The sequence below is a fragment of the Cavia porcellus genome, unplaced genomic scaffold, assembly GCF_034190915.1.
Source record: "Cavia porcellus strain 051 isolate PalLab524CR breed Dunkin Hartley unplaced genomic scaffold, mCavPor4.1 scaffold_1, whole genome shotgun sequence".
NCBI lineage: Eukaryota > Metazoa > Chordata > Mammalia > Rodentia > Caviidae > Cavia > Cavia porcellus.
This window is the reverse complement of record NW_026947484.1, coordinates 143,841,974-143,914,062: the sequence shown is the minus strand read 5'-3', so window position 1 is coordinate 143,914,062 and position 72,089 is coordinate 143,841,974.

Here is a 72,089-nt window from a genome sequence, read left to right as displayed (position 1 = left end):
ATATGACACACAAACTTACAATACATGATGCATGCTATAAATTATATTTAAACGTTTACAGACATCACAGAAAAAGCAAGACAAAATAGCAAATCCATAAACAAAATTCAGAGAAAACAGGTCATTATGTGTGTTTTGATACATGCAGGCACACCCATGCATGCAAATAATTTTAAGAGATTACGTACAGTATATGGGAGTTGGTAACATATAACATTCTTGATGCATAAAAATATTATTTTTATTATTTTTCAGAATAACTATTGCTATGTAAAACTACTATTAAAAGGAGAACAAAAAATACATGATAATGAAAATATTAAAACAATGTATAATTTGCAAGTTAGAGCATTTTGCGTCATTAAAAGATTCTAGACTTACTAACTTCTGCAACAGAAGTGGGAAAGTATTTTTAATTGCTTTCAATAAATGATTTAAAAATAATAATGTCTTTGGAGGAGATTTTTCCCCTAATATACATATGCGGTCATAGGAAAAAGAAAAATTAGGCTATTTAGTGAGAATAAAAGCAATTTCAGTAACGACAAGGCAATTAATCATAGGAACTGACCATTCGTTGTCTACCTGTTTATTGCTCTTACATACTGTCACTTTTTACACTAATGTAGATGGATTTATTTAATACTACTTGCAATTCCAGATTTTAATCTCATATTAGAAAGATGTTCTCATATAACAGCTACTTTGTCTGGGAATCATTTGTAATATATCTGTGTCCATTGAGGACTTTCTAAGATACCTTTATTCTAGTTATGGAAATTAATTTTGAAGGTCTCAATTTCAAGCAGTGGTATCAGCATTCCTATAAGCATTGGTACATAGCTGTCCCCTAGGTTTAATGCTTTAGTAGCACAGTCTCATTGCAATTAGTTCTATGCTCCTTAAATGTAAATCAGATGTAAGTCTCTATAAACACTCACTCTCTATAGTGTTTTGCAGAGTGTTTCTATTGTATTAGGTTACTCTAGGAGGAAAAATCTGAAACAAAACCATGTACATGTGCCAAAACTATAATTTAGCTGTTTATGATTTACTCAACTCCATTTTTACTTGGGAAAATGGATTCAATATGTCTATTTGAAATTAGTTCATAAATAAGAGCTTATTGTGAATGATTAATGAGTGTACTCCTGCTTACATAAGATTAATTCCCTCAAAGGTCAATCTATCCCACTGGGAATTTGGGCTTTTGCCCAGGGACCTCTTGTGGGTGGTCTTCACTTTTCTGAGATGAGACACCCAATAGAAAAGCAGAGCCATCCAGCTGCCAAATGTCACATTCAAGCTACTTTTTTCACTTCATCTTTTCTGGAAACTCTGGTAAGTTTTAACCCTCAGAGATCTTAAAAGAGGCCTAGTTTAATAGGCTATATTAGCTTCATATTCCTATATACAACCTCTGGCTCAAGAAACCTTTTGTTGAGCATGTACTTTATGTTCAGTACTCTGCTAAACATCACAGGGTGATAGAAACCATCATAAAAATTACTGTTGATGTTGTTTTAATGAGTTAATAATGCAAAGCATTTAAACACTGTCACATAGTAAGTCCCCATTCATATGCACTACTATTTTTATCAAAGCTGAATTTGTTTTATTGTAAGATCCGTTTAACAAATAGGAATTACAGATACAACAAGAGTGCTAAGTAAAGATGGGTACTAACAGAAATACATATTTGTTTTCATATCTTAGTTGTGAAATTAACATCATGAGCTATATCTGCTCTTATCTATATTCACAGACTCTAACAAAGTGATAAGACTGTGTAGGGGCTCATTAATTACTTTTTGAACTCAGTTTTTTAAGTTTTATTTTAAAGAGAAAAAATAATAAATTTCGACATAAGATAATGAGAGCGTAGCAATAGTGAATATATTGTGTATTGTTTTTAAATTAGAATACAAAATGTTGGCATTTAATTATCTAAACAATATTAGGACAAACATTTCTTTTCAATGAACTAAGAGAAATTATTAGTGTAACTAATACATACATATATATATATATATATATATATATATATTTCAGCTTCTCATGTTAGGGAGACAATACAATTTTTTCTCATGTGAGTCTGATTTATTTCATTTATGAGTATGGTCTCTAGTTGCATCTATTTACCTACAAAAGCCTTATCCTTTTTTTAATAGCCAAGTAGTATGCCATTGTATAAAAATACATCTTTTTTATCCATTCCTCGGTTGATGGACATTTAGATTGTGTTCAGGATCTAGCTATTACAAATTGTGCTGCTATAAACACGGGCGTGCCTATATCACTGTGGTGCAATGTTTTTAATGCTTCTGGGAAGATACTCAACAGGTGAATAGCTGGGTTAAATGGGACCGCCTATTCAAGTTTTTAAAGAAACGTCTACACTGATTTCCACAGTGGTTCCACCAGTATACACTCCCATTAACAGTGGAGAAGGGTTCCTTTTTCCCCACAGTGAACTGAGCTGAAATAGATGATATTTTATAAATGCCCTAAGAAAAGCTGTTCTAAATTCCTGAGAAAAGTTGTTCTAACATGACCAGTTAAGCTTGATTGAACAGACACATTATTCTAGAGTAAGTTTTCTTTCACCCTAAAATGGCTCCACCAACAGCAGGAGTCTGGGAACTTTCATAGGCGTGTAGAGCCCTGGCTATGTGTAGACTAATGCCCAGACATAAAACAGCAACAATCAGCAAGCAGGAAACCTCAGAATCAGGAACTGTATTAAGACAATGGCCTGCATGTCCCAGGAACATGTAGTGCATAGCATATTAAAGAGATACAAAGTAGACATTTGTTAGTGGTTCTTTGTTCAAACACCTTCCCTACTAGAGAGTAACTCCAAGAGATGAGACTCAGGGGTAGAGGGAAACATGCAATTACTTTTCTGTCCTCATCAGTACTACATTGGAGACATGAAACCCAGGCTTGCTATGGATACAAAGATGTATAGACTCCTGGAGACACAGGGGCAGGCAGCCCCTGGCAGTTGCATTCCACAGTAGCTTCCCACATAGGCTAGTTTTGTGGCATACTTAAATGGAATTTCTTGCCAAATTATCTTTTGGCTTCTGCCTATATTTTGAACTCTGTTCTCAAGACTTCCTAGTTCTTCTAGGAGATCGTTCTGATGATCTTTTCTTTTTTGCTTTAGTTAGAATTGGCTCTCTTATTTTCAAATAAGAACTCTAGTCAGGGCCAGTGCCTGCTATTGTCACCCAATCTCTTAATTGTCCAAGTCTGGGGTCCTTGATTCTTCCTGACAATGTGACCTTGAGCAGGCAACTTGTTCCCAGATCTGAGGCGTACTGATAGCAACTATCTAAGACAGTTTTAACAGATTAAATTAGATAATGAATATGAAATACTTGGAAGAGTTCACAGTACATAGCGCTCAAAACATAGGTTGTCTCTTGTCATTGGCTCTTATTAATGAAGCAAGGCTAACAAATGAGACTCCAAGACCTCATGGCTGTAATTTCATTCTGCTTGTGTTGCATGTCTCACCACTGTATCTCCACAGCATTGGAGAGATTTTAACAGCTTTTCTGATGCCTCATACACAAAAGAAAAGTATTTTAGGGGATAGTTTTAGAAACACATGTTGCATTTTCCCCACATGTTTGGCTTACACATTTTCATAGAAATAGATGTCTTCTTATATTCTTATATCACATAATTAGAATTGAATGAGATAGAAAAAAATGGTCATGTACCTTCACAATGTCAGTCACATAATAGGTGTTAAATATATGCTCATTGATTGATAGCCAGTATTTAATTTGGTTATGAAAGCCATCTGGGCCACTAAGTGGTAAAGCTTGCACCCAACCATCTGGAACTCTCTCTGACCTCAGTCTGGTCCCCATTAGCTAGGACTAGTGACAAACCACAAAGTCACCCAGAGATATGAAGGTAGGTTTATAATGATCTGCCCACTCCGGAGGAGAGAATCCAATTTAGCATTCTGATCTAAAGTCTCTGCTACTTTACATAGTTAAATAAACTGACTTCAGAACAGAAGTAGCCAGGCATCATAACAGTTTTCCTAAGGAGTTTCTGGACTAGTGCCCCACATGTCCTGGTTGTGGGCAGCTATGAGATTTTCTCTCATGAGTCCTTCTAGAAACACTGGAATGATGAGCTTCCATATCACTTTTTCTCCTTTGGGAGAACATTACCACTGATTCTGCTCAGAATACACTTTATTATCATCTAACTTCCCAAAGGACTAGACAGTATGTGATTAAAGGAATTCCCTACTGTCATATATATAATAAATCCACTGGCTTTATTTTCTAGCAAATTTTTTTCGCTTTTTCAGTCTAAGGCTTCAATGGTTCAAGCTTGAAGCCACTCACCAAATACTTCTAACTATATCTTACTACTGTAATGTTAAATTGAAGACACACACATAAAATGCCAAACTGCCCACATAGTGGCTGTTCTCATCCTGTTTTTCATGAAAAGATTCTTGTATGTTTTGAATATTCTAGCCATATTTGAATTAGGATTTTCAAGCCCTCAAAGCAGAGGTTAGATTTGAAGATAATGGTAGGAAAAATGACCTTCATTTCTACTTATTGACTTTAGTTCTGTAAGTCCATTAAAATGTGCATGAAGAACATCTAAAAGGATTCCTCCCCTTTCCACTTGTCTTCTTATTACATTCTTTTCATTCTTTTACCAACTTATGCTCAATTCTCTAAGTAGATGAAAAAGTCATACCAGGGCCTTCAGGTTGGACCCCTGACCTTGCAAACATAATAAGCATGATGAAAATTCATCTCTCGCTCAAAGGATCAGTTTTCTAGTAGTAATTTTTCAGTTTGAGTTATCTCTTCCTGTGTTCTCACAACAGCATGTTGCCCTTCTGTCAAAATGCTTTTTTCCTTCCATTGAATTGCTATTTTCCTGTCTATCTCTCCTATGCAAATGAGTGCTCATTATCAGCATTCAGGTCCTTACCAACCAGGACAGAAATTGATATATGAACATTGTGATAGATTGCAACAACTAACCATAAATTCCTCCAGCCAGTGTGTGTGACCCCTCTCTTTGCAAGGGTACCTTGATGCTGCTCCCATCAAGAGGGAGAGTTTGTGCTGGAGCATTAGCTCAGTGGTAGAGCATTGGTCTACCTGTATGAGACCCTAGGTTTCATCCCCAGTACAGAAGAGAGAAGTAGAGTTTGCCTAACCTTGAGTCCACACTGACCAAGTAACTTGTCCCGATTAAAAGAGTGACACAGAATAGCAATGTTTCAATTCCTAGCCAAAGCCTCCAGAGGCATGAATTTTTTGCCTTCACCCTGGAAGTGACACTGCCACCTTGTGAAGAAGCCTCTGGAAGGACAAGAGGTCACAGGGAGGAGAGATGAGCCCTTCTGGTACAGTATCCTTGAAAGTGAAAACCAAATGTCTGACACATGCATGAGGACACCCTAAGGCCTAGGCTACACAACTAACTGAACTGTCGAGTCTGACTGTGCCCACATGAGTAATCTCAGATGAACCCCCCAGTTGAGCCCAGTCAAAACTGAAGATCCATAGAACCATGAACAAATAAAACTGTTGTTTTAAGACACAATTTAGTTTAAGTGCTTGTGTTTGTTTTTCACATAATGTCTAGCTATGTTGCCCAGCCTAGCATAAAACTTCTGGACTCAGCCTCCTAGGTAGTTTGGATTACAAATATGCACTAGAAAGGGACCAAAACTGGAACAGTATATTTTGCAGCAATAGATAAATGATCCTGCAAATGTTCAATTTAGATTCATTAAATGAATAAATAAATGGACCAATTAATTCAGAGGAGTGGAAATCTTGTCACACAATTGCAATCCCTTGTTCTTGTGGCCACGTACATTAGCAGTGCAGCTCAGCACCTATTTAATGTGACAGCTTACTCTGTGCTTCCTTCTTATATTGTTCACACAGATCTCAAGGCGCTAACTACCTGTATCTTACTAGCACCTAGAAATTCTAGCAGAGTTCCAGATAGAGTCATTAGCAGGCCTGCCTTCTAGTCTCAAATCTGTCATTTTTCAAGATAGATGGCTTTTGGAGTAGTCATAACCCATCTCAGTAAGATGAGCAAGCACCCCAGCTTGCCTAGGGCAATGCCAATTTAGTGCCTCTTTCATTCTCAAAATATCTTGGTTTGGAAAAGAAATTATTTTCATTTCTAAGATTTAGCTTCTTATGAAGAGAAGTAATGTTAAACAGAAATACAACAGTTGTTTTCAGAACTAAGCAAAATGATAGATGTATAAGTAATAAACCACTGTATGATGAAGCACGTATTTAATAAGTATCAGCACTTATTAATACTACTGATAAATATCTTTTGAGGAAATGATAGTTGGGAAAGGAAATTAAAAGCCAATTGCTCCTAAAAGAATCTCCCCTCTACCAGTTCTGATTATAATAGTAACTATCATCACACATTAAGTGCCTACTAGCTTCCAGACACTGAAGGTGGCAGGCTATGTGCAATGTAAATGGTCCCACACTTCATCTATCAGCAAATACAAATGAATCACTTTCATACTAACCAGCTCAATTTCTCTCCCAATAACTTTCAGGCATCTGCATGAGAGAATCAAGAAATGTAGCTGGATATTTGTTTCAAAGCCACTGAAAATTGTGTAGTGATTAAGAAATTTCTCAAATACTTTTTGACAGAAAACAAATATATCTAGACATCATATAACTATGATGGAAGGTTTTTATTACTCATCTTGGTAAAATGCCCTTACGCATATATTATCTCATTAATCTACAAATCTTTATTCTTTCCCTATCCTGCTAATGAGAAAACTTGAGGACTAGAAAAGTTTGATAATTTGTTCAGTCACTCATCTTTAACAGAGCCCAAACACAATCTACCTCCATGCTCTTATGATCTCTTCTAGAGCTGGAAGTAAAGCTCAAAGCATGGACCAGACTGAGTTTGAGCCCAAACACTGCAAATAAAAAGAACAAAAGGAAAAGATGCACATCCTTCTTAAGTCCTGTATTTAGTTGCCTGTTCTGGTAAATAGTAAACACAGGGACACTACAAAATTGTTTTAATTTGTATAACTTGAGATTTCAAGATATAAATGGGTAAGTTGAAGGAGAATGTTGGATAGGGAGCAAAGAGACTTCAGATGGAGAGATACCTGCAGAAGGAAGGGATAGACTGACATGGAACCAAGGCAGAAAAACAGTAGGGCAGGATGCAGACCACTTGGACGTTGGGCCAAGGAAAGGAGGTCCAGGCAATACGATTTCTCAATTAGCCATTAGTTTAGAAAAAAGGTCTAAAAATAAGAGTAAGGAAAAAAATAAAAAGAAAAGAAAAAGAGAGCCTAGATAATTACATTTTTTTATTTTGCTAATAGATCTAGCCTTCTCTATTTTCAACTGTAAAAGCTGTGTTTTAGGTCTAATTCATGAACAGAAACACTAATGTCCTCCCATTATCCATTGATGGCTACTTTATACTTGTTTTACTGTTGCTTAATAAATAAATTAGAACATAGCTAAACTTGTTCAACAGCCAGTCATTAGTGCAGTAGAGCTACTGTGCAGAAAACTGAAGGGCTATTGACTCTGCTCAGTTTAATGAAAGAAAATGAGTCACAGGAGATCTGGGTAGGAATGACTCATAGCTACACCAGCAGCCTTCTCTCTACTGTAAACTATTTTCTATCATTTGTAGTCAGCAAGAAGCTGAAAGAATGTTCGTGGTTCATTCCTGAATGGTTAACTTCCTGAGTTCAAACAGACTAAAACTGTGGGCAACAGGAAGTCAGTCTTTCCAAGGAAAGGGACCAATTACATAGAAAGTTAGGAGGCAGTCAGATTTCTCATTAGTATTTGGAAATCATATGTGGCACTGTCCTAAGAAGAGACAAGAGGCCATCTTACAGGAAGACTCTGATGAGTACAATGGTCCTTCTGATATTATAATGATCAAGAGGAAAAGCTTTTTCTCAAAATATGTATGCTACACAATGACCAATATTATCCCAGATATAGAATAAATGACCACAAAATTCTCAAGTGATTTCTTGGCCCATTGGGAGGACAATATCTCCTCAGTCTTGGAGTAGTAATGATAGTGATACAGTTATATGTGTATAATGTGTATCAATGAGACATTGAGAAAAGCTGCCATTTTTAAAAAGAAACATTTTCAAATACAAATGCAACAATCAGTTGTAGGCATTGACTGGTCGGTCCAGTAATAGGACACTGCACGCTAAGGATGTGGCAGGAGGCTGGCTCTTATGAAGATAGATGAAGATTCAGAGTGATCCATATATTATTATATATAATTCTTGAATTAAGGAAAAAAAAGAGCATGCATGGGAATACTCAGATCCTCCTTGATTCTCAGAATGTAGATATATACAGGCTCAGAAGTAGAAATGTGATTATTTCAGGCAGTATGACATCTCTATTGCTCTTGGCTTTCCTCTGACCTCTTGGAAAATGTTTGGAATTCAGATTAGAATCTAATGTTCAAAGGACTACACACAATCAAACTGTAGATAAATGCAGTAACACTTTCAACATTTTCCCAAATAGGCTTTCATAGCGGTGGAACTGGTACAAAGGTGAGCAAAACAAGAGATGGCTGTTATGCAATGATGCTTAAAGTGCAGGAGGAGATAACAAATGTACAGGTATTTACTGTAGACTAGCATGACCATGAAAGATACCATAGAAGCACATAGAAAAAGCACATAGTTTAGTCTTGATGAGTCAATAGAGGCTTTCTACATTAGTTAACATTCTTCAGAGATACAAATGTGAGATAGGATGTGTGTGTGTGTGTGTGTGTGTGTGTGTGTAGACAAGTGATAGCTGATTGACTGATTTTTAAGGAATTAATTCACACTATCTTAGAAGTTGATAAGTACAAAATCTGGTGAGATTTTCCAGAAACTCGGGGAAGAACTACAGTTCAAGTCCAAAACCCATACCCTGGTGAAATCACTTCCTAAACAAGAGAGATCTTTGTGCTATTCGGGCTGTGAATATTCAGGCTGTGGTCCAGCCAAGATGACACATGAAATTAGCCATCATACTTCCTAAATATGGGATCTCTATGATCTCACAGCAAGATGCAGCAAAGGCAAAATGGTGAGAGATGAATAGAAGACCCAGGAAAAGAAAGAAAAAGAGAGAAAGTTATCATGTAAGTGCTGCCATGGTTGGGAGCACTGTTCTTTTCATGAAGGTGTGCTGGTGATCTGTGTGAAACAGTGTCAGTTTGAGAGGCATGAATCTCCTCTTCCTTGCGTTGACCCCTGTTCACACACACTTCACTGAGTCAGCATCTCATCAAGCTGAGCAATATTTTGTTAAATCATACAAAGTGCTTATCAATTGTCCAAATGAAGAAAAATAGTGAATTATTCATATGCTAGGAGGAAAAATTAGTCTGAAATAGAATGTCAGCCTTCATCATAGTGTCTTCTAAGGAATTTTCAAGGGCAATATTTAAAATATGCAAGCCATGACCTGTACATTGTATTTAAAGCCTAACACACATACAACATGCCACTCCACTGTGAAGATTTGAATTAATAATCTGGACATAAACATGAAAACAAAAAATGCTTATAAGCCTAAGAGTTCATCTAGAGAGCACCAACATTCAAAGGACGTACAGAAGGAAGATGAAGAGAAACGTGAGAGATGAGGAAAACCAAAAAGTGGCAATGATGTTCAAGCAGACAGGAGAAAGGATGTCAAAAAGGTAAAAGCGATCATCTGTGTCAAATACTGTTAGGAGATTGAATACCAGGAAGAACAACCAAGTGTCCACCCTCTAAAAATAAGGCAGTCATGGCCACCTTGGAGACAACAGTAGAGAAAGTGCCTATGATTGCTAAGTAGATCCCAGGGAATGTGAGTGTGGCAGTAAGGAATAAATTTAGAGAATAGACCAAAATAGCTATAATGTGTGTTCATTTGTAGAATAAATAATATCTATTAATATTTGTCACCCCTGCCAGATGGTGAACTTGACCAAGACAAGGGTCACACATGCAATTTCTTAAATATCTTTATCGTGATAAAACTCACATGACATAAACTTTTTTACAGTGTGCACTTCATTAGCATTTGAAACAAGCACAATAGTGTTAGCCATCACATCAATCTAGTTTTGCAACATATTAATCATTTCTAAAAGAAATCCCATCCCCATACCTACTAACAAGTTACTCCCTATTTGCTGTCTTTCTTTAGCCCAAGACCACTGTTACTCCACTCTGTCCATGTAGGTTTGCCTATTCTGGACACGTCATGCAAATTTAATTATATAATAAGTAGCATTTTGTGCCTAACTTTCTTCATTTAGCATGTTTTCAAGTCCATCCATCCTGAGACATGAGCCAGTACTCAATCACTTTTCTCATCTGAACTTCACTGTATGGATGTACCACAATGTGTTTTTTATTCATCAGTTAATGGACATTTGCCTCGCTTTCAACACTTTAGCTGTTGTAAACAGATCTTAGGTAAACATTTGCTTACAGATTTTTGAGTAACTGTTTTCAATTCTTCAAGATGGAATTTCTGGGCAATATGGTAATTCTACATTTAACTTTTCTAGCCAACTAAAATTTTCCCCAGCTGTTGTGCTGTTTTATATTCCTGCCAACAACATGTAAAGTTTCAATTTTTCCACACCCTCATCAATACTCACTTACCATTTTTAAAAAATTATAATTATTCCAATGGATGTGAAGTGGTAGTTCATTGAGGTTTGATTTGCGACTCTTTATGAATAATTAGATTGTGTATCTTTTCACCTGCTTGTTGGCCATTTGTATATCTTCTTTAAAAATATATATTCAACTCTTTTTATCATTTTTTTATTGAGCTGATTTTTTTGTTATTATTGTTGTTGTCATTGAGTTGCAAGAATTTCTTATATATTCTAGATCCTAAATGCTTATCGTATTTCTCAATTATTTCCCCCATTCTGTCACATCTGTTTTGGATTACAGTTATATTCCCAAAACTAACTCATGTTTACCGAATGAGGAGGAAAACTAGATACAAAGAGTGTTTAGATTTAAAATAAACTCAAAATTATTATTAAGTACTAATCATAGGGTAAAAGCTCCAGAACAGAAAATAGCTGAGTAAATAACATATCGGTCTAACGTTATACAATTCTTTGTTCTCAAACATTTCCTATTGATAATCTTAATAATTGATAATCTTTATAACAGATTTTTAAACTAGAAAGTATCTACATTATAATACATCAGGAATGGAGTTTCAAGTAGAGTGGATGAGGACAAACAAACCATAATGGTGCTTTTTCGCTAATATGATAGTGCTAATATGGCCTTGTGTTTGTTCAAGAATGTTTCTTTATCTTCAAGATACTTTTTAATCATTAATTAATGCTTATAATAGCATTTTTAGGTCTTTTGTCATATCTCTTTTCATACTGGTAATAAAATGGTGAAAGTAGGAAACCAACATGTGTGTGCACACACAAACTGATCCTTTTTTATGATAGTGGTGTAATATAAATGCATTTGTACTTCATCACCAACTGATATCTATTTTAATCATTTCATTTCCTCAGGGATGTTCTCTCTAAGACTCAAACTATTAAAGTCAACAAGTGAAACTATAGAGAAAATTGAAAATGAAATAGAGAACCAAATGTTCTCTCTTTATCTAAACTCCATCTTTTAGTGGCAAACATATTTAGGAAAGAATATTTTTTAATAAGATGAAGGAAAATAGGATGAAAAGGCAGCAAGAACAGTAGTAAAGTTAGCATGGAAGATGAATTGTTTGTCACATACTTCACTCTGATTCACAGATTGAAACCCTAATCTCAGTAGCTAAAAACATGACTGTATATGGAGGTGGATCTCTTACTGAGTTATTTAAAAAGAAAATGAGATCATATAAAGTGAACCCTGATTCAACATGAGAGATACCCATGTAAGATGAGGGGATTTGGACACAAACAAGCACAGAGGGGAGACTGAATAACAGGAGAAGTTAGCCATCCACCTACAAGCCAAGGAGATCGGCACTTAAGAAAAAAAATCAGCCATGCCAACTTCTATGATCTTGGACTTGTAGTCTCTGCAACTATGAGGAAATCTACTTCTGTTGTCTTAGTTTGTGGTATTTTTATTTGACAGCTCTAGCAAACTAATATACTTTGCATACAGTGATAAACTGTGCTTTATGACTACAACAAAAATCTCTCCCCCCCAAAAAATAGCAGAGCTTGTCTATCTTTATTCAAAATGTAGAGCCTTTCCTCTAGCTGAATTGCACAAAGGTAGACAACAGAGACGTTTAAATCAGAAAATTAAGCATATTTTAAAATAAAAAATGTAAGACAACATAGACTAAATTTTATCTTTATTTTTAAAGAGAAAAAAATAAAACAAAATTTCAAAGCATGAGAATTAGGGGGTAACATTAGTATATGTGTTGTAATTGTTATCTTCAAATCAGTTACTCAGAGTACAAGACATCTGCAACTAATTGTTTGAACAATACACAAATTTTCTCTTCAATGAGCTCAGAGAAATTCATAGTGTAACTATCTTCACTACCTTTATACATATAATCTTTTAGCCTCTAACACTAATGAGACACAATGTTTATACGTGTGTCTGATTTATTTCACTTATGAGTATGGTCTGTAGTTGCGTCCATTTTCCCATAAAAGCCTCAAATTTATTCTTCTTTATGGCTGAGTAGTACTCTGTTGTATAAAAATACCACATTTTTATTATCCATTCCTTGGTTTATGGAAATTTAGGTTGTTTCCAAGATCTAGCTATTATCAATTATGCTGCTATAAACGTGAGTGCATATATATTGCCACTGTATGATGTTTTTAATGCTTCCCAGAAGGGGAATAGTTGGGTCAAATGACATCTTCAATTCTAGTTTTTTTGAGGAATCTTCACACTGATTTCCATAGTGGCTGCACCAACCTACACTCCCACCAACAGTGGAGAAGGGTTGCTTTTCCCCCACAGCATTTGTGATTGGTTGAGTTCTTCATAATCGTCATTCATTCTGGGGTGAAGTGGAATCTGAGTGTTGTTTTAATTTGTGCCTCTTGAATGACCAGTGATACTGAACATTTTTTAATATATTTATTTGCTGTTTGAATTTCCTCATCTGAGAAGTGTGTATTCACCTCGGCTGCCCATTTTTGGATTGGGTCCTTAAATTTGGGAGGATTGATTCTTTTTTGAGTTCTCTATATGTTCTTGATAGTAATCCTTTATCTGAGGAACAGCTGGCAAACATTTTATCCCACACTGTGGTTGTCTCTTCATTCTGTTGGTGGTTTCTCTTGTTGTGAACAAGTTTTTTTTTAATAAGATGAGATCTCAGTTGTTGATTCTTTGTGATAGTTCCTGTGCAGTTGAGGTTTTGTTCATAAAGTCTTTGCCTACACCAATGTCAGGTATTTGTCCCATTCTGAATCTAGTTTAATATGTAGTATAAGATATGGGTCCAACTTTAATCTTCAGCATGTACATAGCCAGTTTTTCCAGAATCATTTATTAAAGAGGCTATCATTCTTCCAGTGAATGTGTTTAGAACCTTTGTCAAAGGTAAGATGGCTTAGTGTGTAAGGAGTTATTTCTGCATCTTCTAATCTGTTCCACTGGCTTTTTGTGTTTTGAATCTGGCTTTTTGCCAGTACCATACTGTTTTTATCACAGTATCTTTATAGTATAATTTCAAGTGAATTATAATTCCAAATGAATTTTAGGATTGTTTTCTAATTCTGTGAGCTATGTTGTTGGAATTTTGATCAGAATTGCATTAAATCTGTGTAATAGCTTTGGAAGTATGGGCATTTTCACTATATTGGTTATTCCTATCCAAGAGCAAGTAATATCTTTCCATTTTCTGATATCCTCTTCAATCTCATTTTTCAAAGTACTGTAGTTTTCCACATAGAGGTCTTTTACATTCTTTGTTTGATTGATTCCTAGGTATTTCATTTTTTTGAATGCTATAATGAAAGGTGTTGTTTCCATGATTTCTCTCTCAGTGTGTTTGTTACTTGTACACATGAAGGCTATTAATTTGTGAGTGTTGTATCCAGCTATGCTACTGAATTTCCTTATTAAATCTACCAATATTTTAGTGGAATTTTTGGGGTTTTGTAAGTAGAGTGTCATGTCATCTGCAAATAACAAAAGTTTAACGTCTTTCTTTCCTATCTTTATTATTTTTATTTCTTTTTCTTGTCTAATTGCTCTGGCTAAAGTTTCCAAGAGTATGTTGAATAAGATTGGAGATGGTGGACATCCTTGTCTTGTTCTTTAGAGTGAAAGTTTTCAATTTTTTCCCATTTACTATGACGATAGCTATTGGTTTGTCATAAATAGCTTTCCTCAGATTGAGATAAAAGCCATCTATTCCACTTTTCTGTAGGGTTTTTTTTTATCATGAATGGGTGCTGGACTTTGTCCAAAGCTTTTTCTGGGGCCAGGGGTTTAGCTCAGTGGCATAAGTGCCTGCTTGGCAAATGCGAGGTCATGAGTTTGATCCCCAGCACCAAAAAATAAAGCTTTTTCTGCATCTATTGAGATGATCATATACTTTTGACCTTGGCTCCGTTAATACAGTATATCACTTTTATTGATTTACATAAATGAACTATCTCTGCATCCCTGTGATGAATCTCACTCAATCCTGCTATATTATCTTCTTGATGATTTGCTGTATTCTGTTTGCCAGTACCTTGAGAAGTTTTCATTAGGGAGACTGGCCTGTAATCCTCTTTATTATTTGGGTCCTTTTGGTATCAGGATAATGCTTGCTCCCAGGAATGAATTTGGGAGTATTACTTCCCTTTCAATTTCATTAAAGAGTATGATAAGTAGTGGTGTTAGTTCTTCTCTAAATTTCTCACATAATTCAGCAGTAAATCCATTGAGGCATGTGCTTTTCCTTGTTGATAGGCTTTCAATTACATCTTCATTTCATTTATTGATATTGATTTATTTAGGATGCTTACATCTTTCAGCTTTAGTAATTCATATGTATCTAGGAATCTATTACTTCTGTATTTTCCAACTTGTTAGAATATAAATTTTCAAATTAGGTATAGATGATCTTCTGCAGGGTATATTTTTATTTCACCCATTTCATTCCTAATTGGGTGGATTTGAGTCTTTTCTTTCTTGGATAAAGCTGGCTAAGGGTTTGTTGATCTCATTTAAAGAACCAACTCTTTGACTCATTTGTTCTTTTTATTGTTTCTTTAGTCTCCAATGCATTAATTTTTGCTCTGATCTTTATAATTTCCTCCCTTGTATGAGCGTTCAGCTTTTCCTGCTCTTCTCTTTATAGAAAGTTGAGGTTTACCATTAAATTGTTTATATGTGGTTGCTCTGTTTTCCTTCTATGAGTATTTACTGCTATAAATTTCCATCTTAGGACTGCTTTCATTATGTTCCATGAATTTATAGTTATAGTATATTGTATTGCAATTACCATTCAACTGTGAAACTGTAATTTCTTCTTTAACTTCATCTGTGATCCATTGGTTGCTTAGGAGGGTGCTATTTAATTACCATGTGTTTATGCAGTTCTTGTGGTTTCTTTTGCCATAAATTTCCAACTTCAATGCACTGTGGTCTGATAGTATGCAAGGGATAATTTCTATTCCTTTGCACTTATTTAAGCACGTTCTATGAGGCAGTACATGGTATATTTTGGAGAACATCCAGTGTGCAGCTGAGAAGAATGTGTATTCTGATGTTGTGAAGTTGAATACTCTATAGATATCTTCTAAGTCTACTTACTCAAAAGTTTGGTTTAGTTCTAATATTTCATTATTGATTTTTTTGTCTAGTTGATCTGACTTTTTGTGACAGTGGGGTATAGAGATCTCCCAATACAGCTGCCTTAGAGCTTATCTGATTTTTCATGTCTGTTAGTATTTGTTTTATATAGTTGGGTACACTAGTATTTGTTGCATATATACTTATGATTGTTATCTCTTCCTCTTGGATTGTTCCCTGTATGGGGATGTAGTGTCCTTCTTTATCTCTCTTAATCAGTCTTAAATATCACTTTGTCTGCAAGAGAATAGCTACCCCTGCTTTCTTCTGGGTTCCTGTCACTTGGAGTATTGTTTTCCTTTGACTTTCCATCTGATGAATTTCTTTTTGGATTAAATGTGTTTCTTGTATGCAGTATACTGTTGGGATTCACTTTTTGATCCATTCTGCCAATCTGTGTCTTTTGATTGGCAAATTGAGGCCATTAATTTTTATGGCTGTAATTAATATGTATTGAGTTACCCTTGTTATTTTATTCTCCTGTTGTTGGCTCTCTCCTTTTTCCCTCTCCCCTCTAGTTGTTTGCTTTGCCAAGGGGATTCCTTCTGTTGCAGTTCATGGAGCTGTCACCCTTATTATCTCTTTCTAGAATGTCCTTCAGAACATTTTGGAGCTCTTTTTTAAATGATTGTAAATCTCCTCAGCAGTTTTTGCCATAGAAGTACCTCATTTCTCCATAAGTTATGAAAGATACTTTTATAATTTAAAGGTTGTTTTCCTTTAGAACTTGGAATACTTCACTCCAGGGTCTCCTTGACTAGTTTGTGCTGAGGAGTCAGCTGTGATTCTGATGGGCATTCTTTTATAGGTGACATTTCCCTAACAGCTTTTAAGATTCTACCCTAATATTGAATTTCTGGAATCTTGACTATGACATGCTTGGTTGCAGATTTAATTTTTTTTATCATGGCTAATAGGAGTTCTATGTGCCTCATTTACCTTCATGTCATTTTTTTTCTTTACTAGGAAAGTTTTCTGCCATGCTGTCTATAAACATTTTGAAATATCATTTGTGGTACCTCCTGTTTTTTTCACTGACTCCAATCAATCTTAAATTATTTTTCTTTGTCTCATCTAGTAGCTGTTGGCTTGATTTCTCATGATCCCCTGCTATTTTTGAGAAATCTTTCTTTTCCTGATCACTAACTGCAAGCACATCTTCAATTCCTGAGACCCTGTCCTCACATTGGCCTAATCTATTGTGAATACTTTAAATGGATTTTTTATTCTTCTGGATATCTGTTTGAATCTGCTTTAGAGATTCCATTTCTTTCCTATGCTGAATTTCCATAATTTTCTTAAGTTCATCTATTTTTGTCTGTATTTGCTCTAGTATCACTAAGCATGGTCCTTATTTTGTACATTATCTCTATAGTTGAGAGATTATTTCTGATTTCATTTTTTCCAAAGCCTCATTCAATTGCTTTGTTGTTACAGGCCTGGTAGGAGGCTTTTTGGATTGTCTCAACTCATTGTTCCCTGGATTTGCCTTTAGTGAACTGGATGTCTGGGGCGGCATTTTAAGAATATTCTCATTTTCTTTCTTTCTTTCTTTCTCTCCTCCTTTCTTTTTCTTTCTTTCTTTCTGCCTTTCTTTCATTCTTCCTCTCTTTCTTGGGATGATGCTTGTAAATTGCCTATGGTGGGCTGCTTTATTGCTACAATGTAGGAACCTTAGGTGATGACAATTTCTTTGAGGTATCTTCCAGACATAGATGGTTTTTGGGTTTTGGGTCTATTGGAAGGTTTTATCTCTTAAATGTGTTGGATAGTGAAGTTGTTTGATCCAGTACCTGATTCTTTAACACTATGCCACAGTATTTTTTGTGACTTAGTCAATCCCAGTCATGGAATGCCAGGACCAACAGATATTTAGAACAATTATATCAAGTTTTGCTATAGTGGTAGCAAATCAGTAGCATCAAACACAGTCTAGAAAATGATAAACTGAACTCAGCCTTAATTTGCCACTTTTAGCTATAAGAATTAGATTTGTGGTTATATAAAAAATCTAAAACAAAGCATAAAATTACGTGCAGTATACAATATGTCAATTGATATGTCACTTTTGTCCTTAGGGGTTAAAATTTTAAAATAGTTTAAGGTGAAAGTACAGAATTGAAAGAAGAAGAAATTAGAAAGAAGGTTGGAGGACAAAGGGGAATCACACTAAGTTTGGGGAACTGATATAGAAGACTAGAGAAAAACAGCAAAGGAAGAGATGAAAAGAACAGAAAAGAACCACAAAGAGGCTAAAAATCATGCTCACACTTTTATCAAAACAAGAACATACAATGAAGGAGAAAGAAAGAAAAAAAGAAAACAAAAACAAAATAAAAAACAAGCATACATAGAGAGAAGGAAGACAGAAAAAAAATAAAAGAAAGAAAAAAAGAGTTCACGTCCAGATTTTTCACTGGAAGACAACATGTGGAGACAGAATCCCAGTCCATCTATCCCAGCAAGACAGCAGTAGCTTTATCGTAGGGTAGTGGGTAATCTCAGTATGCCTGCACTTTCTGATAGAGATCAGTCAGTCACAATTGGCGCACCACCTTCCCAGCATCTTTCCCAGCCTTAAGAGAGGTAGCCACCAGATAGAGCCAGCCACAGTTCTGAGTTATGTTTTCAGACTGCCCCTATCCAAGATGGCTCCAGACCAATCATTCTCTTCCACAGCAACAGTAAGACCTCTACACTCACTGCCAGTCATTGCAGTCCTGCACAACCACCATCCCCTCAACTCGATATCTGCCACTCCCCTCCACTGCCACATCTCTCCTCAGATTCTTCCAGAGTCACCAGCCATTAGTGTCACTATGACCATGCATCCACAGGTTCAAACCTCTCATCAGTGAATTCTGTCTCAGGGAGAAAGCACTGCCTTCTACCTCCTTTTTCCCACTTCACTGTCTCCATAGGCTTCTTCCTGGGCCCAATGCACCTACTTTCCTCCTTCTTGTCCTCTTTGCATTGCTATATTGCAGCATCTGAACAAGGACTCTCAGAGAGACACTTTCTCTGCTGCTTAGCACTTTGCCTCTTCCCATCAACTCTAGATTAAATTTTAATATTTGACTGTTACTCTCCAGTTACATCAGTAACAAATTCTTTAAATAAAAGCTTTTTTCCAGGTTCACTGACATAATCAACCATTGATTATTTTTCTAACTGTATTTAATCCTCAAATTAGATTCAAATTAGACTGTTTTTCATGCAAAGAATAAACTGAGAAGTGGATTAGTTTAAACTCATTGAATTTTCAGAAATAATTTTAACTAATATCCAAGCATCTTAAAACAATAACAATATTTCTCCCCTTGTTTTGTTCCAGTCTATAGGGGACGTTGTGTCTATGAGAAATAGAGGAACACAGCTGCCTTTAATGAGCATTTCTGCACATTCCTGAATACATTCCTATGTTGTTTTTTACTTTACAAAGTATTAATGATTCATTATCCCACTTGATCATGACACTGAGAAAAAGACAGATAAAATAGCTTGTTTTTACTGATGAGGAAACTAAAGCTCAGACAGAGAGGCTGAATCATATATTCAATGTTACATAGCTCACCGTGACAGAAACTCTAGTATGTGCTGACCAAAACAATCTCCTTTTCCTTCTAGACCAGATGTGGCCACATTATGGCTGATTGGCCAAATCCAGTCTGCTGCCAGTTGTTGTAAATAAAACTGTGTCAAGACATAGCCACAGCCACTAGTTTACACATTGTCTAAGACTACTTTTACACTATAATAGTAGAGCTGAATGGTTGAAACTAGATGCCCTGAAAAGCCTAACATATTTACTATCTGGCTCTTTACAGGAATCTTGTCGTAGACATACAATTAAACTACATTTTTCTAAAACTTCTCTTGTAATTCAGAAGCTTTCCCTTCTCTTTTCTTCTCTGAGCCTGAACAGGACCCAATAGAGGACTCCAAGAATTTATCACAAATCAGTCACTACTGTAGTGATTTAGAGCAGAGCCTCATAGCAATAAGCATGAATATAGGCCTTACTGAGAAATAAACCTTAATTGGATTAATCCAGTTAAAGTTTGGGATTTTTTAACAGCAATTAATTCATCATAAAATGATAGCAGAACCTGTATCTGTTTACTCAAAATCAGCAGTTCTTGCCCTTAATGATCTGGAGAAAGGTGGGCAACAGAGGTGGCACTTAATCAGAAAATTAAAAATACTTTAAGAGTGTACAACCACATATACTAAATTTTAATACTAAACTAATAAATAATAAATCCCAGGCTTCATAACTGAAGCTTAGCTATATCTTTCTTTCATAGAGAATAACGCAATATGTTTCAAGGTATACAGTTCACTGAAATCACCCATCCTGGAGGTATAGAGTTCCCACAATTATCTATTTTCGTATGTAGAAGAGGTTTATTTATTTATTTATTTATTTATTTATTTATTATTTACTTTCCTAAGCTTTTCTGCATTTATTTGAGAAAGTCTTAGAAACTTCTCAAGGGAAAACTAATTCATTGTCTCTGAAACAAAATACAACTAAGAAAACCAAATGATCTTCATTTCTTCCAAAATGTAGAGTTATACAAACAAACTGCAGATCTCAAACTAATGATCAAGCTTTCTGTGTTCTCTCAATGTTTTTCCCTCAGTGAACACAGACGTCTTCAGAAATAGTTTGATCATGTGTCTTTCATGAATGTTTACTTTGGAGGTAATTACAGCAAATAGAAACAAGGCAACAAGCACTATTTTCTCCCTACCTTCCTCTCCCTTATTTTGGTGACACCTCTGGATGTCATGCCCCATGCTGAAAATTTTTCTATTCTGTTTCCAGGATATTATTTTTATATTTACCAGGTTCCTCACAGGCACTGTAAGACCAGTGAAAGGTCTGTGAACCGTTCAGTAAGTGGTTCCTGCTTGAATGAACCACCCTGCTTTCATGAACAGCCATGCAGAAGCAAAGCAGGCAGAAAAATAATTAATACATTTGTACCATGGCGCTCTCTCCAGCTACGAGCTTCTCACAACCATACAATTTCCCCACAAGGGAAGACAAGATTGCACTGTCATTAGAATAGGTAATCATTAGATTTATCTTTTATATAATTTGCAGCATCTTAAACTATTTTATGTAGCCTCATTACTGCCAAGAGTCCTCTTTAACTAAGATGATAAGTAAATAAAGTAGAAATTACACATCAACCAGAATCTGGAATATGTTGTTTTAGTGTATGTCTGAGAGCTCCCTTCAGCAAACCTAATCTGCACAGCAGTTACCATTATTTCTACCTCAATGAGCATCTCCTAATTGCTGTGTTATTGCTTGTAAAGGAAATATATTATTAAAGTCCACAACTCATGACTTGTTGCACATCTACCCACAAAAACTTTCATTTCATCAGCTTTTAATCGGTTTCAAATGGGATGACTGAAGGAAGCCCCCCTTTGGATATGTGTTCATTACCATTTCCTAATGTCAGTGTATCCTTCTGGCAGTCAAGATGCATTCATAATTTATTCAGCGACCTGAAGATTTTATTAAACTAAATCTATTTAATTCTCTGTGAATTGGCTCAAGATGATTTTGGTGGCTTTTTATAATGAGCAACAATTAGAAACTCCAAGGACTCAGAATTTGCTTTTAGTTGTTATTGTTTTATGCTATACGGTTGGTCCAATACCAAATAATGATCCACAGAGCATTAAAATTTTGTATTAATATTATCTTTACACATGCAATATTGTTCAGTGGAAGATGAGGTTTCCATAAGGCATCTTTCTGCTTGTGTTAATTGGTTATTAAATTTTTAAATATTAGATAGATTTTTTTTAGGCTCAAAGATTGGATTCTGGGTGAAGGATTTACAGTTACAAGAACTTTATTCATTCTTTCCTTTGGATAGTCTGAAACTGGGTAATAATATCAACTGAATTTTAGTGAAGGTAACAAAAACAGACTTGTGGTCACTGAATGCATTCTTAAAAGGGAATAAATTTAAAAAACAGAATAAATTGATTCTTCAGTAATCAAATTATACCTTCACAGTGATTTAAAACAATATGGGTCAGGAAGTTAACATAAGTATTGATCAATAATATGAAAGATAGATATATTCTTCCAGGATTTGTAAGTGAGTATGTTTTTGCTCACTTGTGGCAAAGATTTAGAAAGATGATCATTAATAGTAAATATCTCCCAAGATACCTAATTCCAGTGAGTACAGTCACAGCCAAATAATGATGCTTACTCAATGCTGGACTAAATATGAGGGGAGTTCCATAAGATCTTATTACCTAGTGATGACATAGCGGCCTCAGTGTGTGTAAGTGTACCTTACTGTGTTTATGCATTGACAAAATCAACTAACAGTGCACTTTTCAGACTTATAATAGCAGCACATGACTATATTTTGCTTTTCTAGGACTCCAAAGATCATTATAATGACCTGTTCAAATTCAAAAATTTTAAATATTTGCAAAAGTTGAAAAGCATAAGTGATCAAAGTTGCCTTTGACTAAATGCTCGACTTTAAGAAGCATATGTATGCAGCAGTAAAATAATTAGGTTCCACCAGCTTGGATAACTGTACTCACTCTATCTAGCTGATGTAGCTAGTCATATTTGCTAAGTCATTCAGTATAGTTATCCAAGTCAGTGATCTGATCTTGCCTCACATGCTTCAAAAGAATGGATCTGCCATATCAGCAGGAACTTCCAGATCAGTCTGATTTGAAAATGAGTCATATAGACTCCTCCATACTCCCCCTCCAAATTCCTATGCCTATCACCCTGCTCAAGCCGAAAGCTAAAAACTTCAGACTGACTTTATTTCAAAACTTTAGTTCCTTTAAAAATAACATCAGACTGTTGCAAAGAAGATCACCCCAGGCCAGAAAAGCAAGGGTGAAAACCCTGCAACATTTCTACATTAACCTTTGCTTTAGTGTTTTGCCTTCAGCTTTTCCCAAATGTCACAACAAGAAAGAAACATAAGAACTCTGCCTCTGAATTTTCCACAAAGAGAATATTAAAGACATAATTTGTGTCCACAGAGTACATAGATAAAAGGATGAGATCTGTAGTCAGATCACCCAGATTCGGATTCTGAATCAATCATGACTACCTGAATGATCTTGTGCAATATTTGGCATTAGTTACCTTAACTGCAGTCAAATGAACATAATCATAATTCCTACCTCCTACCCTCCTTGAGGAAATTAACCATATTAATGTATGTACAGTCCTTAGGGCAGTATCTACTAAGTAAAAAAGGGCTCAATAAATGGTGATTATTTTTCATTCAATAAACTGGCTACTCACTAAGTTTTAGACACTAGGTGCTGGAGATTTAGAAAGATTGGTAAAAAAAAATCTGCCTTCTTTGGATCTATTTCAGATAATATATAAATAAATAAAATGCCTAGTATAAAACTGATGTTATATAAAATAATTTAAAAGCTATAGAAAAGAAATTAGAGTAGGAATATGAGAAATGCTGAAATTGTGATCATGAATGCAGACGCAGAAGGCCTTACTGGGAAGGTAACATCTTAGTGCAGGCCTTATGGAGATAAAGAATGAGCTAAAAGCAACATTTGGAGGAAGCGTGATTTGTACAAAGGATACAGCAAGTACAAAAGCCCTGAGGCAGAACATGCCTGATGTGTTCAAGAAATAGCACAATAAATATTAGCTATTAACATTTGTGATATGTTGGCATTCCTAAGCTTCTTTCAGAGAAAAGTCAAGTTTATTACTTCCTTTCATCTCAGTACTAGATGGAAAATAGACCAGCATTTACTTATAGTAAATTTGGACTCTGCATCAGAATGACACCATTTATTTAACTCCCCCCCCCAACATAACAAAATTTTTGAGGTTGGATCCCCAGAATCTATATTTTAATAAATAAGTGCTTCATAGATTATTGACAAATATATGCTAATCCTATGATTCCTTTTTATTTCTATACAGATCCACGAGTCTGCATTACTCCAGCCCAGCCCAGCAGCTGCCCTATAGACAGTTGAACTTGGAGTCTACTTTGGAGGAAGATGCAGTGTTTGATAAAAGCCAGAAAGCATGCTGGCATACATTTACATTGGATAAAATACCAGTTCCATTTAGCTACAGTATGAAACGCTTCTTTTATTTGCATGGCAGATCAACCATATAAGGCATAATCACTTCTTTCAAAAGTTCATTGCTAGTCCCATACTAGCTTCTCCCAGCAGGGATGGCTGGCAGCTCTTCACGCAGTAAGTGGAAAGCCATAGTCTGTCAAAGCATCAAGCACTAATGAAATAAACAAAAACTTTCCTTACCTGAGGCAGGTGCCAAAGCCTGTTACTCTAACTGCCCCCACTGGACACAATTTAGACTTGCTTTCAAATGTTAAAAACAAATAGGTTCTCCTAAGTACAATTAAAACTCAGCCACATATCCAATATATTGATACTGATGGAGTTATTTTGATTTTAAAGCACTTAAGAGTTGTTCCTGAGACTATCATAATTTGATAATTATTGTTTTATGCTAATATGTGACAAGGAATTTCAAAAATAGTCATGAGCTTCTTAGACATTTTTAAAAATCTTAAATCAATAGTATTTCTCCAGTGCACAAAGTAGTTACTGTGCATTATAGCACAGTGTGATTTAATTTAAATGATTAAATATACTGTTTTAATGAGACATATTTCCATATTAAAAATACTTTATATGCCCCTCTGCTCCATAGCCTCTTCTTTCTCCCTGAGAATAAAAGCCTAATTTTCAGCCATGATAATTATTTTACTATTTCTTTTGACTTAAAAGTTGTGTTGGAGAAATTTTGCTCTATTTAGTTACTTAAGCCAATCTAAAAAGTTCCCTACTCAAAAATATGTGAAGTTTTTACCAGAAAACAATTTACACAGTGGGCAAATTTCTATAGCAAAATGAAAGAGGGCATTGTTTAGTAAGTCTACCAGGACTACCGGTTTAACCCAAGCTTGTCTCCAGCAAACTGCAAGAATAAAGAATGTTAAAGGGTACTTAGGCACATGAACAAGAAAGACGACAATACACATCTACTGTTGGTGTCCCCAAAATGGACAAATTCCCGTATTTCTACACCATTCAAGGTCCTAAGGTTTTCCTTTATCCCAGGGGTGGTGAACCTATGGCACATACGTCACACCTGGGTGTTGGTATCGTTGAAAGTTCTGAAAGGTTCGCCATCTGTATCCAAGCCCTTATCTCCATTTTTCTTTTAATGCAATCTTCTCTTTCCTTTCCAACCCCTACGCAATTACTGCAGATGCAGATCCCTCAAGCCCACACATGATACGGGCCTTCATTCCCAACCCTACAACAGACCAGTAAGCAAGATGCACCGCAGACTTACTCTACACACACAACCCAGCAAGCCACTAGTGATTTTTTATTACAACCAGGGAGATCTTAACGTTGGCCCAAACTAGTGTCATTTGAGTATCACTTTGTGAGCAAGGCACAGTGGCATCTCCCTCTAATCCCAGCACGCTTGTATTATGAGAATGGACCATAATTTATTCAGCAAATTCTCTGTGAAACACATAGCTGCTTCTAGTTTTCTTAACATTACAAAAAAAATGCAATGAAGATATTACTAAACTGTTGAAAGACAGAAGCTGCATAAGGGCAGCTAGGTTTTGTTCCTTTACTACAGAGAATGGCACCCAGTAGATATTTACTAAGGATTTGATAATCAAATGATAGAAAGACTTTCTGGAAACTTTGGCATCTAAAAAATTGCTGATGTTTAGGAGAACCAAAGAAAAATTACTTTGCTTATGAAGAATTAGAAAATGATACACAGAGAAAGAAAAGAATTAGCATTTAAGATGAACCTTACAGTAATTAGAAATTTGACAAAACAGAAAATTGCAGAGACAAGCACTTCAGGTACATAAAGCAGCAAGAAATAAGAGGTAGAAGTCCACTGTTTCTTAAAAACATGTGAGTCAATATAGTGTACATTTTGGGGTACTGATGTAAAACTGGAAAAGAAATAAACTGACTATAAAAGACTTGTAGGTATACTAAGAAACTCAGATTTAATCTTGTAAGAAAGAAAGAAGGGCAGAAGTTCTCCTTAGACACAATTATACTTTTTTATTACACTCACACTACTTAAGATTCAACAGAAAAATGTGTGAAGACATTTATTTGCGAATATTTACAACAATATATTTTTTTATTTAAGGAGAAAAAGAAAAAAATAGAAAAAGGGTACAAGTTATACAGAATGTCAGAAAACACAAACAGTAGGAAATCACTAGTTAGTAGATTACATATTGTTACCTTAGAAATAGTTGTTCAAGTTACAAAATTAAAGCATATAAAGTGGACTTTCAAACAGTGAGACTGCAAACAGTTTTGTTCAATGATCCAACAAAACTCAGTAATATGGTTATCTATCTTCTACACTTATATGCAGTTATATTCTTTAGAGCACTTTTCCTTTCTTTTGTACAATGACAATTACACATTTTGGGTTTTATTACTCCCACAGTTCTTATTACTTTTTTTTGAAGAGAGTAAAACCAAATGTGACATAACAGAACAGAGTCAGTCAAATCAAAAGGATGGACATAATAGATAATGTAAAAACAAAATACTAGGTGATCAACAATGGTTACCATACTGCCTCTTGCTATCTTAAAAAGAATTGCCTATATTGTCAGTTAGAATAAAATTGAACAAAACAGTAAAGAATAAAACTATAACATTGGAGACATTACAGGACTTTAAAAGAAGAAAACAGTCAACCGGAATGGGCGTCATAATGAATCTTATTGTCTTCATAGTTTTGCCTATACTTTTATTAAGCAAAGCAGAATAGAGGAAAATCAGTCAAAGCAAGATGGTGAGGGCTATACAGGGTTTCAAATCAAGTTAATAGGAAATCAAAGTGGGTTACTATAATGTATCCTGCTATTTTTTTATTTTTCCCTTAATTAAAAAGATAAAAATCAAAAAGTAAATAATTTTTTAAAAAGGAGATTGAGATAAAAGAAAGTCTAAATAATATAAATGACCATTTGATGGGTAAAGTTAAGTGAATGATGGTCCATATATAAAAATGATGATGAAACCTTTATTTATTGATATGGAAAAAGTATCCATACTGCACAAAGGTGGAAAAAAGTTTACAAAATATGCAAAGCATGATCTTTTTTGTAGTTTATTTCAGAGATAATGCATAAAAAATATTCAAAGATATACGCCAAAATGTTTGCAATGTTCATTTCTGGTAGTATGATGCTAATAAAAGTATTAGAAAAAATTACTGTATCAAGATATGTGTATGTTTTTGTTGGGAATATAGCTCAGAGCACAGTGCCTGCCTGGCAAGCACAATGTCCTGCATTCAATTCCCGGTAACCACAACAACAAAAGATATGCATATGTTTTGATACATATTCTACTTTTTATAATATGCATTATTTTTATAATGGGAAAAGATAATAATACTTCTTTCAAAAAATGAGTCACCTTTTGTGACAAATTTACTTGCCAAACAAGATTTAGTTCATCTTTCCCTTTGTTTCTGTATCTGTTTCTCTTTCTGTAACAGTAAGTTATAAATATCTAGATCTATCTCCATGGTCATATTCACTGTGGCTGGAAACACTTCAGTTCAGTTGGCTTAATTGTTCCTCAACAGCTGAATAGCATTAAAAGAAGTTGGAAAGGAAATAGTGTTCTGTATGCTGAATAATAATCGTGACTATGGAATCAAAGGTCCAACTGAAATCTAGTAAGAGTATTAAAATGAGAAAAAGAAATCACTAGATGCTACAAGGCATTGTAAAGACACAGGAAGGAAGGAGAAAGGAAGTCTGAAAAGGGGTATAATTGAGCTGAGCAATCAGGATGGGAAAGAGACCTTCTCAACCCAACAATGATAGTGTAAAGCTGCAATAATTTTCTGAGTGCAGTCAGAAAAGTGAGATCATGTTTGTCAGAGAACATTAAACATCAATTCCACAGGGACCAATTAGGGTCTATACAAGGACAAAAGTAAATTCAGGCTATAAACTGGGTACATGTATGAGAATTCAGAGCAGACAAATCTGTTCATGTAACTGAAATAAAAACTAGGGGGGAGGAAATATAAAAACATATTTTTCAAATTTAAAAATGTGAATAACTGGAGAAATTGAATGTGTACAATTCCTACCAAGAAAGAAGCAGCAAAAAAGCAAGATATTTAGGGAATGTGTACATACTGTCATTTTAATTTCACAAAGATATAAACAAGTAATTATATACAGCACAAAATAAATAAATAAACACTTTTGTTATTATAACTATGTAATCATTTATATCATAAAAAGTCACAGAGTTTGCTATTATATTTTCAGTGGGTAGAATAGGATTGGGGATGTAGTAGATATAATAAATTCCAATTAATAAACTGTATAAAGAAATTATATAATTGGTTTAGATAAATAATAAATCAGAGAAATCAAAAATAATGATTCTGGCAATATTAAACTTAATAATCTAGGGGCTGGGGATTTAGCTCAGCGGCATAAGCGCCTGCCTTGCAAGCAGGCAGTCGTGAGTTTGATCCCCGGTACCGATAAAAAGGAAAAAGACAAAAAAAAAAAATCTAGGCATGAAGTGTGAATAATTGAGAAGACATTCATATCTGATGGTGAAGAGTAATAATGTTAAGGATTCTCTACTTTCAGCATTCTATGGAACTGGGTTGAATAAAGCCAGAAAGCCTGGGCTTAGAAATCAAGCATTTCAATCCTAAATTCAAATACATTATGACCTTGAATGAATAAATTATAAATTACATGACCTGTTGTTACTAAGAGTCTCAGCTTTTTCCTTAAAATGAAGATAATAATATGACTCATACAATTACTCATGAAACTATTTTGATATCCAAAACAGATTGCATACATTTATAACTCAAATTTCCAAAGCAAGGCTATTTTTATATAGATTTGATGGGGAGGGGGCCTATTTACCTTTTTCATTTTATTTGGTTCAATAAAGGTCTTGAAAATTGAGTAGTAAACAAAAGCAACGGCATGATTGCATTATATCAAACTCATTACAAACATTCTCTCTTTTCTTTGAAGTTCAAATAGTACCCTACTTTTATTGGACAAAGAACTGGTGTTCAGCCAGGTACAGTATCTTGGTTATGGTCACACATCAGCATCTGAAGAAGTCACTTAATTAGCATTAAGCTGTACTATGACCTCATTTTAACCAAATACCTTCTCAAACCTCCTGTTTCTCGAAAAGTTACAAGTCTGAAGTACTGAGTGCTAGATTTCAACCTGTCTTTTTAGGAGAATACAATTTAACTCATGAAAACTATACTTTCTCAAAACTCCAGGTTATTGAAAATGAATCACATGTTATAATAAGGGTATTTTATAAATAGAATCACAAGAAAAGAATTATCTGTAGGGTACCACACTTCTGTCAGTGGCCATTGTTCAGCAAAAAGAAATATTTAAAATTTTATATTGACAAGGTTAAGAAAAAAAATTAAAATTTTAAGTAGTAGCCAGAACAACTCCTAACTGAATTCCCTCCATGTAAAAAGCATTACAAATTTTTAAAAAATGTAAAACCACTGGGTTTACATTTTGTTTGTATTCAAATGAGCTTAATTACCACAGAAAATGGTGATTTAATGCTATACATATACATATACCCACATACAAATTACCCTAAATATTACTTTCCAGAGAATTGAAATCTGGAGGAGAGAAACAACCTCATTTTGTCATCAATGCCTCCTGATTTCAGTGAAGAATAAAAGCACCTAAGTACAAAAAGGCAAATGATAAGAGAAGAAGGCTTGTCATTACCGAGCAGCAAAGATTGTTATTGCGTCTGACCCTGAGTTCTGCATGGTCACCCACCTCTATGTCCAGTGCCCAGGGTATAATTCATCATAAACGAAAATGTTCTTGGCAAAGGTGGGGGAGGAGTCAATGGTCATGACTGGAGCTGGGATTTATGGGATTATAATAAGTTAATTAACTGCTGCGCTCGCTGCATTTTAAAGAATGAGGATCGCATCTAAATGTACACGCTTATTAGGAAAGATATCTTAAGGCACACCACGTGCTTGTTAGAGAAGGTGTCTTAAGATGAATTAAAATACGGAGTTTTATGAGGTCTAGGCCTACACATTAATCACAAGAACTAGAGTATAATAGGCTAATGGTGCCCTAAACATATGACTGGGTTATATATGCACATATGCGCTGAAATTTCTACTTCAGAAATATCCAGGCAGTGCTACAAGGAAAAAGTTAACTCCACTCCAAAATAACCAGCACACCTGAGTATTGGGAAGATTCTGAAATCGTGAACAGCAGGTTAATAAACGAAAAAAAAAACCTTGACTCATTGTTTTAAATTGATTCCAGACAGTCATACAAAATTATTACAACAAAATGTGCCCAAAAAAGTTTTTTTAAAAAACTAGTACATACACAAAAGAAGCAGAGTGAAAATGTTCAATGACAATATATGGGGGAAATCTGTGCATCTTTTTGTTGTTGTTGGTACTGGGGATTGAACTCACTCAGGACCACATGCTTACAAGACAGGCACCTTTGCCACTGAGCTAAATCCCTGGCGTGTGGGTGAAAAATCTAATCAAGAGGAAAAGTAAAAAATCCACAGAATTTTAAAATGAGAAATGGAAAATGTCAGATAATGAAGATGTTAGACTATAACATGGTTATGTGTTAAGTTTTAAAACATTGCTGAATTTAATGCTTTATGTAAAATAAAAATATCAAAGTTGGTACAATGGGTGAAAAATTGAAATTAATTGAAAAAGCTATCTAAGAGCCATATCCCAAGAAAAAAAATTCAGTGCCAGAATATATTTCCAAGTAAATGCCCTCAAATTCCTTCAAACTTTCGAGAAGCAGATCTTTCTCAATTTATAGGATCTAATTTATAAAAGAGAAAAATGTTTAAAATAATCCAAGTAATTCTAAGAATCTTATCCTAGTTTTTACTCATCTAAATGAAATACTAAAAAAATTTAAAATGTCATTTAATAAATGTATAAAAACTTAAAATGCCAACCATAAACTCAATGATACAGTAAAACTTAATCTTTTCCTTCTAGTCAAATAGTATTTCAGAATCCAGGAATGGTTTACGTTACAGTCTAGTAATATATGTCATTTGTAGATTTAAATCCCAATCAAATAAATTTTAAAAGCAATAATAGTATATCATCTTATCTTAAAAATACTTAATTCAGACCATCAGACATTTTACTTAACAGTGACAAAATTGATTATAACACAAATATGTTAAATTACTATTTTTATTTAATATTGATATTACTAATAATATTAGCTGACACTGAATTCATGCTATGAAACATAGGCTTTTGTAATATGCAAAGCACTGGACAAAATGCGCACATGTTATTTATGTAATATCATTTCAGGAGCTCTTACGGTATGAAATACAAGCAAAATTAAAAACATTAGGAAAGAAGATTAAAATGTTATTATTTAGAGCTGATCTGGTTTTAGGATATAAAACCAGAAAGAATACTTATTAGAATTTATTAAAATTCGGTAATAGCAAGACAACAAATAAAATATTTTTATGTACTAAATAACAACATGATATAAAAATACACCATAAAAAGACCTTATTTATAATCACAAAGTAAAATTTAACCTATTAATAAGAAATAGAGTCTTGTATGATGGTTAGTGTGACCCTGAGAAATTAAAAGAAAACACTGAAGAGAAGAAGAAATTAAACTTGTGTGTGCTGGTTAAGCTCACGGCATGGGAGCCAGGGAAGGGCTTGAGGGGCACATGTCCAGGTGATTCCTACTCATTGAGGGATGGCTTTAGGCTTGGTCTCTGCTGCTGCCTCTTGCTCTGCCCTGGACCTGCCTTTCAGTCAGCTGGCCCTGGACAACCTCTGAATTGTGGGTCAGGTACAAAAAGCTAATACATGTTCTTAAATCAGAAGACTAATATTTATAAAATAAGTATTTTTCTCAATTTTTCATTTCATTTTTGGTTACCATGTTTTACTTGTATATATTTGTGGAGTTCCATGTGATATCTCAACACAAGCATATACTGTGAATTCATAAAATCCCTTTATCCACCCTCCCTCACTTCCTTTCTAACTTCTGGTCATCTTGTTCTACATTCAAACCAACTTTTTTTTTAAACTTCCAAATATAAGAGAGAGTATGCAGTCTTTCTGGGTCTGGTTTATTTTACTTAACATGAAATCATGTAGTTTCATCCATTAAGCTTTAAATCATAAGTTTTCATTCTTTATGGGTGAGTAATATACCATTATGTACATAAACCGCATTGTTTTTACCCATTCATCCAATGATGGGATTCTAGACTGATCTCACATCTTGGCAGGAGTGAACAGTGCTGCAATAAACAATGATCATGCAGTGTCTCTTTGGATGCTGATTACATTTCCTTTGGATTTATAGCCAGACATGCCATATCTAGATCACAGAGCGGACAGGATGCAGGCATCACACAAGCAGCAAGTGACCACAGCAGCCCCTTTTTCTGTCCCTTATATTCCATCTAGTGTGGGGCACCCTTAAAGCTAGCCAGCATCACACAATGAATTGTTTCCAGCATCACATCCTTAATCCCAGCATTACACACTCTTAAGTCCAGTCACCTTTGAAAAGCCTCACTTATGGCCACATGAAGCTTGAGGGGGACATTTGTTATAAGCCATAACAACATTCTGCCAGCATGTGGTATTTTTTGGTGTTTTGAAAATACCTATTCTAAGCAGCATAAGGGGATATCTCATAGTTTTGATATGAATTTTCTGATGGCTAATGATACTGAGAATCTTTCTTATATTAATCAGCCATTTGTATTTCTTCTTTTGAGTGTACATTTATCAAAATTCTAACTTGAATCTCCATGAAACTTTTCTGAAATTAACCTAATATTGCTAAAATTGATTAGAGTATATAGCATAAACTAAAATAAGGGACGTTTTGGTCAATAATAAGAAAAAAATCAAGAGAAAAGAGCTAAATCAGAATATAACTCTTTAAATGTATACTATCAGTATTTTAGCAGATGTGTGGGCTATATGAAATAAAAGGATTATCAGTAAAAATAACCATTATTTGCCTATATGAAGAATAAAAGATTCTATCATAAGCCTCCGAAGAATAAAAAGTTGTTGCAAGCCTCTAAAGAGAAATTGAGATACGAGAAAAAGGAAGAGGAAGGACAGAATAAAGCAGTGAAAGAAATTTATAAATTATAATAATTATTTGAATAATTATTTGAATAATATAAATTATAATAATTATTTGAAAGGAAGATAAAAGAATAAGAAAAAGGGTCAAGTTAGAAAAAACACTAAAATTACAGCATGGTAAAAGGATAGATTTAAGTAAATAAAAACTAAAAAGGAAAAACTATTTTGAAAAATACAAAGCAGATAAAAAGACAGCAAACTCAGAGGAAACAATTTGGTAGGGTATGTATTTATTCAGAGCGTTAATGTCTGTCCTTTGTATAGAGTTTATAAAGACAGACACACAGGCTCTGGAATTAATGAGAGATTAGATGCCACACCCAAGAGCTTAACTGACACTATATAAGTCCCAGATGGGACAAATCAGAGGTGCACAGGTAGGTACAGGGCACAGCAAGCATGTCCAAGTCTGAGATGAGGGTCAGGTTGGTGGAGGGTGGTTTTAGCAAAAAATGTGATATTAACAGAGAGAAACCAAGAATTCAGATTTTGAAATCACTGACCAAACTGTTCAACAATGTAGCGACAAAAATGAAATTACACACACTGAGATACACAGTGCATATTCCTCCAGTTTACAATCCCTAGCTGCCATGAACAGAAAGTTAATTAATAGATAAATACTATTATTAAAAATATGTTGAGGGTCAATTACTCTGTTTCTGGAGTTAGTCTCAAGATTTTCATCTACATCAGGGAATCTTTGCAATATAAGCAATTTCAAAAATACACAAAAAGCAGTAACAGCCACTCAGGAGCCACTGGCTCACCACCTCACCAACGGTAATAACCATATCACTTAGCTTCTGTGTCACAACCCATAACATATTCATATTATATAATCGGTACACTTAGTAGAAATTGTTTATCACCGCCACCAGACTAGAATTCCCTGGGAGAATCAATGTGTTCCCATAAAATCAGCTGCTCCTGTAGGCTATACCTTTTATTCCCTACAATTTTAGGGTTTATAAAGAGTTACACATGCAGTAGGCATCCCATACACGTTTGTTAAATGTGAGAAGGAAGCTATTCTGTTATAAAAGGCCACCATAACTATGAAATCCTAAACTTTCTGTTACAAGGAAACTCAAAGAAGAGTAAAATTTGTGAAGGTGATTTTAAGTGCAAACGATTCATCACGATTTCTTAGTGCTCAGTGCTATGCTGCAACATTCTGCTTTCCCTAAAGAAGTGACAAAAACACTGAAACATTAATCAATCCAGATATCTGCTAATCACTCTTACACTCAATTTGAGCAAAAAAGAAAGAAGTCAGTACTCTTAAATTAACCTTGCAGAGACATTAGCATGGAAACACAACACAAATCCATTTTGACATCTGGAGTTCTGTACAGTAACTACACCCCAAACACAAGTACATTGGATATATCTTCTTGAAGCAACAACAAAAATCACTTCTTCCATTATCCAGTCACAAGAGATTTCTATCATAGGAATTATCCTGGGTTACCATGGCTAATTTGTGCAGATTAGGCTAGGAAAAAATGTGTCAAGATAAAAAATTGTCAAGATAAAAAGTAAGACAGCAGAATTTATAATTCCACTCAGTGCCACTCTGATTATGAACTTTATAGGGGTCATTACTTACCACGTATTCCCTATGGTTTATACCTAAATGTCTCCCCAGTGCTCATAGGCTAGACATCAGAAGGTGACTGGGCTATGAGAGTATTGCAGATGACTGGCCTTTAGGAAGATGTGAGTCATGTGCTCATCACCTGGAAGGATATAGCTCCTTTTCTAATTTTTCCCTTGACTGTCTCTGTTTCCTGACACTGAAGTGAGCAGCTTTTCCTCCTCTATAACCCTCTTCCATGCTATTATGCACATGACTATGGAGTGCAAAACAAAATAAACCTCTCCTCCTTTAATTTGTGTCTATTGAGTATTTTGTCCCAGTGATGACAAAGTGACTAAAATACCCTCTTTGTCTAAATGTCTATCCTTTCAGGGACTACAACTTCTCTGAAGGTGAGAACACACACAACATGTTCCTTGCCCAATGACTTACATTTATGTAGTATGCACTCCAGATTTTCTCACTATTAGAATATGTATTACATTTTATTCCTATTTCACAATATCTATCACACATTTTGATCCTTATTTGCACTTCTGGGTTCTCACAGCAGAGAAACCATACTGTATTTGAACATTTGTGTCTGATTAGTCACAAGGTGCATTTTATCATACAAGGTAGAATAGAAACACTTTATATTTTAGAGTAAACCATGCCAATATTACACTGCTTTTCATGTCTCACATTTATATCATTTGCATCCATAATATTTCCCAATTTAAAATTTAGATGATAAAGGAACAGAGATGTTAGAGAACTTAGTGGAAAAGCCAGTAAATGAGTTCTTCCTTTAATTTGAAGTTTTATCTATACAGCAGCCTTAAACTATGAATGAACTGACACTACATGAGATATTAAATGCTGAGCCACAAAAAAATCTGAGTCACTTATTCTGAAATATTGGCTGAATATAGTAAATTGCTTTTAAATATAATTATTCAAAGATAGGAATTGGCTCATTGTAACTATAATTCACAATAGACATTATTCAATTGTTCATCTCTCAAACACTTTTGGGAAACGGCCTTGTAGGAGGGCAAAGAGCCATCACTAAGGTTATAAACATACATAAGATATTGTTCCTAAAAGGCTGTAGTATGAAAGAGGCAATGTAGTTGTAATGTCAGTTTTTGTTAGCCAGAGTTGATATAAAGTTATTCGTGCAATGGTATTTACCAAGTGCTACTCACATTTATTTTCAACTTTCCTGTGTCATAAATTCATCTCTGAGAAACAATTAACACGATCATGGCATGTTAAGAGTTTGAAGAATAATAGCCATTATCTTGTACCTCTCTTCTTTCACATGTTAAAAAAGAAGTTCCACAAAGTTAAGTGCCTTGTTCAAAAATTACACACAACTTCAGCATAAAACTGTGAAAAGAACATGTTTCCAGCTTTCTCTTTCTAAGACACACAATGAGTACTTTTTAAAGAAATAAGATAATACCTACATTTGTACAGAAAATACAAATTGCTTCTTACATTAACATGCCTAACTCTGTTGTGTTCTTGCCTTTCAATTGACTTTTAGCAATTCTAGCTCAGATATAGTCTACTGACCTCCCACAACAAAATGTATACCTCTTTATACATATTTTATAATTTGTTTTAAGTTGCACTTTACACGGTTTCTAAGTTTTTCTCTGGTATCTCTGGTATCCTGATTTTAGTTAATAGCAGTAAAATAACAACAAGAGCAAAAAATAAAATAAAATAACAGTCCTTGATCTAAGCCTGTTTAGTGTGCCAAAGAAAAAAATGCATCAGGGCTGGAGGCACATGAAAACATGTCAATCAGATGTAATTGCTCTCCAAGAGAAGCACTTTTCAGGCAGGTAAAAAAGAACTCATCCTGAACACAAGGCTTTGTAGCAGCAAGTAATGTACTAATGACAAGCTCGGTTTGTTATTCTCATACTTGTTAGATGAACATTTGATTCAACATGACAGAAAAGGACAGCCTGACCAAGTCAAAGCTTTTAAACAATTACAAAAATGGCATAGAGGGCATACATAAGTAACATCAATGTATATGCATATGTGTATGTATGTGTAAATGTATACACACGTCCTATTATATCATTAACAGGTACTGGGATTACAAATAGCTTTTAAGTACTTCTTAGTTTCTTGCAAACTGCAGATAAATATCATTAACTCTAGCACATTAAAAATATAAGCTTCTGCTCTTTTGCATGGTAACTCTTAAAAATAGTCAATAGGCCAGATTCTGCCTGAAGACAGTGAAGTCTGCATCCCAGGGGGTTGTATTTGAAGGCTATTTTGGGCTAGCTGTATATAAAGACAGCTTTTAAATTCTTACAATATGCTTTTCCATTATTCTAGAGTCTACTTAAATGGAAACTTAATAATCCCTGCAACAAAGGGCAAAAGGCAACTGCTAAGTACAAAATGAAAGTCAAGGAATCTAGTCTCACTGCTTATATCCATTACCCAAAATCTGAAGGATCATATTCTCTATAGTACCAGATTTAAGTATGCACTAACTAGATGGCATAAGTCTTTTCTTTTCTTTATTTTAGGATAAGTAAGGGAATAATGCATACAACATGTAAACCCTAGCCAAAAAGTCCATTTTAATCTCCATTTAAATTTATTAAATGTGGATACCACTATTCAAAACCCTAACATTATCTGAAATGCTGTACTGGAGAAAACCTATAAACTATATGTGTAAAAAAACACATCTCATGTTTCAAAATTATTTGGTACTTCTGGAAAGATGGTGGAATGGTAAGCAACAGAGTAAATAGCCTCTCTGAGAAAAATGGGCCAGATGCTGGAATATAGCATCACGGGGAAAACAAGAAGGAAGGGAGTGGACCCCCTGGACCCAGGAAGAATCTAAATGAAGCCCACAGAGAGAGTAAAAAGGAAAACTTAAACAAAGAAAAAGGGCAGCTGGTGGCACCTTTGTCTGGAGCTGGACCCCACTGTGCGAGAGAACTGTTGGAACCTGAGGATGCACAGTCACAATGATGGTGGTGGCTGGTCAGCCCAGAGTTTTCTCTGCAAAGAAACTGGCAGTGGAATGGAGTGGCGGATGCAGATGACTGCACTAGCTAGGGGTGAGTGCCAAGGGCTCAGTCCTTCCACAGGAGAGAGCAATTGGCTGGGAGTCATTTTGGAGTTGGGCAGGATAAGCCAGAACCAGAACTGTGACCAGCTCCCTCTGGCAGCTCCTAGCTGGGAGCAGACTGGTGGAAATTGCTTGTCTGAGTCCCACCCCTTGTGCATTCCAACAGCCATTGCTGAGGTTCCCAACCAGTAACTAGCTTGGCCTAGAAGTGGGAGCCAACCCTGTCCCTGCATGCACTCTAACAGCCATGTGGAGTTCTCTGCCATTAACCAGCTGGGTCAGGAGGTGGCATCTAGCTGTACTTCACACATGCATTCTGGTAGGCAATTGGAGTTTCTTCTGGTAACCCAAGAAGAAGTGGCCTGCCCCATCTCTGTGTGCACTCCACCAGCCAGCCACCAGTGAGCCAAAATAGGCTAGGAAAAGCAGCGAACAGCCATGTACCAGCACACCAATGTCCACATCAGATACCCAGAGCCAGAAGAACCAAATAGTCTCAATTCAGAGAAATGGGAAGTGCCTGGGACCCACTACCCACTTGTTCAGAGAAACCCAGGAATATGTCAAGACAAAGAAGCAAAAGGCAGACTCTAACCTCCACCGAGCAGAGCAGGTCCAGGAGATATAAACACAAAAGAGATCAAGAGTTGCACACCTGAAGTTTCTGAAGTGATGGCAACTGAAATAAAGAAACAACTTTATGAGGCTATAAAACAAATTAGAGCAGAAATACTATCTCAAGTAAAAGAAGAAATTAAAAGCATAATAAAAGAATTGCTAAGCACCTCTAAAGAAGATACAGATGGAAGAATAGAGGACTACGGGAAAATGAGGGAAACGAATGAACAATATAAAAAAGACTTAGAATACATGAAACAGATTCAACAAGATATCCAGGAAATTAAAAACTCCATTGAAAGTTGTCAAAACTGCTTGAAAGAAACTAAAGATAAACTTTCAAACCCTGAAGACAGGTTTGCAGCTTGCAATCATGACTGGAAAGATCTCTTAAAAATAACAAGGAACCAGGAAGTAAAAATTCAACAGCTGCAAGACAACCAAAAGAAACATACTTAAGAATAGTAGATGTGAGTTAAAAAGCAGGGGTCAACACAAATGATATTAAAAGTCTATATACAGAAATAATATCAGAAAACTTCCCAAGCATAGGAAAAGGAATTGACGTTCAGGTAAGTGAGGCATATAGAACTCCAGCTAGCCATAACCAAAATAAATCTATACCCAGACAAGTAATAAAGATCTTAGAAACTCAACACAAGAACAGATTATTAAAAGCTATTAGAGAAAAGAAACCTATAAAGGAAAACCCCTCAGAACCATGACAGAACATCAAGTCAAGAAGAGCTTGGAGTGAAGTATTTCAAGTCCTGAAAGAAAACAACTTCCAACCCAGATTGATGTACCCTGAAAGACTACTTTCAAAATTAATGGAGAAACAAGATACTTCCATGACAAAGAACAACTGAAGGAATTCATGACCACAAACAAACCCTACAAAAAATACTGAAGGACATTATAGAGAGAGAGGAAAAACAGAGACCATGGTTTTAGGAACAGTGGCAGAGGGGATCATGGAGTGGAGTGAACAATGGAATGGAGGAGAAAAGTAGGCAACCAATGGCAGGAAAATAGCATGACAGAGATAAATCAGGGAAGGTTGGCCATAATCACTAATATAGATGGCCTTGATTCACCAATAAGAAGAAACACAGAAAGAGTGGATCAGGAGACAAGGTCCATCAATATACTTTATATAAGAAATATATTTAACCCAAACTGGGTTTATAGACTGAAAGTCAAAGGAGAGAGAACAATGTTCCATGTGACAGAGAACCAGAAATAAGTGGGGGTAGCTTTCCCATCAGCTGTAGACTGGTTAAGAAAGTCATGGCACTTTTATACAATGGAAAGCTACTCAGCTATAGAGAAAGAAAACCTTGAGGCTCCTGTACATAAATGGATACAACTTGAGATCATGCTCATGAGTGAAATAGTTTAGTCACATGAGTGAATATTATGTTTTCTGCCTACTACAAAAAGCTAAAGGAGTTAGTGGGATCCAAAATGCACTATACATCCTGTGAAAGTGAAATGGGAGGAAATGTCTAAAAAGGGAAAGCAATGGCCATTATTAATCTATTATTTTGATTTGAATCTCATATTGTTTTCATTGTTCTGTTCAGTTTGGTTTTATTCTGTTTCAGTTTGTCTAATTTTATTATGTTTGATGGCATGAACAGCTATTTCAAAGATAACAAGATACATTATGGTAGCCATTATTGATTTCCTATTAGTTTGTTTTGAAGCCCTATATGCCTTTCATTGTTTTGTTTTGACTGATTTTATTCCATTTTGTTTTGTTTGATTGTATCATGTCTGATGGTTTAGGCAACTACTTTGAAAATAACAAGATGTATTATGGTATCCACTGTGGTTATACTATTATCTTGTTTTGAAGTCCTGTACTATTTCCATTTTTTGTCTTTACTGGTTTTATTCTGTACTATTTTGTTTTGTTTTTATTTTTCCTTGATGGTATGGGCAGTTCTTTTGAAGATAACAAGAGGCATTATGGTAGCCATTACTGATTTCCTTATATTTTGTTTTAAAGTCATACACCATACTCATTGTTTTGTTTTGATTGAATCTATTCTATTTTATTTTATTTGGTTTTATTCTCTTCAAAAAAAGTTTCAAAATTACTGATTTTTTTTTTTTTTGTCTTTTTCCTTTTTATCGGTACCAGGGATCGAACTCACGACTGCCTGCTTGCAAGGCAGGTGCTTATGCCGCTGAGCTAAATCCCCAGACCCCTGATTTTCATTTTTAAAAAGACCATATAAATGAAAAGAATCTCATGCTGATTGGACCCACAGAGTTGTTATGGTACTTTCTTTACACCCCTTATCATATTTCTTCAGTTTATAGAAGGAAGTGTGAGACTGCGCCCTATAATCAATCAGTTCATTCCCTAAAATTCCCTGAATACAAGAGTGGCTAACCACTGTATTTATAATTTCAGATAGAGAGCAATCACGTTTAACTGGCAGTCATGTTTGCGGTGACTTTAAAGAGATCCAAGCTCTTTTTTTCTCTTCCTGCATGCAGGCAGCTGGTGTCTTCTGCATCTGGCTTCTGGTATAAGCACAGTCGCTCAGAATCAGGAGAGTCAGCTTTGCCCATATTGGTGTGATGGGCACTCTGATACACTTTTCACATTCTCCACCAATAAAGAAATCTAACTACTGGTATTGCTATAAACAAATGGCCTTTAATGAAAGCTACTTTGGGAACTGCCTTCATTACAGAGAGCCATCCCCAGTCCCTTCTTTTCCAGGACAGCCCACACCCAGTAACGAAGGAAAAGCAAATTCTAAAAAATCTTAGCCCACCTCAGAATAACGTTGAAGGTTCATTCTAGTTCTAAACTCCACTTGAAGGGCTGGAGTTATAGCTCAGGGGCACAGTACCTGCCTGGTAAGTGCAAGGTCCTAAGTTTGATTACTGGTTTCAAATAAATAAATCAATTCCCCTTGAAGTCATCCAAGGATGCCACACAAGGCCTGAATCACAGCTTAACTTCTTCCTCTGTCCAGTCTTGCTACTTTGCCTTCCCTTATTTCATGGACTCAATCTCATGAGCATTCACTAGTAAACATTCTTCATATTGCATTTTAATCCAGTTCCTGGAGAACTCAATAGGAATCAATGGTACTTTGACCTCCAACTCTGCTTAGGTTGACTGACTTCCTGCAGCTTCATTTATCAGAAAAGGACTGCATCAGGATGTAATGAGCACATTCCAGCTATTAATAAAAATTATATTTCATTTCCCTTTTGGTTATTGCCATCATGTCATAGCTCAAATGTCATTGGGACAGAATAGGAGTGGGTGTTAGAATTTAGACATCAAACTCCCATCCTATACCCCTAATAAGGCCTAGTCCTAGAGTCAGCCAGGAAGATGTACTATGAGTCTTCAGAAATGTCAAGGCTTTTCAAATCTTTTAAATTTGGCCTCTTGAGATTCTTCATTTCCATGACAACTATAGGAGAAAAGGGTTAGTGTGAACAGTTGCCAAATTCAGAAAATTTTTGGAGACTGAGGAATTTAAGTAATTAAATTTAACTAATTAGATTAAATTAAATCAAGCTTTTTGTTGTTTAGTAAGTGGAAACAATGCATAACTAGAAGAATATCTTTTATATCCAGTCCCATCAAAAGGGGCAATAGCTATTCAATTTTTAAAAGACCAGTTCTTGGGAAATTCCTACTTGGAACTCTGTGAGAATATTCACATTTCAATGCATACTACATGAGCCAGAATTTTTAAGAGGAGAAGAATGATATAAAATTAATGCACACCCAAAACCAAGTGGTGCATGATCTGATATTTATTGAAGTAAACCTGTTCATTTGTGCTACTGAAGAAAGCTTTACACTCAGATTAATGAATTCTTTGTATATGAAACCATAAAGATTATATTCCTTTTTCTAATTTTATGAGTCTACAAAAACTCTACGCACAAGTAGAAGAGGAAAGAATCTGTAAACCCACAAGTACAGCAATCAGGATTCCTTACTTTTTGATCTTAACATCTAATACTGTATAGCCACCTGAATATTGTCCTCTGTGGCTATACAAGGTGATGTCTTTGCAAGGCAAGTCCATTTTTTAGCTAGTTTTACATAAGAGTAGCACAAAATCGAATTTGAATTGTTTGTCCAATTGCATGACCTACAGGAATATCATCATAACGTCTTAGAATTACAAACTCCCTTTAATTTACAGGTAACTCAACATCTTCTTCTAGATTCTGTGTCTTTAGCATCAAACATACTGTCCAGTTCAAAATCCAGCAGACATCTTAAAATATAATTTGACAGCTGACGTTTTTGTTCTGTGAAAGACAAGTGATGTTTGGGGGAAATACAAAAAGGTATTTTAATTATTCCCAGCATTGCCATGCAGGTCCCTGGCAACAATCATCCTAAAGCCATTAACCAAGTGTAAGGAACTCTCCAGTCTCCACCCTTACCTACACCAGTGCTCACCCTTCCTAAACTTGCTGAAAATGATTTGAGCTTTGCTTTTACTACCATTCATCTTCTTTCCTTCTTTAATAAAATAATACTAGATTACATTTCAATAGCAATTCACACAATAGTTTTACACACACTGTATGCTACAAACACTGTAATGAGCTTCTTTTCTCTGATGCAAAGCCTTCAGATACAAGTATGTATGCATTTCTTACATGCTTATGAATATTTATCAAATAATAAAATAAAATTTAAAGTAACATAAAGTCATCACCTCAAACCCTGTTACCACCTGTACATATCTGACAGAAATTAGAAAAAGTACTTTCCCCAGTTCACAGTCTGGAACTGTAGCCTCTGCTGCAGTAAATTCAGGTACAACCTGCACTAGACACACAGGAACTAGGGAAGGTCTCCTGCACAGTCCATAGACTTGGAACCACACTTTCCAAGTGTAGTGTGAAAAGTCCTGGGTTCACTTGTTTTTATCTCTGGTTACCTCGAGAAAGTTCCACTACACCATAAAATCAGATATCAGTGCAGAAAACCAAAACCTTGATTCATCAGTTTCTGGCATCACAGACCCCAGCATCATATGCACTCAATCTAAGGACCCTAGGAAAGGTATAACCCATCCTGTGGTTGTATGATGTGAAAGCTAGTGCCACAGACACTGGTATCTTCCCTACTCATTTTGATGATGCTCAGAAAAGTCTTCTTAATATTCAGTAGCTCAGAAACTACGATTGTTGAATCTTTCATGTCATTCATACTTGCCCTAAGGGACTCAAGAGCAATCTTTTACCTCCTGTACCACCACTTCTTTGGCATCTGCTGCGATAATCTCTGGTGCCATTAGTGCTCAATTCATTAGGGAAAGAGGATATGGCCTTTTGAGAGCCTCACATTCACTTCAAAATCATAGAATTCTTTCATGAATTACTACAATCAAGCTTATTGTGACACTCATAGACACTAATAACATAAAACAAAACTGAGGAAATCATACACAGGCTAAACTTTTGAGCTCATCTATAACCAAAGCCAAAGTCCTAAATCCCATCTGAATGAAAAACATTTTTATACAGAAGCTACCTTTTTGGAAAGGAAACTATTGTACTAAATGCAAAATCAAAATAGGGCAAAAAGAAACAGAAGGAAACATGGCATCTCCTAAAGTATGTAATAATCATCTAGAAATAGATCCTATTTTGAAGGAAATCTAAGAAATGCCTGGTATAGAATTCAAAATGCTAATAATCTTAATGAAACTTAGTGAGATACAAGAGAATACAGACAAAAAATAAAAATAAGAAAAAAATTAATGATAAGAATGAGAAATTCACTAAAAATGTGGATGTTAGTCAACCAGAAATCCTAAAGCAAAACTCTTCAATCAATAGACTAAAAATACAACAGAAGGCTTCTACAGCATAATAAACAGAATTTATAGACATTCATGTAGGTCTTTTGAATTTTACAGTCATACAAAAACAATAAAAAAATAATTTTAAAAGAATAAGGAAAGACTACAAAATACATATATATTCAGATGCAGGAAGCTCTAAGAATTCCAACTGCAGTCAACAAAAACAAAACATGTTCTATCAAAATATCAAAAGATTATGACATATTCTAAAAACAGCAAGAAAAAATGTCAAGTTACATATAAGGAATGCCCTTTAGACTTACAGCAAATTTCTCAGCAGAATCTTTATGCAGCAGAAGAAAATAGGATTTTATATTCAAAGTCCCCAAAAAAAACCTCCATCAAGAATACTGTACCCAGCAAAAGTATCCTTCAGAAATGAAGATGAAATAAAAACTTTTCCAGATGACCAGAAACTGAGGGATTTATCACAAGACTAGCCCTACAAAAGTACTTAAAGAAAGTGAAAGATGATAGGCAAAATAAAGGAAACACACAAATGTATAAAACTTACTAGAAAAAGAATCAAGTCTAGCATGATGGAAAACTAGGAACTCACAAAAATAAATAAGAGATATGGAAATGAACAAAATTATACAAAATAAGCAGAAAATAACATGAAAAAGTTCATATATATCAGTGATGACATTGAATGTAAATAGATTAAATTAACCAACCAAAAAACAGAGACCAGCCAAATGGTTTAAAAATGCAAGCTCCATCTTTCTATCACTTGTTTGCAGCTATATTTCTGTCACCTAAAAGAAACTCATTTCACAGGTAAAGATGTACATAGTTAGAAAGCAAAAAGTTAGAAAGAGATATATTGCACAAGTGGAAGCTAAAAGCTAGCAGGAATAACTAGATTCCCATCAAATAAAGAAAAAATTTTTAAAAAAACAAATTTAAAAGATAAAGACAGTCGTGTATTATTAAAAATCAATTCAACAAGAAGATGTAACTACTGGAAATATACATGCACTGAACTGGGACCATCCAAATAAATACAGCAAATATTATTACATCTAAAGGAGGAGACAGACTCTAGTATAATAATAATTAGGGAATTATTATTCTCTAAACTAGCACCTAACTTTCCTCAATAGTTGGACCATTTGGACAGAATCACAAAGAAACTTCCGAGCTAAACCATACCACAGAGAAAATGTACTTAGCGAACTTTTACAGGGCATTTTATCTAACAGTAGCACAGCATATATTCTTCTTGTATGTACATAAAAAAATTCTCCAAGGTAGATCATATATTTGATTATAATCAAATTTAAATAAATTTTTAAAAATGTAAATCATACAACACATCTTCTAGACCACAACAGAATGAAACTACAAATCAACAGGAAGAAGAATAAAAAGTATACAAATACATGGATATTGAATAGCATATTCCTGAGTACCAATGGATAACTGAAGAAGTTAAAAGAGAAATGCAAAAAGTTCATAAACAAAATAACAACCACTTATAAAAATCAGTGATACAGCAAATTCAGTACTGACAGGGAAGTTTATATTAATAAATGCATAATCACAAAAATAGATCTCAAAAAGTCCTTCACGTACTTAGAAAAACGCTAACAAAACAAACCCAAAATTAGTAGAAGAAAAGAAGCAATAAATATTGGAAGCTAAATAAATAAAATTAAATTTTAAATAGTTATACAAAAGATCAGTGAAAAGAGTTCATATTTTAAAGGGCTAAACAAAGTTGGGAAGTTTTAGGTAGACTAACCAAGGAAAAAAATGAGGATAACCAGATAAAATCAGAGATGAAAAGGAAACATTACAATGTATACTAGAAAATACAAGACTCATGAAAAACTATTATGAACAATTATATCCTAAAAACCTGTAAAACCAAAAGAAATGAATAAATTTTTGAACATATGCACCTAACAAAATCTGAATCAAGAAGAAATAGAAAATTTAGCTATATCAATACTGAATGATGAGATTGAATCAGTAAGTAAAATTTTTTCATCTAAAAATATCTGATGATTTCATATCTGAATTCTACAAAATATTCGAAGAAGAAATAGCTTCAATTCTTTTCAATGTATTATTAGAAAACTGAAGTGAAAGGAACTCTGCAAGACCATTTATGAGGCCAGCATTACCTTAAGACCAAAACCAGACAAAGTTACAAGGAAAAAAAACTACAGACCCAAATCCCTCATGAACATAGATAAAAGAATTCTTAAAATACTAGCAAACTGAGCTAGGCATGGTAACACATGCCTCTAATCCTGGCACTTAGGAGGTTGGGTCAGAAGGATAGCCTCAACTTCAGGTCAGTTTGGGCTACATAATGAGCTCAAGGCCATTCTGGACTATACTGAGAGACCTAGTCTCAAAAAACATACATACATGCATGCATGCATACATATATACATATTAGCAAACTGAAATCAGTGGCACAACAAAAAGACCATATACAATGATTAAGGAGGATTCACCACAGGACTATAAGGATATTTTATCATATGCAAGCCAATAGATGTGATAAAACACATCAACAGAATAAAGAATGAAAAGCATACTATCATTTCAATAGATATAAGAAAATCATTTGGTAAGAGTCAGCCTTCTTTCGTGATAAAAATTCTCAACAAGAGAGATATATAGCTTAAAATACTGACAACTCTATTTAAAATAAATATTATACTGAATGGGGGAAGTCTGAAAGTGTTTTCTCTAACAGCAGGAACGAAAGCGGAATGTACACTTTCACCACCACAACTGCCACCTCCACCCACCTCAGTACTAGAGACGTAACCCAAGGATACTCTACCACTAAGCTACATCTCCAGCGTTTTTAATTTTGTATATCGAGGAAAATCCTCACTAAATTGAGTAGACTGGCCTTAAATTTGTAGCATTCTCCATCAGCTACCCAAGGATCTGAGATTACAAGGCATGTGCCACCATGTCACCCTTTCATTTAATATAATCCTGAAAGACCTAGCAAGAGTAATTGTGTCTTTTTGTTTTTCTTTTTTATCTTTTTCTTTTTTTAAAATCGGTACCGGGGATTGAACTCACGACCACATACTTGCAAGGCAGGTGCTTATGCCGCTGAGCTAAATCCCCAGCCAGCAAGAGTAATTAAGGAAGAGAAAAAAAAAATGAAGGTCATCTGAATTGTAAAGAAATTAAATTATTCATTTTTGAAGATAAGATGATTTTATACATACTTAAATTTTTGATCAGAAAACTGCTAGAGTTGATAAATTAATTTGGCAAAATTTGATAAAATACAAAAACTAGCATTTTTAGACCAATAATGATTTTACTTTAAAAGACATTAAGAAAGCAATCCTCTTCATAATAGCTACAAAGATAAAGCATTTAGTAATAAAATAATCAAGAAAGTAAAAGATCTATAAAATTTGATAAAGGAAATCTTAAAGTAAAAAAATTAAAAGATATGTAAATGGATCAGAAAAATTAATATTGTTAAGTGACTATACTTCCCAATGTGGCCTATGGACCCCACATAATTCCCACCAAAATACCAATGACTTTACAGAAAAAAATTCTAAGAAAAGCACAAAAAATCCTGAATATCCAAGAAATCCTGAGACATTGGAGGATTGTCTCATTGGAGGGATGGAGAGGAGCTGATGGTATCACAATACTTGACTTAAAAACATACTATAAAACTATTGGACCCAAAACAACATGATTCTGACATATAGTCCAATAAAATAGAATAGAAAACCCATAAATTAGTCCATATTCATGTAAACAGCTGATTTTGACAAACTTGAAAAAAAAACATACAGTTAGAAACATCCCAATGGTGCTGGCAAAATTGGATAGATAGATAGATAGAGACAGAGAGATAGGGAGAGAGCCTGGAGATATATGTATATATATCGATTTAGAGATCCATTCAGAATATATGTATATATATATAACCAATCTGTGTGTGTGCATATAAGTAAATCCCTTTCTCTCATTATATACAAAAATCAAATCAAAATGAGTAAAAGATTAGCATATATAAATGTAAAATATGAACTTACTTCAAAAATAATAGGGGAAATACTTAAAGATATTGGTATAAGCAGTCATCCGCTAGGTATTCCAAAGGCCATAACAATAAAAATGGACAAATGGGATTATATTCAGAAACAAGAAAGCTCTGTACAGCAAAAGAAATAATTGACAGAATTGTCAACCTACAGAATGGCAAAAAAAATTGAAACTTATTTCTCCAACTATAGATTAATATCTAGACCATATAAGGAATTCATAAACCTAAAATCTTTTTAAGAAGTTCAATTAATTTTAAAATATTCTGGAGACCTATACACATTTCTCAAATGAAGATGTACAAATGGACAGTAAATATATGGAAAAAATTCTCAACCTCTCTAATAATCAGGGAAATACAAATAAAAACCACAAAGAGATATCTTCTTGCCCCATTTGAAATGACTACCATCAAAAGACAAGAGCTAACAAGTGTCATTGAAGATGCATAGAAAGGAGAATTTGATACTCTTCTACAGGGAATATAAATTAGTGTAGCCATTATGGAAAAAAGTCTGAATGTTCCTCACAAAAATAAAAATATAACTATGATATGATCCAAAATTCTACCATTGAGTATATACTCAAATGAGATGAGACCATTATTAAAAGATACTTAATTCCCATATTTATTGAAGCATCATTTACAGTAATTAAAACATGGACTCAACCAAGATTCCCATCAGTGGATGAATGGATAAAGGAAAGGTAGCACTTATCTACAAAAAAATATTATCCATTGTATAAGAGGGAAACCTTGCCCTTTGCAATAGCATGAGTGAAACTGGAAGTTATTTGTTTAAGTAAAGTCAGACATAGAAAGACAAATACAGCATGTTCTCATTTGTAGAAACTAAATAGTTGATATCATAGAAGAGCAGAAGGGAATAGCGACCACTAGATGCTGGGAAATGCATAAAAGGAGACTGGAAAAATGCTAAACAGGGTACACCAAGTCATGGTGAAACAAGAGGTACCAGTTTTGGTTTTCCATAACACAACAGGATAAGTATTGATTAAAACAATCTGTGAAATACTCTAAAATACTTTCAAGAGTACGGAATTTCTAAAACATAGAAATGATCAACATTTGAAGAGATGAAAATGATTATTACCCTTTTTTGATTCTTTAAAATTATACATGCATATTTAATTAACATAATATGTTTCCTAAAGGTACACAAATATCATGTCTCCATAAAGAACAAATAGATAAATTATGAAAATTAAAGTTTGGGAAATGTGCCAACCAGTAATTGTCAAAATAAAACAAACTAAAGGAAGGCAAACATTTAAGCTATTTCTATACTCTAGAAAAAATTCTATTTTTTCTTAATGCAGAAAAGAATTTTGTTCTTGTAGAAGAGTATTCTACTTGATATTCTACAGAAAGAAATATAATACCCTAGTACCCCAGGATTAATTAATAATCATAATAATGATAGTGACTTTGTAACTTTTTTCTGTTCAGATCACAAAACAAGAACAGAATACTTATAACTATAAAATAGAATATATTGTTAATAGTCCTAGCAACATGTAAATAAAAATAAAGCTGTTGGAAAACAGTACATAAAAGAGAAAAGAATAAAATGATAGAAATAATTACTTCATTCTTGTAACTTTGAAACTTAAGAGATAATAAAGAACACTGATGAACCAAAAAAAGTTTATGGATATAATTTAAAGTTACAAATACAATCAATGTAAGAACTGAAAATTATATAAATGTCACATTCAGGAGATGAATGTTGGTCTAAATGAGCCATAACTTTATCTTTCATATCTGAGAGTTAATAGACATTGTCAAAATATGAGTCCTGAAACAGAAGCATAACTGCATTGTCTTGTCTTTTGGAAGTAACTATCAAAAAGAAAGCTAAATGTTAAAAGAAACTGAGTTTGAGAATTGGGACTTTGGAAAAGTACAAAATAAGTAGAGAGTGACATAACTTTTATTATTTGTCATTCATGTGTTTATATTTGATACAAATAATTTTTGAAAATGTTTTGACTGCAAGCATTAAATTCCACAGAAAAAGAAGTACTTTTAGGAGCAGTTGGTACTTTTTTTCCCCTGTGGTTTGAAATATCTTCAAAGACGTACCCAAAAATAACACCCTATCAGATATTTTATCCAAGGAAAAATTGTGGTTAATTTCATGTGTGAAATTAGGTATTGAAAGTAACCACATCAGACTGTTGGATTTGACTTAAAGTCAAATTGACGTGAAATTAACCACAACCAGACTGTTGGATTTGACCTACAGTTTGCTGACCTGTGCTCTGGATTAAGCAAGTATTTCTCAATTGCATTTTCTCACTGTCTTCTGTCACATACACTGCCTACTGCTCTCAATCTCTTAGAGGATAAATGTGATCATGTTACAGTCTCACTTAAAAACTTTTACTGATAAATTGTTTCTGATCATGACAGAGCAGATCCTCTCTGCTTATCTAGATGACATAAAGAATATAGTTGCTTGAGGGTAACAGAGAAAACTCAAATAACCAAGATGTGATGGGAAGCTCCAGTAATGGGAAGTACACCCAGGTGAAAGGCATCTGACCCTTCTATTTTGCTCCCGGGTACACTTTTCTCTCTGCGACACCATGTGTAGAGGCTGAATTGCAGGAAGCAACATGGGCTGCTTAATCAGGACTTGAGGGATTAAAATCCCAGAGAAAAGATAATTTCGTGCACAATACTCTGTGCTGCTTTTGTTCTCAAGGCAGTTGTTGAGTTCTAAGTTGCAAAAGGCTGAGAATCTCTGAAGCCAGTTGTCTGGCTTTGAGTATAGCACTGTACTCTGTGCTTTGCACATGATGAATATTTATAAAGCAAATAGTTGAGAACCAGGACTGGACTTTAACTTCATCATACCTACTGCATCACTGGAAATACTTAATATCTGTACATGAAATGACATCAAAGCAAGTCACTGAGAATTTGATACAGAATAATGAAAAACAGACAAACAATAAAATAAAATCTTCACAGTTCCTCAACACACTATTCAATAGCATCATCATCCTCCATCAGTTCTTCAGTCAGTTTCTAGTTAATGTTGTTATACAATGAGCAAATTCAATATCTTTACCTATTTCTAAGAGACTAGTCTCATCTTTAAGTTCCTCAAACTATGATAGTCATTTATGAACTGAAGCCACACATACTACAAAATTTATCAGCAGACTCACATAAGAAAGAATCAAAACACTTTTTTTGAAGCTAGAAATAATACATACATTCAGAGAAAAAATAAACAGTAAGAAATCACTAGTTGATGTTTACATATTGTCGTTTTACAAATAGTTGTTCAAGATACAAAAATGGAACATGTAAAGTGGGATTTCAAACAGGGAGATTGCAACCAGTTTGTTCAACTGTCCAACAGAAACTTAGTAACATGATTGTCAATCCTATACACTTAAATATAGATGCAGGTATCCATATCTTCATTTATGTTGAGATTAAACAAACTAAAGTAGGTTAAAATCATTCTGAACAAAGAATAATAGTATTGCTAGATTTCACATCATGACACTCCATGATCAGCACTGGGTTCTGTAGTGTCTTTTTTAATTTAATTTAAAGAAAGACTAAACAAAACAGAAAACAGGTAGAAATAATACATAATTTCAAAGAAAAAATAAACAGTAAGAAATCACTAGTTGATGATTACAGATTGTCTTCTTACAAATAGTTATTCAAGATACTAAAGTGGAGCATAGAAAGTGGGGGTTCAAATAGTGAGATTGCAACCAGTTCTGTTCAACTGTCAAACAGAAACTTAGAAATATGGTTATCAACCCTATACACTTAAACATACATGCAGTTATCCATATCTTCAATTATATTGAGATTGAATAAACTCAAGCAGGCTAATATCCCTCTGAACAAAGAATAATACTATTGCTAGGTTTCACATTATGACACTCCAGGATCAGCACTGGGTATTTTAGTTTCTTTTTTTCTTCAAAAAGTTCATGTTCGGGGCTGGGGATTTAGCTCAGCGGCACAAGCGCCTGCCTTGCAAGCAGTCAGTAGTGAGTTCGATCCCCGGTACCGATAAAAAGGAAAAAGACAAAAAAAAAAAAAAAAAGTTCATGTTCGTTTCATCATGTGTCATAAGATCAGTTCTCATGAGTCTTAACATGTATTTCTACCTTTCTATATTAGAGGGAGAAACAAAACAAAGCAAGACAAAACAAAACATATTCCTATAAACACATGAAATGAAAAAAAATATAAGACCGTTGTACAAAGAGTTCTACCATGATTTCTGTGTTGTCTCTTGTTATCTCCAATAGAATTGGCCATATCATCAGACATAGTATAATTGAATGTATCAGTACATAACAGTATTAATAAAAATACAACTTTGTATATAGTATAGAACTTCAAAAATTGGTAGTTATCAAATCAGAATGTGTATCGTAGAGTTTTGTCATCTTGAGTGTAGTTGCCTATACTCTCAGACTTGATACTATCAATCATATCAGTTTTGAATAAAGTCTTCTCTGCCTCATTTCTGTTATGCTCTTTTTTTGCCATCAGTTGTCTGCTTATCTTCTTCATTCCGTTTTCTGCTCCACTCATTGAGGCCTCTCTGCCACTGTTCCTGGAATCCTAGTACTTTTCTCTTTCTCTCTAGAATGCCCTGCAGTATTCTCTGTAGAGTTGGATTGGTGGTTGCATATTTCACAAGTTCCTCTTTGTCTTGGAAGCATCTTGTTTCTCCATTAATTTCTAGAGACAGTTTAGCAGGGTATATCAATCTGGGCTGGAGGTGATTTTCTTTCAGGGCTTGGAATATTTCACTCCAGGCTCTTCTTGACTTGATGGTTTGTGTCAAGAAGTCTGCCATTATTCTGATGGGCCTTCCTCTATAGGTTATCTGTTTCTTGTCTCTAACAGGTTTTAATATTCTATTCTTATATTGAATTTCTGGGATCTTGGTTATTATATGCCTGGGTGTAGCTCTGTTTTGGTTGTAGGTGGCTGGAGTTCTGTATGTCTCATATATCAGAATATCATTTCCTGTTCCTATGTTTGGGAAGTTTTCCTTAATTATTTCTGTGAATAACCTTTGTAGTTCCTTTGTTTGTACCCCTGCTTCTTTATTCACATTCTTTATTCTCAAGTTATAGATCTTCTTGTCGTCTTCTAGACTTTGTATTGTTACTGCTTGTTTCCTTGTTATTTTTTAAAAGTTTTCCCTTTCATAATCCCACTTTGCAAAATTGTCCTCCAGTTTGGATAATCTATCTTTAGTTTCTTTCAAGCTGATTTGCCATCTTTCCATATAGCTTTTAATTTCCTGGTAATCTCTTTGAATCTGCTTCATGTATTCTATATTTTTTATATTCTTCATCAAATGGTTCTCTCCTTTGTTTGAGTTCCTCCCTTCTTCCATCTGTGTCTGCTTGAGGGTTGCTTAGTATTTCTTTTATTAATCTTCTTATATCTTGCTTTACTTGGCTAAATATTTCACTTTTGAACTTGTCTATGAGGTCCGAAATATATCTCTTTATGTCCCCTGGTGTCGTGTCTGATACTGCATGTTTCTTGTTCTCATTCTCCTTTGTATTTGCCTGTCCTGAGTCAATGTTCTCAGGGTTGGGACCTGGGGAATTTTTTGTTGTTGCTTCCTCTTCTCATCTTTTTTGCTTCTTCCAGGAAGCCCGTTTCTTTCTTTGTTGGTTACAATTCTTCTGAAGCATGCTGGCTAGATGACCCTTCCTACTGCCATGTGCTAGTGAGTTGCAGACAAGGACAGCATGTGCTGGCCCCTCCACTCTGGATCAGTCAAGCTGCTGTGACCTGCACTGTATTACTATGCACCACCTCCCCTCCAGGTCTGTTCAATTTCTGAGACTTCACTGGGTTAGTGTGGTTAGTGTGTGCCACTGCTGTAGGGACTTGATTTTGGATACCCTATTGGGTCTCAGCCAGGTCACATGACCCAGGACTAGCTCACTCCACCAATCCTGTTTGGGAAGGGAACAACTGACTGAAGTCACTGCTGCCCATTGAACTTGCCAGTCCTGCCCAATCCTAGAATGGCATCTGCTGAAACCCCCGTTTCTATGGAATGGCTCCACTCCCATCACTCACCACTGGTCAATGTAGGCACCCTGCCAACTCAGCTCTCTGTTTGGCTCGCCGACCCCCAAACTCAATGTAACTGCGCCTCCAGTGAGTCAAAGTAGCGGGACTTTGGATGGTCGGCAAGTTGCCTGCTGCGGCGGGAACACTGAACCTTTAGCTGTTCCAATAATAGCACTGGGACTGTATGTTTGGTTGGTTCTTCTCATTTTAATTTCTTCTTGGGACAAGAGAATTCATCTCCCTCTGTTTGAGGCTCCCCACTCTGTATTATGTTGAATTCTAAGTTGACTATCTCAGGGAGCCTCTGTAGCCAGTTGCTAGCTATCTGCCATCTTTGCTCCTCCTCCAACTCAAAGTATTTTTGACCTCATATATCTTATATTACTTTTAAAATAATGCCCTTTTTTTACTTCAAGCAGCATCTCAAGTAGTATATTTAAAGCATAACTAATTCACTGAAGCTACCTGATGCTATTATTTTTGTGCATATTTGTGCTTTAATATTCCCTTTCTGATAGCAAATGACTGCTTCCTTCTGAAGTTCTCTAGCATATGCCATTGGGTAAATAGCTTGATGTCTATCATTTTCTAAGATAGGGTGAACCCTGATTAGCTGTTCATCCAAGTCTTATTTTGGGAGTAAAATCAGCCATTATATCCTTTCATATACATTTTTCTGTTATATTCTCACAGCCTCCAATAAGTAGAGTTGTTTTCAGTAATGTTGACATATTGCAATGTTTTGGTTTTCTCTTCCATTTCTTCTCAGATCACTATGAGCTCTTCTTTCATAGCTTGCTCTTCTTTTATTATATGCTTTCTTTTGAAGGCTAGCATGTTTTTTTGAGCTCTTCTTAAACAGAAATCAAATAGCCTGTATTTTTAAGCCTGATATCTTTGCTCTATTTAATTATTTGCTATTTAATTATTCTTGACATGTGTTTTTCTTTTGTTTTCTAATGGTAGTTTATCTCTGTAGGCTCCAATCCAGCTCTGTGATTATTACTCATCTTCCTAGTGTAGCTGGCTGCTTATGGAAGAATATGCAGAGGAAAGAGACAAATCAGTCAGTAGATTCTAGAGCATGTGTGTCTTAAACAATCCCCAATTCTGTTGCTGTGATAAGCAAAGGTAGTTACCGCTGCCATTGAGTATGTTTCTCAAATAAAAGCACCTTCAACAGGATTTTTAGGAACACGTTGACATGACTTCTATAACAAAAAGACTTTGGAGATGGTCTGGTCATGTGATGACAGAAATGTGAACATTCAAATAATGCGAACCCATCACACTCAGTGCACTGTCATTGTGAGCACTACCCATCCTGCAGCTGTAGCACTGCCTCCTTAGTACAGATGGTTAAAAACTAAGAAAGAAGACAGCTGTCTTCAAATTGTCTCCTTTTTTTAAATTTTATTTAAGGAGAAAAAGAAAAAAAAGCAGAAAAAGGGTACAAGTTATATAGAATTTCAGAAAAAAAAATAAACAGTAGGAAATCATTAGTTAATGGATTACATATTGTTATATTAGAAATATTCATTCAAATTGTCTCCTTTGGTAGTATTTTCCCCATTTCTTTCTTTGAACATTCATGCTCTTAGTGCTCATCTTTAATGAAAAGGTGCTTAGCAAAGTTCATCTGAGTACAAATACATTAAGTACAAATACTTTTAAGAAATGAGTAGGTTATGTTCTGGGTTCACGGTGGCTTTTATGGCTCTCAGGATCCTTCTCAACTCTTTCAGAGTTCACATTAGCCAAGTATGCTTACAGTATAGCTGGTACTTTCTATATGGAGTGTTTCCAGTTTACACTCTTATAATCATTATTATAGTTTTCACTGGAGAATTATTAGGAAAGAAGTAGGAAAATACTTTTACTTAGTCATTTTAACCATGAGTCCCAGATAACCTTTCTGAATCCAAAAATAAATGAAATTTTATTCCACTGATATATGGAATTGAGGTAAAATTTGGACACAGGCATAGATAAATGGGCATTAAAATGCTATACATTAAAGCACAAATGGAGAAAAAGTTAATGCCCATGAGAATAATCAGTGCAAAGATGTATTTAAAAGGTAGTGTATTCTGTTACAGTATGCTTTAGATTCAAGAATAAGGTATGAAAACACAATGTTCAAAAACAGTGAATGCTGCTTAGACTCAGCTTTTTCAACATCACATCTTGGATAATATTCTGAAAAGGTCTTAGGTTTTCTGCACAAAAAGCATGAGGGGTTTCAACTGCCATTTCAAATCATTTCTGTCAAATAGGAGTTTGACTCAGCCCATCATAGTTTTAAACCTTGTTTATATCATATTTTCAGACATCTTTTTCTAAAATAGATCAATTTCATCTATATTGAAGAGCCATTGAAGCAAATAACCCTTTTTGTGATAATCATAGTAAAGATAACAGGAAACTTCTCGGAAGTTACGGTTCCTCTTTCGATGTGCTGACCATTCACATTGATACTGTGCAGATGGGAATAAGTTCCATCTGGGGCTTGATGAAAGTCTACTATGCTTACTTTTAAGTTCTCAAATTTTTAACCTTCCACTGAATGTACATTAAGGTAATGTGCACTCAGAATTTACTTTGGTCCTCTAGCCATACACTCAAAAGATTTTCCATTTATCACATTTTTTCATCTCTTGTTGATAATAGTGGAATATATTTGTGCTGTATTTTTCAAATAATGACTCCATATTTCACAATTTTCACACTGGCAAGCGATTAATTTATAATGCATTACAATACTTGTCACTGTCTCACCTCTTCCCAATTTGTAATTATCTCAACTCTATTTGCACCATAACCTGTAATCCTGCTTACTAGAATTTTCAACATTGCTGTTATTGATAGTTTGGTGCTGATAATACACATTATACTCCTGAAAACTAAACAAGAACACTTGTAGACTTACACAAAACACAAATGCAGAGGTTAAGTTGACTGTTGCCAATACTACTCTGTTGATTTAGTGTGGTGTCTCTCCATATAGCTTTCTTATTCAAGGGTATGAAAGTACATGTTTGAAGCTTGAAAGTAAGTTTGATAATGCTGCTCATATTAGTTATACCACTCTTCTGGGTCAGTGCTCTCAATTAAGAATATGAGCCACTATTGTTGAGTATGTTTCTGAAAGCATTAGAATATTTGACAAAATATGGATACTACTGGCACTACAATAGTTCCTTTTGTATCGTAGGTTTCACATAAGGAAAACCTTGACCTCTTGCCCTAAGGAGATAGACTTTGTTTTAATGACTACCTAATTCTCTTCCATATGGTAGCATTTTTTTCGTTTAGAAGTTTAGAGATTTAATGCTTATGGCTGTGGGTTGTTATGTTTTTACTTCTATCTGCCTAAATGTGAAGGTTAGCCTTAGGGAAGGCCTCTTGGCATCAGTGACATTTAGACAGAAACCAACACTGTTCACTCACTTCCAATTTCCTGAACTATAGGTGCATAGATTTAAACACATATTGCTCCAGTCTTCTTAGTCCAACGTCTTAAACAGGACAGAAAAGAACATTCTCAAATATTTTTATGATGAGAAAGTGGTCATTATTTGATATTTGTGACCATGATTCAGTGAAATGGCACTAAAATATTCCAATTCTCTCCTTGAGCTTGAATATGTTTTCAGTATTCTTAAACCCAAGACCAAAATGATGGCCTAAGAGTTAATAAGAATCTACTTAGCATCACCATTTATCCACAAAGTCCTTAAAAATCCCACACATCTAGCTTCCAATAGGTCCATCAAAGTCTTAAAAGATGAAAATACATGGAGCATGACTCTACTTATTCCTTCCCAAGTATGTCCTTTTCCAAATGGGATTATATGGTTTTCCTACAAGGGAGAAAACGTGATATACATATGATTGCTGTTATTATTGAAATACATTTAACTAGGCATCTACTGCTTGGGGAATTTGCAGTGATTGAGTTCCAGTTCATTACTTTCAGGGCTGCTATTGTCAGGGCCTCAAAATCAGTGAGATGGCCTAAACCCAGGTCAGAGAGGCTACAATAGCACAAAGGCAATTATGTTGCAAGAAAAATGTTGTCCACTAATCAGCTGGCAATCAATTACCAAGAAGAGAAGATAACCCTCTCCCCTCTCTCAAGCTCTTCAGTATTAATAGTGCCATCGTGTAATGACTTCAGGCTTGCGCAGGTGCGCGAGGGGACAGACTCTATAGCACACTGCATCGAAGATTAATGAGTTCTGTCAATTTGCCCAGCAGACATCTGATTCTCCAGCTTTCTGTAGCTACTAGTTTTACACTTGCCTCAGGGTTTTTCCCCCCTGAAAAAATTAGCTAGTAATTTAAATACATTCAATAAGCTTACATCTTTAAGGCAGGAAAAAATACTCTAATTTTGCGATGAAGTATGAACCAAAAAAGCTCTTCATCTGAGTATTAACACAGCAAGTGGTTCATAATGCAAGTATTCTTTCAGTCATACTTTATTTTTAGTTGTCGCAATTAGTGATATACAGGATTCAGAGGCTGTATAAACCTCTCAAAGTGGAATAATGTAAACCCAACATCCCTTCCAGTTTCCATTTCCTCAGCTGGCCCAGAAGCTGAAAAGGAAAAAAACTAGGTGATCTCCAATAAGTAATGAAACTGTTTTAAAGCCTTCTACAATATAAATGACTTGACTAAGGAGCAGATTTTAGCCCACTGATTTTCTGGGTAAAAGCTATTATGCCTCCCCACTCACCCCCAACCCATAGGAAAATGCAGGATTGGCCCAGAGATCCCTGGTCACCCAGGCCTATACATTCATGTCAGACCAGGAATTGCCTATAAACTGAAATGAATATCAGGAAATTTGTTGTTACTCCAAATTGATATTTTATAACCCAACTACAGTAAAAGCTCATAATCTTTAAATACACGAGGTCAATGTACTAAATGGCTATTTTATGATGCTACCTAAAGCCTCTGATTTGTTTCTCATGGGACCCTGAGTCTCTCTAGTTTATGGCTGTCCCTTGATTGCTCTTTCAATGAGTGTATGGATAAAAGGAGAGAAACATCAGATTCAGAAACATTATTTGTTCTTTTACCTTTCTGTCTCCATTTAATGTCACAATCACCCATCCATGAAATCTTTTTCCAGACTACATTTATTGGCTATTAGATTTTCTTAATTAATTCTTTTTATTAATGTCTTCTGATGCAATGTTATCTGTGCCGTTTGCAGTTTTTAAGCAGAAGATAAGACAAAGAAAGAAATAAGGAAAAAGAAAAAAGAAAAACTCAGCTCAGTCACAACTTGATTGTCACATAAATGAATTAAAGCCTACCCAAATTGTAAAGGTAAATTTATCATCAATCTATGTTCATTGGCAGATGCTATTTAAATTATTATTTTCTAGAGTTAGAAACAATAGAACAGGAAATCTTTTTAACTTGGAGAAACTATAGTGCCTGTGCTTCTTTGAAAAATAGTCTTCTGTCTCTGAAGCCTCTAATCTTCAAAGTTGAAAATACTCTGAAACTCCTATCAGATAAGAGATTCTTCATCTAAAAGAGGCAATACATACCTTATTGAAACCATGATCTCATACAAATTAAAAGGCCTGATGTCACCTCACCTCCACTATACAAAGGCTTTAATTGCTCAAATTTTATTCCTTATATAATTTTTTACCTTTGTTAATATCTTTTTATTTACCTAGGGATTCCCTATGTATCTATTATCTTCAAATGAAGCCCTTTCATATGGCTTTGCTCTAAGAGTGTCCCACCCAGCTGAGAGCTGTTCTGTCTGGAGCTATAACCCAATACCTGAGGACCCAAGCCACTATCCAAGGTAGCACAGTAGGGGTTAAAGATGAAGCTTATCTCAATCACAGTCACATATTGAAATCTATGCATATATATATGCATATTTAATTAGGTACTTAAAAACACTTGACAACTGATCCTTGTGCTACATTAACTGTATATTTTAGAAACAGTATTTTAGGACATTTTATCCAAGAAAGAAAATCTCAATCATGCAAGTTGAATGGATAGACAAGAAAATTAGGCAATATTCTAGGCCAGTAAGGACAAACCTTCTAGATCTCTCAATACCCACAAAAAGCCCACTGGGACCATAAGTTTGCTATCATTGCTCTAGGCAATATTAGACTCCAGGCAAAAGGAAACCTAGGTTTAATAGTCTCAATTAAACCAATTTATGTTTGTATATGTTATGGGTTCATCTTAATTACTGTATTATTACTCTTGATTTAAAAAAAGACAACAGAGAGCTGGACCCCTGGAAGCCCATGCTCGACAAGGCAGGAAAAAACTCTGGACTAAATTTTAATACATCTTTTAAAGAATGTTGGGAAAACAAATGAAACTTAAGGGAATGCAAGCAAAAGAAAATATCATATATGAACAGGTTCATCCTCTATCACATGTCCTAGGCATGTTTTCTGTCATTAAGCAGAGTGTGTTCCAAGTAGGGGCTGGAAAGGGCCCACTGTGCCAGCCAATGCCAACCTTTCTCTTTGAAGAGCATCCTAAGGGTGACTGCCCACCGGGCTTACACACAGAGGTGAGCCCAAGGGTTATTCAACAAAAGGACCTTTTCTATGGCTACCAACCCATTTATTTCATCCGGAGAGATTTAATTATCCTTCTGTGAAATAAAGTGGCCAGCAGAAACACATAGCTTCTTTCTCTTCTGTGCTGTGAGCAACCCATCTCTTGGGAAGCACACATTCAGAGCTTACTTAGTGCATCAGGGAGAACAAACCCTCAAGCCAGGGTATATTTAAAACAGGGGACCTCTGAACAGTTTATCTCTAGAAACATCCACAACTGATACACAAAATATAGCACCATTAAACTTAGTAAATAAAAACTTTAAATTTTAAATTCAGAATAAAATCTAAAATTTTTTAAACTATTATAAAATAAAATGGTAACTAACACTTGGTGCTTACTAAAGGCACTGTCCCAAGCCTTTTAGATGTGTTAGCACTTTTAATCCTCACCACAACTCAGTAGCTACTGCTGCCAATCCTATTTTACATAAGGTATGGAGAGTCTTAGTATACTATTTGCATAAGGTAACGTGGCTAAGTGGCCAATACAAGGAATTTCTCTTCAGAGTTTGCTTTTCATGTTACGTTATGAAAATAATCTTTAAGCATTCATCCTATCAAAATAACAAAAATTATAGGGATAATTTTTAAAGTGCATGAAACAATAGACCTGACAATGAGCCTAACATATAATTGAACAACACTATAACAGTTATTTAATCAACCTAGCATATCAAAATATTCCACTTGTCAACCAGAGACTGAGACACTTAAGTTTCCTGAATTTAGCAAAGTATACCTTCAATGTTTATCCCAAATGCTGGTTTTCCATGCTTGTAGTGTTTGTGGTGGACTAGCATTGTGTATCATCAGCATTCATTCACAAGACACATAATTTGACTTTTGTTTTAGTTATAACACCTGTGAATATCGAACTAAAGCTCCTCTCTCTCTCTCTTACAGAACTTACTATGGACTTCAAATAGTTGTCAACATCATCCTGCACCCCAACATTGACATATCCTTCCTGTAATACCTCAGGCTTAGCAAGCATTGGATGGAGCCCCAGGACACACTCATGAGTTGAAACAAATGCCTTGATGTGTAATTTCACAAATGGATTCAGCAACACACAACAGAAAACTGAATTCATGATGTCTTAGCTAACAGGCTTTGTTTCTGTCTGTCTGTGGCTCCATCTCCCTCTCCATCTCCCTTTCCCTCACCCTCTCCTTCTCTCTTTACTCACTTGCTGTCTCTCCCTCATCCTAATGATAAAATATCAAGAGCCAGATAGTCCAGAGATAATGTGCCAATAGATGGAGATGTGGGTGCAGTGAGTGATCCTCTTCTGTCTCTGCTTCACTGCATGCTTGGGGCGTGGATCCAGTCTGCATATATTGGACACTATGATATTAGCACAGAGAGGAAGAAGGCAAAGGGGGAAAATGAAACGCACATGCCAACTGAACCTGGCTCTCATTTGAGGGACTTCCCTGAGAGTCATGCTCTAAGTTGTCTGTTTATGTCTCCTGATCCAAAAGAGCATCACATTGTCATGCTCAATTGAAAAAGGATTCTCAGAAATGTGTATTACAGTTGGGCACTTTGCCATCTGGAAAAATTTGGATTCTGATGGCAATAAGGAGGTGAGAGTTGAATTAAATGGTCAGCTTTCAATCTGCCAGGCTCACATTAGTCATGGATGAGAGAATCCTCATATTGCTTACCTTGCCTCTTCTTAACCAAGTGCCCAATTTGGAGTCTGTCAAGTGAAACTCTGCTATGTAAGGAACTTTGCATTACAATTTAAAGGCAACTCAAAGTAGCTTACATATAAGAAGAAATTGAGTAAGTTTACCTAGCTTAAAAGTATAGGGAATATTGGCTTTAGGTTCTACCAAGTCTGAGACTTTAAATACTGTTACAGTCTTTCTCTTTTCCTTAGCAAAGCTTTCTCTATGTAGTGAAGAAAATGGCTGCTGGCGACCCATATCCTATGACCTTCAGCATTCTCATGAAAAGAATGATGCAGTATGATACTGAGACCTCAAAGATGAGTAGGATCTTACCCTACCTTTAAGGAATTCACACATATAATGAATATCTTTGTTGGGTGGATCGAGCTGTGCAAAACCAAAGTACTATGTTTCTACTTATCTGAAATATTTTCAGAAATTTATTATTCATCTCCAGTCTGTACTAGCAATCTCTATTGTTAGAAAATATCTCCTCACCTCTGAGGTCAAAAATTGAGCATTATTCCCCAAATTATTTTCAAAATGAGGAAGGTCTTGTATATTACCTAGAAACATGTACCATGCCAAATAAGTGACAGAAGCCATGCATGCTGCATCTTATTGTTATGCATTTAAGATGCTCCTCAACATATGAAGGATACTAAAAAATCCTAAAGCAACTGTATAATTTTAGATAATCCAGTATTTTCTAAATTATAGCACTCAGTAGTTTCCATTCCTTTTCTTTTCTTTTTTACTTAAGTGAAAGTAACTCAACCCTACAAAGCCAGTCCTTGGATTTGAAAGAACTTTTTTAAAAGCAGGAAGAAATGAGAATTACAATTTACATTCTATAATGTGTTGCACAATCTGCCTTTGTAAAGACATAATTCTATGTTTATGCCATAATGCATGTCATAACTACAGCAAAGGTAAACAGGGACCTAAGCAATGAAAATATGAGAGAACAGTGCACTGTGGTGTGTAATAGGAGATAGAGTTATTTCTTTTAGAAGCAGGTCTGTCTTCCAAAAGGAACCTAAGTGCATTTTGACAGGAAAATGCTGAATGGTTCGTGTTGTTTATGGTACAGTTTTCAGTTCCTTAATTATACACTGAAGTACCAGGAAATGAAATATCTCTTTTTATGTGCAACATACCTAATACAGCTTTGTTGAAACTACATGGTTCTCTTTGTATTCAAGCATGTTGCTTGGTGCTTTGTACATATTCATAGGCTCTCTGTGCACTTTGTGTCAACAATCATGAGCCTTCAGCAGCAACCAAACTAGTCTAATCACCCTCCATGAGTACCTTGATGCTTCCCTACATTGAGGCCATTGTGAATGACATTTGTACTAGTCACCCTATTACAAGTCTGATGAAATACAACCTAAATCAAATCCCACCTCCACTGGGAACTCACCTCTGACAGTAATATTAGTCTGTATTTTACTGGGCACTTGCAATATGCTATGGTCTAAGCACTTTGTGCATATAATTCAGTAATTTCTCACATATATGAAAGTCCTATTGGATCAGTTTGATAATTTTTCCCACTTTATCTGAGTTTTAACCATTATGCTGGCCATTTCCATCTTCTAATTAAAAATAAGAACTATTTTAGAAAATTTTCAGTAATGTTATGTGCTTATGGATGTAATAGGAACTGTTCCTAACCCCTAACCATCTGAAACAGCATTAGTTACAGGTGTTTTGTGGTAGATTGCAAACATAAAGGGCTGTGTAGAGTGTATTGAACTAAAGCTCTGTTGGGGGACAGGACAGGTTGTTAAAATCGAGTAAATAAGAGCTTCCTGGGACACATGGACCTTGAATCTCACCACAATCTAACCACTCTCCGAGCTGTCCAAAGTCTAGATCAGATGACTATATGATTTTATATATGTATACAGTCTGTTATACAAAAAAGAGAGAGGCAGGAACCCATTCACGGAAACTGATATTGTGCCTTTAAAAAGTGTTTGATTTGAGCATCTAAAGTACTGTGCTCCACTGCTGGTTTAATTTTTATAAATGTACTCTCTCATAGATCTTCTCAATAGCCACATCAGAGGAAAGAGAAGCAAGAATATGCTCCTCATTCAGACACTCCGTGCACTCCCGCTTAATTGGAATGGATATTGTACATAATATGTCCCTACAGATGTTTCCTCCAGCGGGGCACATTGAATTTCATTTAAATGCCAAGGCACAAAATCTAAAACAATGTGACTTTAACAAAAAATCTGATGAGGAATTTGATGAGAAAATGGCAAGAATTCCTGTGGCATTTGAGTAACAATTTCAAGCCTTCATTTTAATAGAATAAACAGGATCATATTTCATTCAAATCTGGCAATGAGATGAGCTTTGGGTATTACATTGATATAAACCAATAAAGAATTTGCAAATTTGAAGCACTAATTAACAGACACAATATTAAATGAAAAAAGTTTGCTCCAGGGGCAAATATATTTTGAAGACTTTAAACTTTTATTAAAAGACATTTTGAGACATTTCTTTGGTAGTTTACTCTTTTACTAGTTTTTACAAAATATAGGAATACTGTACTGTGACATATTCAAACTGATACCTTTAATACAACATCTGATACTCCTTTTTTACCTTTTTTTGAGGCCATACCTCAATGTCCAAATGTTTTGAAATGCACAGGAAACTAAGCCATAAAGTGAACCCAAATATAACAGAATAATCAGAACAGGCTAAATTTAAGGTACTTTCCCAAAGTCTAGAATCGAAAATACTATAAATATTTAACTTTACCCTATTGAGTACATCTTATAGCAATTATAGGAGCCATTTTTAGGAAACAGTCCATTAGGCCAAGTATCACAAGCTACAGAGGGTATGCAAAAAACTGGCCAGAAGAGCAGGAGGATGTGGTTCCACCACTGCCTTGGACTGGATGTTAAGATTTTAGTTGTGTGATCAGCTGCTGGCTCACTTAGTTCCACCACCACCATCATATGCCATTCATCACAGAAGCAATTCATCCACCTCTACAAGGATGTCTGTGCTTTCCTGGTGCCTGGATGTCTCTGGGGTGCTAATTTGAACCTAATTTCTCCTGGACAAAAATAGAAAGGGAAATGCAGGGATGGGTGTGAAGAGATACAAAGGATTTAACTCAAGCATTACAATGAGACAGCACTTCTTACATGAACAATCTATTGATTTTTGGCTTTCTGTGAAAATTCCTTTATGATAGTAGCAGAGGAAAAGTACTCTGAAGGCCCTGGCTTACCGGTCACAAGTTCATTACCAAAAAAGAATTCTCTCTGCCCAACTGCAATGCTGCAAGGAGTTGTTTCCTTGAAACTACAATATCAAAGCCGTATGCATCTAAAGACTCATACTTCAGAAAATAGGGAAGTCTGCTACAATGTTAAAGTACTAAAAATGTGAGATGGATACTGTGAATTGAGGGTAGAGGGGTTGGCAGTATATGTATATATTTTCATGTTTGTATTCCTAAACAAGTAGCTAGTTTATCTTTCACCTAAGTATGGCTACAACAGAAGTCACCTAGTGTTACTAGTAGCCGTACCAATAATTTTATAATCTGTGCCCCACTTACAGGTTTTTATCAAAAACTAATTTAGTATATATTATTAGTAAATACTATATTTTCCTTCTAAGAATAAAGAAAGAAAATTGAGGATAATGCAAAGAAGTTTATGTACATTTTATTGTCAAAACTGCCCATGAGTGACATATTACTGCTTCTATAATACAAACAAGAACTATAACACCCAGAAAGGTTAAGTAAGCAATCTATGATCACATGACCAACAGCCACAGACCATGTAGGTAGTTTTTATTCTACCATGTCAGAGCACTAGTAAGATTGACTAAAATTTGAAACTTTAATCAAATTGGTTAAACCATCAAAAATAATTTAACTCATTTTGATTCAGAAGAATTCCCATTTGAATAGAATTAAGGCCAAGAATATCTGTTTGTTTCATGGAAACAGTAGTCATTTTTTATAGTAAAAAATCTATGAACACATTTATACTCATCCTGCCTGTTTGATACATCCCATTATCAGTTAGAAGCGTCACTTAACTTACCAGTTTCCTTACTTCATCATTTTTTTATATTTTGTTACCTTGTTAGCTAAAAGAAATGTTTCCTGTAAAATAAAGAATAAATAAATAAACAACTACATAAATTTTCTTCTACTGTACTATAGATCAACCAGTATTTTGAGTACTATGTTTTTCTTCCCCCTGATTTTGGGTTATGGGATATTTCATTGACATGTTACACTGCCCTCAACACAAAGACATTGTACCATATTTTTAAATACTAGAGTTAAATCCTGCCAGGATTCCAAGTATGCATCCCATAACTGGGAAAATAACCACAGAACCAGTTCAGAAACCTACCAAACCCACTGTGGGACAGAGATCAGCTAAAATTTCATTGATCATTTCATCTCAATAAGAATCTGACTGTAGACCTCAGTGGCATGGTGGACTTCATGGCATGTGTCAGTTCATAGCCGGTGTCTAGTATTTCCCCCAATGTGTGATCAATTTCTTTTCCTCAATACCAAGAAACCTTTGAAAAAGGCTACAGCCATAGGTCTCTTGGGGGGAGGCTGGGAATGAGATCAATAGTATAAAGGTTGGGTAGTATACCAGTGTTTAGCAATCTTCGTTCAACAGGTCTGGCTTTGTGAACTAGTTCAAGTTGGGGAACTGAGCTGAGGAGATGTTACTCTATTTTGATGCTTCCACTTTGATTCTTGTTCACTTGATCTAGAATTCTCCCACTTGATGCAAATAAGAAAGAATTTAGTAAGATGCTATTTTTTCACTGCTAGGAACATCATAATTAACCAGCAAATACTACAGGTCTCTGTCAGTCAGATTCTTTTGACCATGGCTTTAATTCTGCTGACCATTATGCTAACTATAATCATAGTGTCTCTAGTGATTCAGTCCACCATCTAGTCTCCACCAACCCAAGACCCAATTATCCTGTAGCACTCAGGTCTCCAGTTCCAAAGGTAGGAGCTCCCACTCAGACTTCTGACCTATATATAAGTGATTCCTCAAGGATGCTGGGGATTCCTTCATGAGTTAACTTCTCATACTGGTAGGGAAAGACATGTTTTCACAGAGGGGATGAGCAGGTCTTATGTAATAAATTCAATCTAATCACATGAGAATGTGAAAGTGTATAGCCCAGGGATCATGGGCCAGAAGATGATATCTAAAAATTAAAGTAAAACCAAAAGAAAAGTAACATTAAAGTTAGGATTGGAGAAGGAGGTAATCAGGGATCAAACTGATGACCTTGCACTTATTACACAAGCTCTTGAGCCACTGAGCTAAATCCCCAATGCTTAAAGGTAGGCTTTTTAATTATAAAGTGATTTAATATTTTTGGTACTAATTCTAGAAATTCATAATCTTAAGCACAAGGAATCAGCTTTTCTTTTGGTTGAAAATATCAAATTTGGGACTTCCGGAAGAACATGGTGGATAGATAGCAGCAGCTTCGGAAGCTCTCTGAGAAATTGCACTTAAAATTCAGGAATGGTGCCAGGCGAGAAATCCTAAGCAAGGGGAGATATACATTGCTGACCCTGGAACGAACTAAACTAAGAGAAACCAACTGGAAATGCAATCCTGGTGACATAACAGGAACAGATAAGGTCTCAGCACAGAAGCTGGACCCTGTGCCACTGGAAGCTGTGATTTGAGTTTCCTGTAGCTGCTGCTGCATCCCAGTCGGCACGGTAAGGAGAGAGGCGTGAAAGCTCTGAGAGTGGGAAGCAGTGAATGGAGTTGAGAGCGGGACTGGCCAGGAGCTCTGCATAGACCTACGGTGAGTGAGCGGATCGGGGACCCTTCCATAGAGTATGAAGCTTCAGCAAAGGACATACTGGGACCAGGCAGGCTGGCTGGGACAGGATGCTGCAGTGACTTCAGTCACATATTCCCCTCTCAAGCAGGATTGTTGGGGAGTGCCTGGCCTGCGTGACGCTGCTGACTAAGACCCAGTAGGCTAGCCCAAACCAGGTCCCTGTGCGTGGAGGTGCACCCTAGCAGTGAAGCCTTCGGTAGGTTGGCCTGGAGGGGCAGGCCCAGCATAGGCTGCCCAGGTCTGTGTCTCCCTAGTGCAGTGCAGTGGGCAGGAACATCTAGCTGGCTCAATTCAAACAAACTGTAACCAACAAAGAAAGAAACTGGGCCTCATATATACACTTGTATAAAAGGACCAAAAAATATGGGAAGAGGGAGCAACAATAAAGGATCCTCAGCCGCCAATCTTGAGAAACATGCAATATCAGACATGGCACCAATAGACATAAAGCGCTATCTCCAGAGCCTCATAATAACTTTAGGAATGAAGTTATTAATGACCTGAAGCAAGATATAAGTAGAATAGTTAGAGAAATGCTAAGCACCACTTAAGAAAAAAAAGATGGTGGAATGGAAGAACAGACAAAAAGGGGAAAATTGTTTGACGGAGAAAATAGAGAAAAACATAGAATACATGAAGCAGGTTCAAAGAGATTACCAGGAAACTAAAAACTCTATTGAAAAATGGCATAACAGCTTGAAAGAAACTAAGGATAGATTATCTGAACTGGAGGGCAGATTTGTAATATGGGAGCATTAAATGAAAAACTTCTTAAAAATAACAAAAAAACAAACAGCAACAATACAAAGGCTAGAAGATGATAAGAGGATCTATAACTTAAGAATTAAGAAAATAAAAGAAGAAGTAGGGACACAAACAAATGGACTACAAAAGCTATTCACAGAAATAATACAAGAGAATTTCCCTAATTTAGCAAATGGTAAAGATACTCAGATATATGAGGCATACAGGACCTCAGCCACCTACAACCCAAATAGAGCTACACCCAGGCATATAATAATCAAAATTTCAGAAATCCAATATAAGAACAGAATATTAAAAGCCGTCAGAGACAAGAAACAGATCACTTACAAGGGAACACCCATCAGAACTACAGCAGACTTCTTGGCACAAACCACCAAATCACGAAGAGTGTGGGGGAAAATAATTCAAGCTTTGAAAGATAATAACCTCCAGCCAAGATTGATATACCCTGCACAACTGTCCCTAGAAATTGATGGAAAAACAAGGTTTTTCCAGGATAAAGAGGAACTAGGGGAATTTGCAACCACCAATTCAACTCTACAGAGAATACTGCAGGATATTCAAAAAAGGAAAAGACCACGATTCCAGAAATAGTGGCAGAGAGGCCACAATGAATGGAGCAGAAAGTGAAATGAAGAAGACAAACTGACAACAAACAACAGAAAAAGAGCTCAACAGAAATGAGGCAGAGAAGATCAGATGGTGGAACAGCTATTTTGAGAAAACAAGACATTATAATAGCTAGTGCTGATTTAGTATCATCTTGTTTTGAAGTCCCATCAGACTTGTATTCTTCTGTCTCCATCAGTCTTAAAAGGTTGTATCTTATTGCATTTTATTATATATGATAATATAAGTAAAAACTTTTATAGACAAGGAGATTATACAGAAACCATTGTTCATTTTCTGTTAATTGGTTCTAAATACACTGTAATAATATCATTCTCTTGAATGGTTTTATAGTGTCTTGATATGTTTGGTGCTACAGTATACAAAGTTATACTCAAAGATTTCAAGGAAAGAGACACTATGGTAACTATTTTTATGTCAGGATATCTTGTGGTGAAACACTATTTTGCTTAAATGGTTATGTTTTGACCTGCGCTGTTCTGTTGTTATGCTCTCTTTTATCTCAATCCCTTTTTTTTAAAAATTATTTACTTTTTTCTTTTTATCTTTTTAATTAAGGGAAAATAAATAAAAAATAGGATACATTATAGTAACTTACTTTGATTTCCTATTAACTTGATTTGAAATCCTGTATTGCCCTCACCATCTTGTTTGACTGACTTTCCCCTATTCTGCTTTGCTTGATAGTACCAAGTTCGAAAGTATAGGCAAAACTGTAAAGACAATAAAATTCATTATGACGCCCATTCTGGTTGACTATTATCTTCTCTTAAAGTCCTGTAATATCTCCAATGCTTTGGTTTTATTCTTACTGTTTTGTTCAATTTTATTATAACTGGCAATTCTTTTTAAAATGGCAAGAAGCAGTATGGTAACCATTGTTGATCACCTTGTATTTTTTTACATTATCTATTATGTCCATCTTTTTGATTTGACTGACTCTGTTCTGATATGTCACATTTGGTTTTACTCTCTTCAAAAAAGTAATAAGAACTGTGGGAGTAATAAAACCCAAAATGTGTAATTGTCAATGTATAAAAGAAAAGAAACTGCTCTAAAGGTTAAAACTGCATATATGTTTAAGTGTATAATATAGAAAACCATATTACTGAGTTTTTTTTGGATCATTGAACAAAACTGTTTGCACTCTCACTGTTTGAAAGTCCACTTTATATGCTTCAATTTTGTAACTTGAACAACTATTTCTAAGATGAAAATATGTAATCTATTAACTAGTGATTTCTTACTGTTTATTTTTTAAATTTTGTATTACTTGTACCCTTTTTCTGTTTTTTTCTTTTTCTCCTTAAATAAAAAAAAAGAAAATATCAAGTTTGAGACATCTCAGTGCCCCTCACACTAATTTTCCCTATCTTCCAAAGATAGTGACATAAAGTGTTCCATTTTCAAGCAAGAGGATAGTACCTAAAAAATAAATGTGCCACTGCTTGCAGATGAAGGGCCTGATTGTGACTTCAGACACTGGCGTGAATCAAAGCCAAAGGGGAAGAAAAGATTACACAGTCAACATTGATGCTATCAACACAACTTGAAGAATATTGAATTCTATATTTAAAATGCCATTAACTGGGAAAGTAATTTAACCAGCACACACAAAAAAATTTATAAACTTCTTATTTTAGTATCACTTTTAGTAGTTTAGCTTTGTCATTTCAGTGTACAGAATAATACAGAGCTGGTTGTTTTTCTAAAAAGATTCAACTTGCATATCTTCAAATAGTCGTTTGGAAAGAGATTTGCAAATTCCGCAGTGGAAGTGCTAGGACTGGAATTGGTTTGTCTCCTAAGCTAGTATATTTCATGTATAAACGTTTTTCAGTTTCTCTTCACAAACACTATATTCATTCACATCTGTTTTACATGTAAGTTTATTTTAGCTGAA